The sequence below is a fragment of the Mastigoproctus giganteus genome, chromosome 6 (genome assembly GCF_048544385.1).
Source record: "Mastigoproctus giganteus isolate SK-2022 chromosome 6, ASM4854438v1, whole genome shotgun sequence".
Lineage (NCBI taxonomy): Eukaryota > Metazoa > Arthropoda > Arachnida > Uropygi > Thelyphonidae > Mastigoproctus > Mastigoproctus giganteus.
In genome coordinates, this window is record NC_143580.1 from 204,102,469 (window position 1) to 204,174,557 (window position 72,089).

Below are 72,089 nucleotides of genomic sequence, written 5' to 3' on the forward strand. Positions count from 1 at the left end.
ACTTTCTCATGCCATCAAGAAGAATAAGGAAGCTGAATTCCTCACTGTTCAAACCCGTACCGATACCGACATCAAAAAGGAACATAAACGTGTGTGGCTACAATTCATAAACTTATGGCAAACCCGCTGGAATAACTCCACAACTGGTGCAACTACTAAACTTTTCCTTCCTGAGGTAACCTACATCAACAAGCAACGTTCCACTTGGTTCTTCCCTAACGTCTATGCTTCCTTCCTATTAACTGGCCACGGGTCCTTCAAGAGACGCCTTCTAGAGTTCGGCCTAGTCGAGGATGCCCTCTGTACCTGCGGAGAACCTGAAGACTGGGATCACGTGATGCACTCATGCAACGTATACTTAGATCTAAGAAACCAACTACTCCTAGACCTCCACACTACAGCACTTCGGCCAGAAACCAAGTTATTGGAATCTAATGATGCCTTCCGTGCACTGACCAGTTATGCCAACGAGGTCTTTCGTCGTCGCTGGCATCACCTGCAACTCCCGAACACTACTCCTGGATAACCTCCTCTAGACAGCAACTGATACCCAGCACCGGAAACTTCCAGACATGAAACTGCAAATGGCGGACAGCCCTGTCGACGCCGCTCCGTGATTCTCCATTGTGACGATCCTGGACTCTTTAATTTGAACTTTGCCTATTCTCTTCTTCCTACCCACCGTCTTTCTCCAGGACTCCCACAACTGCACCTAGCACTCTTCCTGCTCCGTTTCGCCTGGGAGGATGCCTACGCTCTGTCATCCTCGCTATCTTGTCTGTCTTCCACTTTCCTGTCTCTTCTCCGCTCTTTCCTTGGCCCTCCCCACTCTCGCTCCTGCAAGAGTGTGGACGGCCCGTCAGATGTCTTTTACTCCCTGGTCCGGCTCCTCGTGCCAGTGGACGGATGCTGGGAGGCTCCTTCCTGGTGATCGCGCCTCCCAGTAACGAAGAGGCCAGTCAAACAACACAAAACAACACACTACTCACACATAACCCACACTGACTGGCTTTGCTATGTTAACAGAGTATTTAACGCGGATTTGTGGGAAACCACGGGAACCGCATAACAAAAAACACTATGTCCACTATCACTCCACAATGTAAACTACGCGGAGATGGGGGAAATCCCTGGTGCCGTTTGACCCTAAACACACTTTACTGGGCAGTTCTTAGGGAGACCATGTGCACCATGCCATGCTGCATTTTTTTCCGGCAAAAACTGTAGCTTCCAAGACGATAATGTCCCCCGTGTCATTGGGCTCGCATATCTAGAGGAGTTAATGCTTAGATGAATAGTGGCTTATCAGTATGAACGGTGGCCCAACATGGTATTGGTATATTGTACTTAGATTGTTTTGCTAGACAAACAAGTTTTTTGGAGAAAAAACTTGCTATCCTCAACTAAGATCGACTAATTCAGCCACAGAATGAAAAAGCCGATAAAAGTTCCTCACGTCACTGATGGGACTCGGCCTTTTCCACCCTGTGTTTGTAACACTGCGATTATAACCACTATGCTACCCATTTGAAACCTGAAGGAATGATTTATTTTAGTAAATAATTGTGGGGAATGTGGTAAAGAAACCTTTACCACATTCCCCATATTGAGAGGCCGAAATCGATAGACTGCTATTCAGCACGCCATTCTGATATTAACATTACTTCTATTGCCTACGAAACCATTCAAACCAGCAACAGACCTCCAGTTTCCCACAGGAAAATGAAGGTCATTTTCAAAATGAAATGAAGGTCACATCAAATGAATGTGGTAAAGAAACCTTTACCACATTCATTTGATGTACTCTATGCTGTTTAATCATTATCAGTACTTTCAGCATGGACTTGATTTTGGGGAAGAAGACAGCTGGAGGAGAGATATCAAACGAATAAGGAGAAGTAGCTTTAAAAACTTCTTGATAATCGCCCTCGTGGGTAGCACAGTTGCTAGAATCGATGTCCTTCCCACACAGGGTGGAAAAGACCGAATTCGAGTCCCACCGATTAGATAAGGAATATTTATAAGCCGCCTTTTTCACAACATAGCTGAGTTAATCGGTTTCAAGAGAGGGTAGCGTGTTTTTTCTCCTAAAAACTAGGATTTTTCGTTCAGCAAACAGAAAATCGACCACAGACAGTATACATGGAGCAATATCGAGTTGCTGACGCTCCTAAAACCCTATAACAACAACAACCTTTATAATCAATGAAGAATCCGGCAAGGCGTTGTCGTGCAACAAGAACCAGCTTCATTTTCTCATACTCCATATTCACTGTCTAACCTGTTGAAACACGTTCTTTGTGACGAATTCCTTTGCTGTCCAAGAAAGAATGATCAACTTTGTTTTATCACTTAACATCTTAGGACAACGCCTTTCACAACACAACTCCAACAAGACTGCGTGCTAACGACTTACAATATACAAGTGAGTCAGCTCCCACAGCATGTTGGATCATGATCCTACGTACTTTTGACATGGATGCAATGGATTTAGTCCAGGATTGATGTTGTTGTTGTTGAGTTTTAGGAGCATCAGCGACTAAGTCCATATTACACCGAGCATACTGTGTGTAAATTGCGTATTCTGTGGTCGATTTTGTTTGTTAAGCGAAAAACCCGAGTTTCCGAGAGAGAAAACCACGCCACTCTCCCCTGAGACCGACTAACTCAGCCAATTTGTGAAAAAGGACCATAAAAATTCCTCACGTCATCAACGGGACTCGACCTTCGGTATTTTCCACTCGATGTGGGGATGACAGCTATTGGACCAACTGTGCCACCAGGGCCTGGTATAGTGTACTGTTTAGAGAAGGAGTGGAGTGAGCTACTATACATAACAGCTACGTCAGAATTTACCACAATATGCAAAAGATTCCATCAAAAGGGCATTAGAGAAAACATCCTAAATTAATTGTAAGAGAACAAAAACAAACAGATGCTCAGACTGTTAATTGTAATACCTACCTTCGCTTGGCAGTTTAGGTAAGTAATTTTTGATTTTCTGCGCATTAACACGCAGTACAATACACACAGTTATATAAGGATGTTGAAATTTGTTTTTCGTGCTACCGTTTTGGGTCGTCAACAGATGCGATCTTCGCTATGTCAAGGATCTTGCTCTATTGCGTAATCAGATCACAGACCATCTCAAATTTCGTTTAACCCTCAACGACACGTGGAGGTCATTGAGACAATATTGATTTTTTTTTTTTATCCGTTGCTTAAGATTAAAAATAGTCCCTTTTTGTAAACATGTGATATGATTCATCAGATGACAATTGTAAAAAGAAAATTGAAATTTCGGATGAATTTGAGTTGTTGTTTATCGAAAGAGAGAAATTGCCAGTTTATTTGGATTACTGTAATTGGTACAGATTGACCGGAGAGGATTGAAGATGAAACAAATGGTTACTTATTTGCTAAAATGAGAAGCAGGCCTGTGTACATCATTTATTCGAAATCACTTTCAGTCATTGAAAATATTCAGCTCTGCGCACTTTAAAGCAATCATCACTTAAAATTCCTCTACTCTCTGAAGAGATTCGAACGATGAAGTTAGCAGTACTTAGCCCAAATGACAAATGACAATGACTCTCTGACCTAAGATAAAGCCAAGAAACTTCCTTGTATCTGAAACTGAAGTCACAGATGATGAGCTTGCTATAGAATTATATTCACCACAGATGACGGCCAGTTCTGAGTCATCTATGAAGAAGACTAGTGATACTGCTCAACCGAGTGTTGGACAGGATCTTAAGAATCAACGCCAGAATGGCTTTGCAGTTCTAAATGAAACTAGAAAGAAGCTGCATGCCTTTATATCAAGGGGTGTTTTTGATAATTCCAGAAGCTACATCCAGCAGGTGATGGATCTCTGGGATGTGATGGAAATGGCATTTCTTGAAAACGCGGTGCTGAAATCTTCTAAACTTAATCAAGTAGATGGTGCACAAGAATGTCTGCAAAGAACATATGCGCAGATGGTGCAGCCAGTGCAAGAAAGTCTTAAGACCAAAACTGTTATTATTAAGGCAAGTACAGACCAATTTGCCACGAGTGAGTAGGGAAAGGAAAAACTGATAAAGACTGTTCGACCAGTTTTGCCAAATACTCGAGCAATCAGTATAACACCGATCAGGGATGGGCGAGTTGCCCTTTGAAGCGGTGACAGAGCAAGATATTGCTGCTATCACTAAGTGCCCACGAGTGAGGGATCTTGTCTTGGAAGTCGAAGGACCTCTCAGGCTTTTCGATCTCCAAATGATAAGCCTAAACGGCCTAAAGTGGTGATTTTTACAGATAAAACTTCGACTAATGAACATCTATTACAGGAATTATGGGAGAGAAACCTTGCAGGCTGTGGGGTTTCTTAGAACCAGATGCGCTCCGATTTTAGAATTGGACAAGAAATAAGACTCGAGGGACTTCTGACGTAAATCTTGTTCTCGAGGTTTCTTGGCGTATCAGGAAAATCTTGGTCAAAACTAGACTTTTTATAGACTGGGGATCACACCGAGTGCGGGATCTCCTAATGCCCGTGCAGTGCTTTAAATGTATTGCCTTTGTCCATATTGTCCATATCCATATCTTTAAATGTATGGCTTTTGTCCATATCGAGCAGATGCTTATTGTGGCCACTGTGCAACCAACGGGCATACCTTTAGAGATTGTATAAAAAAAGGAGGAATCTCCGCTCTGTGTCAACTGTTCGAAGAGGAAGATTTGCTCTATTGATAGACAGTGCCCTGAGTACACGAGGACACTGATTATACTAAAACGGAGAACCGATTATAGTGATTAGTATAGATATACAGTGGCGGACAAAAAAACTGCATCACTTGTGAATTTTGCAAATAATGTGTTTTGCGCTGCATTGTGGGAGGGGGCAGAAAGTCTCCACCAAGACCATCAGGCGATCATTAGCCGCAATAGGTTATGGGAGCCGCCGACCCACCAGAGTTTCATTGCTAACACCACGACACAGGACTCTACGACTCTCCGGGCGAAAGAACATCGGCACTGGATCTTCGATGATTGAAGACGGGTCTTCTGGTCGGATGAGTCCTGTTTCCAGTTATTTCGAGTAGACGAGAGGGTGCATGTCTGGCGGAAACCTCACGAAAATATGTACCCGTCATGTGAAGAAGAATATTTAGGCAAGTGGGCGGTCGGTAATTGTGTTGGGCGCGTTCAACTGGGACACGTTGGGACCTCTGGCACGTTTAGACGCATCTCTGAACGGTCCAGGTTACGTGTAAATCCTTGCAGACCAACTGCATCCCTTCATGGTCATCGTGCACCCACAGGGCAATGGACTCTTCCAGCAGGACAATGCGCCTCCCCACAGAGCCGTGGTGACTGAAACATGATTCGAAGAGTATTTCACAAATTTTACTACCGTGGAATGACCTACCCGTTTATGGACTTGGCCCCTGTGGAGATGCTGTGGAAAGGTCCGTTCGAGCTTTGTATCCTCCACTCAGGAATGCGACGGAATTATGGATAGCGGTGCTGCAAGCATTGATGGAAATACCTATGGAACGCTTTCGTGAACTAGTGAACTCAATGCCTCACTGTGTGACTGCCTTTAAAGGTGGGCCAATCCGTTATTAGGTAGTTCCCCATTATTTCTGTCCACTCAGTGTACAACCCCTATAAATGTCCCTTATACCTGTCCGAAGTTTCTCCTCATTTCATCGTTATTTTATGGTACGTGGTGTAACTCGTGCAGCTTTATCCCAAGCTGCACGAGTTACACCACGTTTTCTACGTGTTCTGTTATTTTTTTTCGAGTAGTGTAGTCTGAATTCAGACTACACTGCTCTGGATTGTGACACGATTCGAACTTAGCACAGTGGATACTCGTAACCACTGTACTAAGCACTAGGATATCTCCACAGGAGTAACTAGGGAGTAACTATGGAGGAGTGTCTCCACAGGAGTAACTAGGATGGCATTGGTGCTGCTGCTGCTACTGCTCACACGTCTCATGTTATGTTATGTTGTAGGGGTTTTAGGCGGGTCAGCAACTTAGGCCATTTTGCGCCGTATATATGTAATTGCTTGTATTGTGCTGTAAATTGCTTGTATTCTGAGGTCGATTTGAGAGAGAGAGAGAGAGAGAGAGAGAGAGAGAGAGAGAGAGAGAGAGAGAGAGAGAGAGAGAGAGAGAGAGAATCTTTAATGTCCTTCACGGCTAAAAAGCCAGGGGGTTAGCTGTTTGCTGGGTGAAAAACGCGAGTTTCTGGCTAAAATCCATACTAATCTCGCCTGAGTCCGACTAACTCAGCCATATTATGGAAAAGACCTATAAAAATTCCTCGAATTATTTATGATTTCAAACTCACGTCTTTTCCAACCGGTGTGGGGAAGACGGCAATTACTCGTACAGTTGGTACGACGAGTACTAACTGTACGAGAGTTCAGTTATCGGACTCGGACATTTGGTTGTAGTGATAGAAATCGTCAGTGCCAAGTCATACCTCTTGGACAATTCCCATGGTTCCGACACTCTGACAGGTCTATGAAAACGATTCTTTTATGTTCCAACACGACAATGCTTCATCTCATACAGCGAGCAGTGTAAAATTTTTAAATCTATTTTAAGGAAACGAAGTCCAGCTACTTACCTGGCCCGTGCAAAAGTCTATACCTGAATGAGTTGAAGATTTTAAGGTGAACTGGATCAGGGCGTCACCAGTACTCCCTGGAGATTGCAATCAATGAGGATTTTGTAACCATTTAATTTTTGATTCAGTTTTTAATTTTTTTTTAGATTCACTTTCATACTAGGTTTAATAAACAAATATATTATTTTAATTTATGTATTCTAATACGCAGAAAACATAAAATAACATTTTATTCTAAATAGTCTAGATAATTAGTCAAGGAAAATCTTTTAGTATAATAAAATAATGATTAAAAATTATATTATTAAGGATAATAACGCCATAATTTTATATTTTTGACATTGACTATTTTTCATGAAATTTCCTTGGAAACTGTTGCCAGGATACAAACTTCCTTATAGGTGTCACTGACGTCTGCTATTATTATTCATTACATATTAATCATAATTATTCATTATGATTCTTTGTATATTTATCAATGATTTTCGAAATTGAGCCATATCTCAAAGGCCCTTTAGTTAGTACTTAATAAGGATTCATACATATATATATAAATATATAAATTACGAATGCAAATATGAAGGAAAAATAAAAATAAATGTTGTTTTTTCTCACTTATCTGAAAGCTCACTTAGAGTTACCGAATAACGTAAGGTCGATAAGAGTTTTCAGTTCCTGGGCATGCGCAAATGTATGACGTCATGGGCAACAGACTTTGCTATGGTGACTGATTTTTCTTGTAAAATGTGATCCAGTGTGGTCCAATTTTAATTAAAATAAACTTTAAAATATAAAATTAGTTTCAAATTAAGAATAACAAATTAAATATAAAATTTCATTTTTTTAACTTTTAATTTCAAACGAATTTATTTTATAAATAAAATAAATCATTTTTAAATAAAATCGTATAAGATCATATAGGTTTTAACAACACCAATAATACGGTCCTTGAAGTAAATTTATGGACGAATTAAAAACGAATTATTTTTTATAATTTTATACTGATATAATAGCAGTAAAAAAGTATAAATTATGTCCACAGTATAATTTGAAAGCAGTTACATATGGAGAAAAATCGAATAGTAGACTCGCTTTGTTTGACCGTGTTAGATAATCTTAATCCATTCCTGCATGTAATAGTTGATAAATGTCTGCTTTCATTCTCCCTCTCCCTACACGAAGGCTGTCTCATTGATCGCCATGATTTACTATCCGATATAAACGTCCTTGTTAGTGATAATCATATTCAGTAGCTTGTTGCCATGTGAAAATAAAACAACTCCTTCAATTAGAGTTAGCTCAAGAAATTCCACCCAACTCCAATATCAGTTTCAGCAGATTGTCACTTCCGGCTGTCAACACAACAGTTGAAGGCTGAATTTTACCTCAGTGGCCTTGTATTATTTTGTAACCGGCTAACGGAAGTAACATAACTTTTGGCAGCTGCTACTCTACTCGCATTTAGCATTTACCGAGTTTAATATGCCAAAGAGAAAGAGAGGTTTATGAGGATGAAAAACTCGAAGTAGTAGGTGTTATCTATGTATCGCGGGTTTGGAATTCAGATTGTAAAATATATATGACAAACTAAATTGTGGAAAAAAGCGAGCTAAATGTTTCCAACTTTTCTTTTTTCTTCAGCAGATAGAATGTTGGCTCCTGAAAACCTGAAACTTATATACACATATGAATAAAATTTTAAAGGGGGGGCGCCAAATTTCAATTGGCATCCGGGCGTCACATACCCTAGGAATGCCCCTAACTGAATGTAATTGAGTTATTTTTTAGAATTTTCTAGGAAACAACTGACCAAATGCCGAAGAAATTATATTCTTCAAGTTTCACTAGCAACTTAATTTTTGGATACTGTGGATTGGTAGAGGAAGTAGATTATTAGATATTACAGTATTGACCTTGACGAAGAAAAGGAGAAAACGGCTGTTTTGCTTGTCCATCTACTATCCGATATCTAAATTAATTAAGGGTCTTGATGAATGTGAATCTTGGTGACGAATTCGAAAATTTCTTTTTTTTATAACACTTTTACACGAGACTAAAGTGGAGTTTTGGATTCAAGATGACTCCTAAGTATTTAGCTGAACCGCTGTTAGGATTATCCAGAGGGCAGATCTTTATCCAACTTGCCTTTTTTGATAATTTTCGAATCCTTTGAAAATCAAAAGCGCAGTTGGATAAAAAGAAGGTTAATGAGAGCTGATTTCTTGGGTCAGTGGACACCACAAAGGATTTCAAGAGTTCAAAAGAGTGATAAGAGATTATTTTGAGACCTACTAACTCAGCCACGTTGTGAAAAAAAGCCCATAAAAAACCTCACATCATTGACGGGACTCGAACTCAGGTCTTTTCCACCCGGTATGGGCAGGATGTCAATTCTACCAACTGTGCTACCCACGAGGGAAGTAGCTCAGAGAAGAAGAAAGTAATTTGTAAGGAACTTTTTCTCAGCAGTTATTATAATTTCTCTTACAAGTCAAAGTTAAGTGCCATTAATTTTTTAAAAAATATATGTTTACTATCAATTTCTGTTAAAAACAAAACTCTCAGTTTACCAAGTGTTGCTGATTTCATGTCACAATAATTATTCATGTCACAATAATTATGTCTGAATAATAAGTTTCGTTACAGAATAATTATGTGAGATCAGAAAATAGTTAAATACCATTAAGGGTATTTGGAAATGAGAACCATTTCTATAAGCGGGTTTACCTTAAATAAAAAAAAACAAACTATTATTATTGTGGTTGTTCTCGGGTTACCCGAGAACAACCAAATCCACCTATGTGTATTATGTCCATAAAAGCTAAGCTTTCTTCAGCATCTTCAATAGGGTTCAGAACGAAACGATTTTCAGCTGCAATCATGAGGATCTCCAAGTTCAACTGAGGGGCTCTCTAACAAAATTCTTTCTTTGTATTATAAAGCTGTCTTCATCTCCATTGTGACCTATGCAGTAGGAGCGTGGTTCCACCGGGATCAGCAAGTAAAAATGAAAGACAAGGTCAACTCCATTCAACACACAGGTTCTGCCGAACAGTGTCTGCAGCTACCATCCAAGTGATAGCTGGATCTTTGCCGCTCGATTTATTTGTAATCTTCAGAGGGCTAAACTTCAGAATTAAAAAGAAAATACCAAGAGAAGATACATGGTATAGAACTAAATCTCAATGCCGGCCCCAAACCAGAAAGAGCCCGCTGTTATAATGAGCTCGTCAACATTTGGCAGTCTAGATGGGATACCTCACACACAGGCTCCGTTACTAGAAAATTCCTCCCTGATGTCACTTTCACAACTTCAAAAACGGTAAAGACCTGGCTTTCTCTCACGCTGAAACCTTCCTACTACTTGGTTACAGGACACGAGTCCCTCAACGAAAAGTTACATCTACTGTATCTGCTACCAACAGATCGCTGTTTTTACGGCAGCCCAGAAAACTAGAAACATCTTCTCTTCGAATGCAGGTTGTACAACGACTTAAGCAGGACCTTGCTGCAGGCTGTGCCAGGTATCTCGGAGCATCGACCAGAGCCTCTACTCCAAACACCTGACAATCTAATGGCATTCCAATCCTATGCAGCTCAAGTCTTTGGGCGCAGAAAGCAGAGCTACATTGTTGTAACTGCACCAAAGACACTTACAGTTGATTCTGTTCTTTATAGCGATACGAGGCGGAGCTGAACTGACGTTCTAGGAGCTGCCCTTACATATACACATGTCCACATGTCTGTAACAGTTTGAAAGATCAGGCCTCCTATATAATAAATCAATCCTTTTTACTTATTCTATGAACTTTTTACTTATTCTATGAACATATATTCTATATATGAGGGGTGATCGTTTAATTTGCGGACTGGTGCAAGATCTTATCTTAATTGTCATCATCTGAATCTTCTGTGGATTTCTCCTTCTCGAAATACTCTCCCTTGAACTTTACACACTTTCGCTACAGTCTTACCCACGCATTAAACGCTTCTTGCAAACGCTTGTCTTTCAGAGCTTTCTTCAGACGTGGAAACAGGAAGAAATCACACGGAGCTAAGTCCGATGGATAAGGGGGATGTGGCAGAACCACGGCATCTATGGCAGTGATTGCTGCCTGCACAGTACTAGCCGTATGGGGATTGGCATTGCCTTGATGGAGAAACCACTTCACATCGGGATATGTCCATCCTACCAAGGCACTCTATACGCTTCATTCATCTCTTTAACTGTTTCTGAAGCATTTAAGCCCCGTCTAACACAATAACGAATCACATATCGCTGTTCAATCTGTATGTCCAACAGATTGAACAGTTGAACAAAACCCTCTTCACGCAGCACTAGCTCGACAAGTACTGGCATGCTCACACAAAGTCTGCTGAATAGCGATCAGAGAGAGCGCCTATAGCTGCAGTTATGGAAAGTTCGTGCGGTTAACATAAAATCTTGCACCACTCCGCGTATAAATCCCCGCTCTGACAGTCTATTTAGCTTCACTCACTGAAAGGATTTTCAAATATAATTACATACCTAACATTGAGTCGAGCCTCCATGAGCTTGTAGAACGGCTTTCCACATAGTGGTAAGAATACAGAGTGCTTGAACACATCTGGAGAAATAGATCGCCTTGAACCAACAATCACTCCTAGTTAGAAGTCTGTCATTTTCACGCATCAATCATTTTCTACGTTCTCCCGGCGAAGCAATGCCCCTGGCGCAGTTCCTTGTTCCCTTTAGGGTAGATGGCCCTTTCAGTGTACATGGTACACTGAAATATTTAATTGAATGTTCTTATTTCAATGCCCTTTCGGTGTACACAATACATATAATAAAAGTAAAGCTTGCTATCCATTTTAATATGTTATGTTTGAAACATTGAAACTGTTTATCAACGCGTAGAAAGCTGGTAATACCGCGCTAAGTAGTTACAAAGTTCTAATCTAAATTCACAAGTATTTACAACCGCGTTGCCATTTCAACACGTTGAGAAATCGATACACAGTGAGCACCAGATAGTAATGGATGTTGAGTTATGGGTGTTTATTTACAGCAAATTTGAAAAAAATAAGAGAAAATTATTTATTAATGGTCAGTCAGCTTTAGTTTGGTGAATGATGATATCCCTCTCCTACTTGCGTGTTCTAATTTCCCACTTCATTATTTCTACTTGTAGCCAAAGTTTCTTCCCACTCTTTTTTTAAAGTTCAGCAGGACCAGTTGGTTGATTTTTCTGATTCCAAAACTGCAACCGTGGCACAATTTGTTAGAAATTCGAGCTGTAGGAATTTTAATATGTAAAACGTGATCAAATTTGACAAGTTCAGATGCCTTGGATGGAGTTATTGATCAGGAAATTTTCGCAGTTCTTTGGGGACTGTATTCATCTCTTAAAAAGAGACTTATCAAAAACGAAATCCGAGTTGTTTTATCATAACAGATTTATTTGGGTGACTTTGGAGTTTAAATGGAAACGAGAACTTGGAAAATTCGCTTTTAAATAGTTTCTATTTGATACTTTAAGGGTTGTCTCCAATAAGCACTTCAACCATCTCGATACATGAGTAGTTGGAGATAAGATGTAGTGAAAGAAATAGCTTTTTTTTTGTTGACAAGAATGATTATTTTTATATTCCAGTTGTTTGTTTTAGTCACCAAGAAATGTGAACAAAATGTGATTTTATTTTATTCCATCTGATGTCTTTTACTTATAAGGTTATTTGAAGTCTCCATTGTCTACGACAGATTCGTGTCATCTGACCTTAACTCATGTTTTAAAATTTCAAAAGTCTTCTTAATCGGATTATAGTGCACCAGTAGAGCTTCTCACTCACAACTTCCTGGTCGTACTCAGATGGAAAATGGTATTTCTAACTAAAACCATGTGTGGAAGAGAATCCATTTTATCTTCTTGTGTGTTTAGATTACCTGTTGAATGAAATAACGCGAATTCTGCCTGCAAAGTCGAACTACAACCATAATCTTATTTCGTGTTATACTTCCCTTTGAATGCGTTTTGAAAATCCGAAGTATTTAAGAATCCAATAAGTTTGAATGTAAATAAAACATAGGTACATTGGAGATTTTTAAGATATGGGATCTTTGTATTTTAACAGACTTATTGCGGTTCGAACAGCAGAGAAAGCACAGCAATATGCGATTTAGAAAATCGCCCAAAGCTAAAAAATTTGGCAGTTTTATCTCATTTAACGATGCAGAAACTGAGATGTTCTTAGCAATAGAGCTATAATTGCACTGTCAGCCACTTCTCGGTGCGTCGACCTTTCTCAGAACAGTCGACACGATCAATCAATACGTGATAAAGGCTTCCTGGAGAAAGATGGAGGGGAAAAAAGAGATTCTCGTGACTGTCGACTACTAATTTTAATAACACCATGCAGAAGATAAATAGGAATCAGTTTGTAGGATCTTAGCGGACAGTAACATATTTGAAACTTTGCAAAAGCGCACAAAAGCTATGCGCAATGACCACCTTTTTCTTTTTCTGTGTTTATAACTAGCCAAAATTGTTTTCACTTATTTTTCTGTTCGCAGCTAAGGCATCTCGTGTTACAGTTTGGCAAAACCATGATCATTGGAAAATTTTGCCCAAACCTTCTTGGGACAATATAAAGACTAATTGCGGTGCGTTTTTTCCAGTTGCTTTGAGCTTCATTATAATTTCCTAACTATAATTGCATGAATTTAAGGCCAGTTCAGCCAAAGGAAAACTTAAGGAGAAAAATCCCGAATGGTTCCATACATAGTCTGTCAATTGCGTGTGTTCTGTGGTCAATTTTTCTGTTTGCTGGACGAAAAACCAGAGTTTCTGGAGAAAAACCGTACGACCCTCACCTGAAACCGACTAACTGAGCCACGCTGTGAAAAAAAGCCCATAAAAATTCCTGGCATCATCAACGAAATTCGAACCCGGGCCTCTTCCACCCGATATGGGGAAGACTGCACTTTTATATTTGTCGTTTAGACTAGAATAGAGAATATAACACAGTGTTGTTACTTTTCTTTATTATAATTTCCCATTACAGTTATGCCCCCCATCACAATGTGCAAATGATAAAACAAAATACATTTCGAAAAGATGACCTGCCATGCAATCAAAATACTGCAGTAAAAGGACTTTGAAATCTGCAGTATACAAAAATAGTTGCGCAATATTCCACCATTTACGTTGTCTTTATTCAAATTTGCAAATATTAGTCAAAAAGAATAGAAATATAATTTTTCCTCTCTTATGTGTGAGATTTCCTCATCTTCTCTTTGCAAATAGACACCAGTCATGGCTGAACCGCACCTTCGATGATAATTGTTTCACCTTGGTAGAACCTTTCACCTTATTCACCATTTACAGCACTCAATTATCGGGTAAACAAACAGATGTGAAAATTAATAAATATGTTAACGGGAAGTTAGAATAATTAAGTGAAAGAAAGAACTGACAAATGAAAATGTAAAGAACACAAGGTGCCAAACTAGCAGAGAATGGATAGAAAGAAAGAGAAGTATTAGGGATGGATGATAGGGAAAGTAGGTAAAAAAACCCTAAGTGAGAGATTAAGTTATAAGAAATTAAAGGCTGAATTATAAAACAGAAAAATAAAGAGAAGACTTTTGGAATACCCGGGCAAGCTAGGAGCGTAACTTCCCCAACTTTTAGAAAGGGCCCTGCCTAAGAAAACATTAATAGAAAGAGATGTTAATACTATATGCCTATAAGAAAGCACTGTAAAGGTTCTTAATTACATGGAATGCACTTACATCACATCAATACTTGGAAATATAAGTTATTTACTCTACTTTACTACTTCCTTTTTCGCAATCGGACGTATTCACGAATTATTTTAACTTTAGCATATTTACTCTACTCTCATCTTTCAGTCCACTTATAGCTTCCTTTCACTATTTTTATCTCTTTCTACTAATGTTTATTTTACTTTTCCTTAACTTGCATTGCATCACTATTCTTTCCCTACATAGTTCCAACAGCAACTGTTTCTACCTTTACTGACACAATTTGTACTCAATTAAAAAAAAAAATTACATTTACCTCATATCAACCTTTACAGTGCTTTCTTATAGGCATATAGTATTAACACCTTTTTCTATTAATACTCTCTTGGCCAGGGCCCTCTCTAAGAGTTTTTAATGCCTGTCAGTTGCGGTAATTTGCATTACGTTCGAAATGCAATAATTTTCACGGTTGTTGTATCCAGGGCCCTCTGATGGGATTGGATGCAACGGTCATATGTTCTTGTTCCTTGCCTTGTTTTTTTTTTTTTTTTTTTATTGATTACGTACACCTATATATATGTATTTTGTCTATAGATTGCGTGTATTCTCTGGTCGGTTTGCCTACTCTGGAGAAAAATTTCTGCTATCTACGCCTGAGACCGACTAACTCGGCCACGGAGTGAAAAAAGCCCATTAAAGTTCCTCGCGTCATCAACGGGATTCGAACACGGGTATTTTCCATCCAGTGTAGGGAGGACAGTGAAGATACCACTGTGCTACGCCCACAGACTCCCTTGTGTTTGGTTTCTTGTGTTATTTTAGCGATATTTCCCGTTTTTTGGCCTTGGAGTTATCTTCAGTCAACGCCGGTCTAATTTTATGATTTATTCGCTTATAATTTTGCCCTATATCTAATATTTTGATTAAAAAAATTAACACGTATTCCTACCACGTATTCATTTATTAATTATTATTTTTTAAATATATATTGATTGAAATATATATTTGATTTCCTTCTGTTTCCTAATTTTTATATATATACGAAGGGTGGAGCTATTTGATTCTCGCACTTCTGCAAAATCTTATATTTAATTGTCGTCGTCTGAATCTTCTATGGATTTCTCCTTCTCGAAATACTCTCCCTTGAACTTTACACACTTTCGCCACCCACGCATTAAATGCTTCTTGCAAGCCATTTTTCAAAAGACTGCGATGTGCTTCCGTTGTGGCTCTGCGAGCATCTTTGTGTCGGACGCGAAACGCTTGTCTTTCAGAGCTTTCTTCAGACTTGGAAATAGGAAGAAATCACACGGGGCTAAGTACGATAAATAAGGGGGATGTAGCAGAACCACGGAACTTATGGCAGTGATCACTGCCTGCACAATATTAGCCGTATGGGGCGTGGCATTGTCTTGATGGAGAAACCACTTCACACGGAAAGTTCGGTCACACCGGAATAATAAATAAATAAATTTTCTGTTTATACTCCGGGACGACCAAACGGTCAGAGGAGTTAACAAGATAGACAGAATACAAGAAACAGCACCGTATTCAGCAGTCACGGGCTTGAACCCCGGTCACTCAAGGCACGTGTACTTATGCACCCGCGCGCCTGACCGATAGGCTACGGCGGCCTATGGCCGTCCTACCAAGACAGGCTCACCTAAGATACTGCTTAAAAAGAGGAGTTCCTAGACTGATTTTCGGCGTCGGGTCGTGCCCAGTTGAGCCGGCGGTGAGACCTTTAACATAACACAAGAGCGGGGGCGGATTAATGATAAATTGGAGGCCATTTGGCAAAATCAATGGACCCATTCTGAGAAAGGTAGACGTCTTTATGCTTTTCTCTCCTCCATTCAGACCATGAGCCGGCGAAGGCCTTGGCTCCGAATTGGACTGACCGTCTGCTGTGTTCTGACTGGACATGTCTTGAGATCGAGGCTGCTCCAGTTGGGGCTGGCGACCTCGGTTCTGCGCTTGCGAAGAACCAGAAACCGGTCTCTACATTGGATTGTGCTCTTTATACAAACCTCCAAGCCAGGATGGAAGGAGGGACGCTCGCTCTCTCCAAATTCATGAAATTTGTTAAAGATGTCTTCGGATGTCGTATGATTCGCTAGATAGGGTGACCCACTTCCTCGTCGTGGTGGAGACGCCGTCCCCGACGCTAGGCCAAATGGTCGTTCTATCTCAGCTTCTGTCATTTTGAAATTGAGATTAACTTATGGTGACTAACCCTTGTTCCTAATTTGTTATTGACTAATAACATTACTGACCTTTGATTAAGGTTGAGAAATAATCGCCCCTCGTATATACGAGGTGTGACAATAAAGTTCTTATACTGGTGCTGTTGCGGTCAGGTTCGATGAGTTTGAAAATAAATGGAGGTGGCATGTTGTAGTTCAAACTTCCTCCATCAAATTATCTATATTGTCCAGTAGGCTAACAGTTTGTAAGTCAGCCTACTGGCTGACTTACAACCCGTTAGCCTACTGGACAATTTCGTTAGTAGCATTAACTTTCCGTGTCACGATTTCGCAATGGGGTAACTAAGGAATGTGGAATTTTGCTCTAAAATTCCGATCCGTTCCTGTTGCAGATTTTCTAAACCTGGAAAATCTACAACAGGAACGTATGAAAATTTAAAAACTGTTTATGATGATGAAATTTAAGTCGTAACTGTGTTTGAATGGTATAAGCAGTTCAAAGAACTTTTGCAACTCTGACCTCTTGAAATGAGGTCAGAGTCGCAAAAGTTCGGGAAATTGTGGCAAGAGATTGTCGTTTGATCCTCAGAATGATAGTTGGATATGAATAAGCAACCGATTCGTCAAATTCGGCATGAAGATTTATGGAAAAGGAAGGTCTGTGCAAAATTTATGTCACAGAGCCTCACAGATGAGCAGAAGCAACGAAGAGTGTCATCATGCGAAGACTTCATCTAGACTTTTCAGGACAATCAGATATTTTCTCGACTGTATTATGACAGGAGATGAGTGTTGGGTGACGCTCATCTCCAGCCACAATACAGCCAGCATGATCCAGCCTCTTGGAATTCATAGACCTCATCGTATCGTTCTGGATCGAGACTATGCTGATGACGTTTTAGACAAACATATTGTGATTCACGAGGAATTTGTACATGAAGTGGGGAGTGAATGCTGCATTCTACGTACAGGTGCTTCAAACACTATTGAAGCACATTTCCCGGGTGAGGCCCCAATTTTGAGAGAAAGGCAGCTGGTTCTTGTTCCACGACAGTGCCTCTGCCCATTCCAAACTTGTTGGGAAGATATTTCTGACGAAACATGGCATTGTCCAGATCAATAAGCATGTTTAACCGCTTAGCTCACCCTACTCACCCGATCTAGCAGCAGCAAGGGCAGAGTTATTATTGTTTCCCAAGGTAAAAACCCATCTCTTTGGACGCATTCACTGAATCGTTTCAGAAACTTTTAGAATGATATAATAAAACCATTTTATGAGCTCCTTCACTTTGTGTTCTTTTTATTGCACCACTCCAGGAACTTCGTTGCCACACCTCTTATATCTGATGTAACTCAGCTGATATACAAGATTTGACTAAGAAGTTCCAGAAATGACCACGCTAAAGCGCTGTTTTCACAACCAACGAAAAAACTGCCAGTGCATGTTCTAACGGTAAACCTTCTATTTAACGGACATTAATTTAATGGACTTCGGAAACCAAGGAACAGCATCCACCGACAGGTTTTTCATCCATATGGGACTTACTGGCGTAACTGCCTCAGTTTAATGGTATTTACATTCACTTAAAATATTTTAATTAACAGTAAAGCAAATTGACCCGACAGCTAACAAAGAGGCTGGCCTTACTTTCGTTTATCAACACAGTATAGAGCCTCCATAGCCGAGTAGTCAGGAGCGGGAAGTGCAATAGCACACGCTCTCTGAGTAGACCAGGGTCCAAGTCCCTGACTACTAAATACCGTCGATCTGCCAATCTGCACTGGACCAACATGGCAGATTATGGTCCATTTCCCTCAGCATGAATTGTTGAGGAGGCTTCCATCCTGCAGTGAGTTGATAATGGCTGCAGTTTATCTTTTTTTTATAAAATAATCAGATAGAAAACCCGAAATACTCTATGAAGTATATTTTTTGTCTTTTTATGACTATAAAATAACGTTGAAATGCTTATTGAAATGGTGTAACTTGTTGAAATGCTTATTGAAATGGTGTAACTTGTTGAAATGCTTATTGAAATGGTGTAACTTGTTGAAATGCTTATTGAAATGGTCTCTCTTACTAGGGACCATCTACTATCTGATGAGAGACCAGAAGATCCCGAAGCAGGCTATCGTAGAGTTGTCCCATCTTTAAAATAAACAGTTGATTAACCTTTGGGAATGATTAACCTTTGGGAAAAGAGGACCAGAAAGTATTCCTGGTCCTCTTTTCTGTTTTGTGGCGTGAAAGAGGACCAGAAAGTATTCCTATTTTCATAATAATGTGAAGATTATGCTATATTAGACTGTACACATAAAAACAGAATTAGTAATAACTCCTTCAGTCTATCCATCCCAGATTGCTGTTTCTATGATTTTATTTATATTTTTTTTTGTGTGTCTCATCAGGAGGACAGGCACTCATCAGAGCAGAATCTGACAGTTAAATCGCAATTGCAAATATTTCAATTGTAAATAATTTAGAAACAAATAAATAATCATACCACCATGAATCATATCATAAAATCATATGAAAATTATCTTCAGTGAGGGTTGGCATGTAAATTTAAATTGGAACTCAATCAAATGTTCAGTGCTTCTATTTATTGATACTTCGAACTCAATTATATCAGTTTAGAGAATACAATTTCATTCTTTCCATTCAGCAAGGAATTAAAATCTTCGAATGATGTGTTTAGGTGCATAGGACATAAAGAAATGTTAAAATGAATGCAAACATAAAGAAGTGTTCTTCTGGGTAACCGTGATTTAAGATTTCTTTTAAAAAAATTTAAATTATAACAGAGTTACTTTTCTTTTATTGATCATAAATTTTCTTACAGAGTGATCTGCTAACATCAACCATCTTAAAACGATATCCTTCAGTAAATATTTGTTTATGACAAACTGAAATCAGAAAGAGGATAAAACGTTCTTTCGAATTTATAAATGCTCTCAGAGGTATAAATAAATAATAAAATATTTATAAATTAATAAATAATTTAATGTACAAATAAATAAGAAAAAATTCTGAGAATAAATAAAAATCATAATCGCAGATAATATCACAAAATAAAGACTTTGGCACACTCCAAAGTGGAACATTGCAGGCTCCTGCTTGAAGGAGACCAAATCACAGTCCATGCTTATTGACGAGTTTATAAACCAGTTCAAGCTTCAATTAAATTTTGTTCTTAAGGAAAAAAACACCAATAAATAAAGGGAAATATATTACTAATCAGCCATAAGTGTAGCCGTTTTTTAAGCCAGAATATATGATCGTGGGTGTTAATATTTTTTGTCTTGCTACTAGAGATTCGCATCAAAAAGGAGGTTGCAGACAATTCATTTGTTCAGTCCGTAGTCCAAAAATTCTTGACACCACTTTCTTACGTCACGACTATTCTCGCAACATAGTGGAAAGACAACCTCATTCCTTGTAAACTTTGCACATCGCTCGCAAAGTTCTCTGTCTCTTCCGTTCTGTAAACAATTTTCAGGATAGCCCCTTTGAGGTCGATACCCGTAAGCCTCTTGGAATTCGTTCCACGAAGAATAACTGGCAGGGAAGGCGCTTGTTTCGGGACTGAGGAAAACGAAGAGGGCAAGAAATGACAGCAAAGGGTACATGGTCCACAATAATCTGGCCATCTGAAAAACAAAGTCAAAATTTTAATGATTATTTTACTATCTTATTTAAGTTAATTCGAAACTGAAATAACTGCAAAATATTAACAATTTTTCTAAAAAAATTAACACGAAGTATGTTAATGTCTTTCATGAGCGAATTTCACTATAAATACTGGCTATTAATTTTGTTTGAAAGATCAGAAAAATGAAAGGAAATTTAGATTTGTGTTTATTTTTCTTTTAGAAAACAGACTAATTGGCAGATAAATTCTAACTTCTAGCTAACAACAACTACCAAAGTATCTCTGCACCAGCCACCTGGACTTCTATTCTGCTCATCATAGGTTGGAGTTGACAACCAAAATAGCTCAGGTGGAAGAGCGTTAAACTGAAGATGGGTTGGAGTCCTAGGGAACTGAGAACACGGAATACATCACATAAAGATGTGACTGATCGTGTCCAGCTATCTGATGTGAACTACTGTGATTTTTTATTTGTATATTATTTTATTTATATATCTTAGTTTTTACTTTTTCTAATTGTACCTTATTCTATATAAAATCTTAAATGTAAAGCCTCCGGCCTGGAATACCGTGATGGGCAAATCTATAATAAAGATTTATTATCTACTCTCCAACGTCACCAGTTGGAGAGTAGCTCCAACTGGTGACGAAATTTGAAGGAACTCAACGAAAAATTTCCTCTACTAGTGCAACACACGTTAACTTATCAGAATTCAGTGTGGTTATTTCTGGAGTTGACGATCTTTCACAACTAAGAAGGTGAAGTTAAAATTAGGATCGTGTGGAACGCATACTTGATGTGCTCAGACTGAATGAATGTAGCAGGCAATACCATAAAAAGGAAAGGTATGACGCCATTTTCATTTTTGCCTGTATAAATAAAGTCATATTTTTTGTTCTCTTTGAGCTAATTCTCTAACTGAGACGAAAAGAACTTCGGATTCATAATAACAGTTGGAGTGATTCTGTGATACTGCAAAGGAATCTTTTTTCATTCATCTACGTATTTAGGAATTCAATTATCAATGAACTAAAATGTTCAATGGTGCGACATTTAAAAATTTTAATATTTTATTTCGTTTTATTCACGAATTTTACTTGATGATGAATTACTGTATTTATATAAATAAGAATATAATACGAATACGTCTTTAAATTAAGAAAAAAACTATCTATAGTAAGTAATTTTTGAACTGCTAGGCCCGTGGTAGCATTCTTGTTCGAAGGTTTCTTCAATGGAGTTAACAGTCCTCTGGAAGCATTGTTATCCTGTTGTATAAACAGAAACATCAGTGTTATATTCAAATATCAAATTGTCTTTGCCTCAATGCATATCCTAAACAACCCAATCGAATTGTAATATTAGGAAGGATTTCGTTTTTTGTCTAGACATCCTTCATTGTTCGTAATCGGGCACTGCTTCCAGCCAAACCGTTAGACTAAAATTCATATATAAAATTAAAACGATACCAGCCACGCAAGTGTCATTTGAAGCCATCAAGAAAGAAAGAAAGAAAGAAAGCAAAGAGGCGCGGAGAAGTTTCTGGAAAGTGAAATTATTGAAAAGTGTTCCATCCCTGAAATGCATACACTTCCTTGTCCCCATGTGTGTGCTACTATTTAACTCGCTAACAGTTGCTCATGAAGATCATCTTCGTACAAAGGATGCCACTGTTTGCATAATGAAACCTTGACACACTGACATCGAGGACCATTACAGTAGCGCGTGCTATGTTCAAGGTCTCCGACCTCCTGCTGATAAAAGCTCTAGGAAGGACACGGGTTCGTTTTTACTTTTATAGGTTAATGATGAAAACCGGGATGGCAGAAGACATTCTCTTTTTTTTTCATTTCTACAGCAACACTTTCCTCCAATCAGAGCTTTAAGTGTTTTTTTAAGAAATTTTTGCTAACACGTCTCTTTTACTTAGAAAAGCATCTCCATCCAGGGAGCGACAACGTGTGGGACATATAATGAGTCAGGAAAGATGAAAAGTATTAAAACTCGTAGTTTTCAATTGGGTAGCCCAATTGACTAACCTCTCTCTTATTTGAAAAAAGATATCTACTTCCATTAGTAAAGTTGTTTAAAAGTTTAATACACAGGAGACCCTTGAAATGCATCACTCTCAGCAGATATAATCAATTTTTGTAGACAGATTTGCATTTTTACTAAGACTCAATGCACTTCTGAATTAGCTACTAACCAGCCTATCAAAGTATTATCGAGTACTTCAAGACACAGTTTGTTCGCCAATTGCGTTTATTATTACAGTTCCACAGTCGAGACACGCTGATGATAGTTCTAAATCGTAAACACGTTGGAGGCGTTCATTATTTATTTTTGGAAGTTTCAACCAAGATAACAGCTGATGAAATCCAGTATTTTTCTTTTAAATCTTCCGAAGAAGTTGTGTAATTTGTTTTAAAAATGTTTCGACCATTCGAAAAATGGCTTTAGTTTTCTGACAGAGTTTGTCGATGGCTAAAAATAATTATTTCTAGGTTACATTTCTGTTTAAGTTTCAAATCATTTTAAGCAATCCTTTAGCTCTGAATGAAGCTAGAAGAAAAAGTATTTTCTTCTAGCTTTTCTGATACTGTTACCTTTTTTTGAGGAATATAAAAATCTAGACAAGACTCAGTTGGTCTGTGGTCTGTTTTATAGACCAGATTAATAACATAATAGCGGTAACCATGGTTCTTTTTCGTTCCTTATGCTTTGAAATGGCAGTAATTTTGAAAACACAATGATGCGAATAAAGCAAATACTGTATAAGGTTCTGTAACAGCCTTGAGTAAATTTACTCAAACTGCAAATATTTCTGGAACTTCTTTGCTAATAATGATGATAAAATTGATAGCTTTCCTCAGATGTTATTTCGATAAGTTGCTTTTAAGAGGAGGAACCTGTTTGAAAATCTATTTCGGGAATTAATGTCTCTGAGTCTCTCAATAACAAATGCATTCCCACCCACATTGTCCTCGTGGGTATCACAGTTGGTAGAATCGCTGTCCTCCCCCACACCGGGTGGAAAAGACTTGAGTTCGAGTCCCGTTGATGGCGTGAGGAATTTTATGAGTTTTTTCACACATGGCTAAGTTAGTCGGTTTCAGGAGAAGCTAGCATTCATTTTTCTCCCATAAAATAAGGTTTTCCATCCAGGAAACAGAAAATCGACTACAGAACACATGCAATTTACTGTACCCAGCAATATGGCCTTAGTCGCTAGTGCTCTTAAAACCCAACAACAACTCCCCACATTGGTGGAAACCGGAATTGTATTGAGAGAGAAAATAGACGTCATTTGGATAATACATTCCTTTTGGAATGTATTATCCAAATGACGTTTGGTGTTTGTCCTTTTACAAACACCAACCACTGTAAACGTGGATTTTTTACACATCTACCCTTAATACAGAAACAACGTAGTAATCGCATTAGGGTAGACTTATCTATAGTTAGTGTCAGGAAGGATTTCCAGAAGGATTTCCATTTCCATGGGAGAAAAATATAAGTTCTTGAAGTACAGTATAACATCGGCAATCGTAAATTTGGTGGAGAAAAAAAATTCACAATCATTAGAATTACAAAATTCACAAGAATTACATCTGAAATTCCTACCCTAATAAAGAATTTAATTCATTTTTTACAACGTTATAGTGAAAGGCTTTTTCCAAAGAAGCCTATGCATTTAGAAGAAAATTGAGGTAAATTTCTTTAACTTGTTGGTTGAAGAAACGTCAGCCAGTAATTTGAAATTCCACACATTGGAAACTCCAAGACTCTAAGATTTATCTATCTTTAAGGTTTCAGAATTTCCTTTAAAGTGCAGTAGACTTTAGGATAAGCACATACCAGACACTTTTTTACTTTCAGTAGCCACTTGTGCTGCTCCATAAGTCCACTATTGTGAAACAGGAGTCTTCTCTCCCTTATCTTGAATTAAATAAGGCGTCGCCAGACCTTGAAGTCTTTGTTTCAATCATTAATTATACTTATCAATTTGCACATGGTTATTATTTTTTTTTCTGGTGCCCAATATTCTTTTCTACTTCCCTCATCCAACCTGAGAGTTGCAACCTTGCAAAAGGGACATGCGAACATCAAATACCAATCACATATTTGTACCGCCGAGTGACGTTAGCAAATTCCGTCTGCGGTACAGATTTAAAGAAAAGGAAGTTCACTACCCTGATAAAGGTCATTTACTTTACGTCAATGGGGGAGGAGGGTTCTTTACCTTTGAACCTGACGCGCAACTCACGTTCAAGGATATTGAAAGAAGAAATTTGTCTGCAAGTTCGTGTATCAAAATTAGATTGACCAGCAAAGGTAATCTCCGATTATGAGATAAGAATTAAAGAAACAAAGGAAAGAAGTTATCTTAGTAATATTCAGAAGTAACTGCAGTGGGAATAAAATGATTACATAGAATAGTATTTTATCATATTCTGTTATCTTGCTCATCGAAAATGAAATGTTTGAAATATTGATTTTCATAAGATGGTAGAGATATTACAAGGAAGAAATTAAGAAGTTTATACGAGGGGAAAAATAGATATATTTGACTTTTCTCAGTTCCTGCTGTAATTTGTAGTGTAGCATCCCAAAAACAAAACATTATTGGATCTCATAGTAGTCTAATTCTGTGAATTTTTGAGATCTTAAATTACAGTTCTCAACATTAGACAGCTCTCCGAGACAGATTTGGAGACCGAGAGTGACACTTGCAAAATTCTTTATTTGAATGTGAACATCAGAGTTAGAGAATCGGGAAGGATGTAGCATGGTTGCAAGTAGAATGGGTTTAACATAACTTTGATCAAGGGTTCCAATTTTCGACCTATAAAAAATGGTAGTAGTAGTAGGATTTTTTTAGAAGCATAAGCGATTAGGGTCATATTTCTCCATGCGTGTGTAAATTGCGTGTGTTCTGAAGTCGATTTTCTGTTTGATGGACGAAAAACCCTAGTTTCCGGGAGAAAAAACCATGCTATCCTCGCGCCTGAGGCCGACTAAATCAGCCAGCGGACTCGAACTCAGGTCTTCTTCACCCATTGTGGAGAGGACAGCAACTCTACCAACTGTGCTACCCACGAGGGCTATTGAATGGTGTGGTAACACTGTTGGAGTTAAAATGGAAGTTTAATACTTTTTCTTAAAATGGCAAATGATGTGAAATTGTTAATTTAATAAAACTGACTTATAAAAAAAATACATGAAAACTTTATATAAACAGTAATGGTTGTGTATCTGAATAATATGAGAAATCCAGAGCATAATAATAAACTAAATTATTAAGATTAAGAAGTTGTCAAATCAATATATTTTCAAAAAAAACTAGCGTTTATTTTATAATGCATTAACTATGATTTTTTAAAACCTAATTTACTGATAAAATGGTTCCAGTTTTATGGAAATCCTAAAATCAGTTTAACAAATTAATTAATAAACAAATATAATTGATTTTAAAAAAATGAAAATTATTAATTTTAAAATTAAAATTACTATAATCACACAAATATGCGCTTATTAAAATTATTTTATCCACTTAATTATTACAATAATTAAGTGTATAAAATATTAAATTACTCCTTTAATGAACTTTATTTTTCTTTAAATTGTAATATCTGTATATTGAATATATTTCCAAAATGACTTAGATTATGAATAGCATATTAATAGGAACTCGATTTACAAGCAAATAATTTATCTTTCTTTTTAACTTTTTTTTTTTCTATCCCTCAGTGATGAAAAAACAATTTTTGGGACTAAAACCAAATCATATCGCCCAAACCGATTGAGTTGGCCACGATATGAAAAACGCCCATAAAATCCTTCTGTCGAGACAGGGTTCGAACAGAATGTTTTTTTCACAGTCTGTGGAAGACGCAAGGGCAGGTGATACTAAAAACAGACTTCTGTGACTAGTCCTGTTCTAAACCACATATGAGCGTTTTGATTTTTGTGTTTATATCCAAGGGCTTAACAAATCGTTATATAATATTACTAAACTACTCTCCATTTGCCTTTGCTAATCAGTGAAAGAGTGCATGGATATCCTGTATTATGGTGTAAAAAGAACAAATATAAGCGCTCAGGTCTGGTTTGCTATTATTGAAGGAATTCTTAAAAGCCTCCTCATTCGAGGCTATAGAGAGCCGATTTCAGGTGAAGGTAGTATGGTTTTATTCATGAGTTATTCCTTGTTTTCAACCCACACAACATGTAAATCTACCTGTGAACACACAGGTACGCACACACACACACTTCTTCAAACATAATATGAATGCCTTCAAGCACATATGAGTATGAACGAATGAATAAGCTTCATTTCTATGCTAGACAAAATTTACAGAAGCAAAACATAGCCTAAGCTTCTTGCCAAAAAATAAGAATAAACAAAAACAGAATATACTAGCCTGGAATATTCAATACTACCATAGATTAACATACTAACCTGTAAGCAACTGAAGAACTGTACAATGGTAAAATTCCTGCTGAATTATCGACCTAAGATTGCGAGATAGGTGCAATGAGTAGAGAATATTTTTAGCCTAATGAAAAAAGACTGCGTGCACGACAAGTGGACCAATCTTGAAGGCCTGTCTTTATATAAATCCATCTCTCAAAGGTTCCACAGGAAATTCAAAGAAGGTGTCAAGATTCTCAGCAAAATAATCCATTTACGTAGAAAATTTGTCAATTCATTGACAGCGAGCGTAATATGGACAAAGAATGTAGAGGAATCAAGCGGATGTAGGCAGGCCAAATTTAAATCGCCAGTTTATTGAGGACAAACAAACAATGAGCATGGCTTCATTCAATTGTAATGCTTTCAGTATTCCCGGAAGTAGGCACTGAAATCAGTTAAAAAACGTCATTACCCCCACATGTGGTATGACTTCATCATTCAAGAAGCCCATGACAGGTGACGAATGTGTCCTTTGAACTCTTATGGATTTATAGTCGCAATCTAAACTTTACGCAACATCATAAGTAACGTTATTGAATTGCTTTACGATCCTCAACCTGATGTTTGTTGCCAAGCCCTGACATTTTCCACCCACAGTCAGCTGATAAAGTTTTGGGGGGGGGGATAAAAGAAGGGAAAGAGAGAAGAGAGGGGTAAGGAAATGTCAATAAAGTAGTTTTCAGGCAATATTGACGAAGAAATCCGGAACTCGGTTTGATATGGAAAACAAATGAATAGTGAAGTAAAATTCGAGTTTAAAAATAATGAACGGAGATTCTGAATGAAGTATTTGTAAAGCATTTATTTAACAGATGATGAAATATAAACATTTTGTGGACTACACAAATTATATATAGTTTCTTTATGGATGTTTAATCCAAATTATTCTCTAGCCTGCATATATTACTTGCATTATTATTGTTATTATGTAAATTTTAGACGTTGGAATAATTTTAGACTTATAGAACGTACAGATTAAAAGAAACCAATTTAAGAAACCAATATTTTGGAAGTAACCTTTATAAATTGCTCTTCAAAGCAAAAGAAATTCGCAAAATCAATACAGTAAAATTTCTATTACATAATAACCCCATTTGATTTTCCAACAGAGAACCAATTGTGTATATTGTAAATCCATTACAAGATTAATACGTATTGTAGTAAAATTTCTACTGAATTGTAATCCAATTTGACTTTCCAGCATACCAACGACCGTATATGTTAGCCAATTACAGGATTACTTCAAATATCCATCGAGGCTTTCAGGCTTTATTGCAATGAGAACTGTACTTAGGAACATAACAAAATATACTCAGATAAAATAACACCTGGAGACGTTTGTAGCTATTCAAGCAATTCCTTTCCCACACCGTATAAAAATAGAAAACAATTTCTCCGAGGTCCAACTTCTTGTTCTTGTACACCTAATTTCTTTGCAAAATTGTTTAACCAAGTCTTAAGACAATACAGAGAAACGTCACTTGAAACACAAGTGACATTGTGTTGTGTTCTCTCACCAGGCATTAAATATTCATCAAAAAGTATTAACAGGTTTCTTATCTCTAGTGGGAAGAATAGAAGACATTATTACCATTCTGGTGTTTTGTAGTAGAATCTACTCGTTAAATTGATTAAGTCTTGGATGTCATAAATACGTAAGGATTTCATGAATTTTTAAGTATTTTTCGTTTCTTTTCTTTTTAACAAATAAAGTGGAAGGCTTTTTTTGTGCTTTTTTTTCTTATTATTGAGAAGACTTTCCTGTCTCTGGAATAAACAGTAATAGAAACTGTTGATTTACCAGGGAAAGGGAAAAAACAGCATTAGACGACTGATCGTGTTGTTCATCGGATAGTTTTTAAAGGAATGTGTTACTTTGTGCTCGCAGTAGACTGAATAGCTGTATCAAAGGACCTCGGAGGTCAAATGTTTGCCCTTCTGAATTTATAATCAATGCTATCCTTTTCTTATTAATTGATAGAAGTAATTGAGCTCATTAGGATTTCTTACAGCGTGGGAATACAAAACAAGACCTCAAGAAAATAAAATATTTTTGTTTGGATCTATGAATAAGTGTACCGAGGGATTTACAATTTCACCGTAGCTTGAACCTGTCTAACCAGGGGCTCTCTCTTATGAGTGTGCAAGATCGAAAACACGAACCGTGTGCTTGTTGTTGGTGGTTTAGGAGCTTCAGCAACTACGGTCATATTGCTCCATATATACTGTCTGTAAATTGTCTGTGGTCGATTCTCTGTTTTGCTGGACGAAAAACCCTAGTTTCCGGGAGAGAAAAAACCATGCTACCTTCGCCTGAGACCAACTGACTCAGCCATGTTGTGAAAAGGGCCATAAAAATTCCTCTCGTCGGCGACGGGACTTGAACTCAGGTCTTTTCCACCCACTGTGCTACCCACGAGGGCCCGCATCCTTATATGCAGATCTGAAGTCCCAAATTAAGTCCTCTCAGATTCCAGAGTGGTCATAATCACCAACCTCACGGACCGGATACAAAAGGCCTGAATTCGAATACTTTCAACAACTTGCAGAATTTTGAGTCCTGGCTGAGTTAGTTGATCACGCAACCCAGGTAAAGGTTGCATGTTTTTTTATCCGAAATTTAGGTTTTTCCCCAGTAAACAAGGGTAAACAAGAAACCCCAAAGAATACAAGCAATCAGAGAAACAATATCCTGATGCCTCATAACCTTAGTTGCTTTGGTTCTTAACATATACCTGACACCTCCAAATTTTAATAATCATATGATATAATTGAGAAAGTGATTATTATGAAGGATAGTTAATTAACAAAGTTTCCATTATTTGACTATGGCAGTAATTTATTATTAAGATCAGTTACGTCTCTGATTAATGTGACAAACTGCAAGAAAACCGAATAGGTTTTCAAGCTAATAAATAGTTTGTAATGAATTCAAAAAACAAAAAAGCATTATTTTTAATAATAAACAGTGTCTAATTTATCTAAAGTTCAAGCACAGTAATGTAAAAATCACTAAGCCGTTATTACTAAACTGTAAAAGTAATTGATTGTGAGCGCCATCTATGAATAGAGCATAGAATGAAAAAATAAATATATAATAATGATAATATTAGATCTATTTATATTTGTTGAATTTTTTCTTATATTTGCGCCGGAGATTATCAACTGCAATCTTAGTTGGATGTTTTGAGTAGATTCAAAACGGATTCTTATGAATTTTCTATAACTTCTGATTCAAATTCATAAATAATTCTTATAAGAAATATTATATATTTCTTACAAGATTACTGGTTAAATTTTTCACTTCCGTTTTGGTATCAGAACTATAAGAAATTTCGGATATAATTTGCGTACCCCGAAGTATCTCTATGGACCCCAAGGGCCCACAGACCGCAGTTTGAGAAACGCTGGTTTCTGGGAGAAAAATAAATATTCGATCCTCATCTGAGTCCAACTAACTCGGCCATATTGTGAAAAAGGTCTATCAAAATTCCTCACGTCATCGATGAGATTCACACCCGCGAGGGCAGAAAAATAAGCAGATGCAGTTTAGATACCGTCTAGAAATTCTGATTGGTCGGTTGTGTTGAGGAAACTAAGGCAATTTGTTCATAAACAATTTATATTATGGTATAAAATTCATATAATCTACGGTCGGCTTGCCAGTTTTTCTGGATGAAAATCAATCTTATAAAAGGCAAAATTACTCAGCGCTTCTCAAGAGACCGAATAACTCGGCCACTGAAGACAAAAAGGTCAATAAAAGCTCTTTCCACTCACATTGAATTGGAATCACTCGTGCTTTTTTCACATAGCGCTAAGTGGAGGATCTTTTGAAAACGAATTTGAAAGCTAACTCAAAAACAAATATTATTTTATCAAAAAAAACCTGTTTATACAATTTGAAAATTATAATTTGTAGCCAGGACTTCACTTCCATATGCAGATTATCTTGTAAATTCTGTTTATCAATTGCTTGTCGCAGGCAAAGTGACAGTTAGTTAGTAGATAACTATGGAGACACAAGGAGCACAAAATTGGGCGAAACGTCATTTCATTTCTGTTTATTCCTAAATTGTTATTCCATCTTAATTCATCTGAAGCCTGCCTGTCACCTCCTTCATCCCAAAGGCATTTCTTAGTTAATTCTTACCTCTTAGAGATTGTTATCATTTCGCCTTTCTCGAGATGGACCGATATTCGTCCTTTAAGAACTGTCTGCCTGTTAGTCGATATCATTTCCGGACATTGACATTTCGGTAGACAAATAAGAAGATAAGTTTCGATTTTTGCTTTTCTCATAGCGATCGGAAAGCAAATATGGATATGGAATATTATCTTTACTCTTACCACCATGTTAAAGACGACCTTTCTTCTAATATGGCTTATTTAGCAGTAAGATTTCTCTCATATAAGTCACAAATATTGACTGATCTAAGATGTGACTGATGTCAATGGATTCAAAAGCAATATAATGCTTTCTGAATTGTTTACACTTCTCGTTTTTTAATCATACTATGTAGTGTTTATGTGGGTGTGTTCACTGACAGACCATCGTGGAATCAGAGAAGGAGTGGGATTTACTAAGGAAAGGCTCCTTCAAGAAATGTAAATACTGGCATAAGATATTTTGCCTTTCTTGACGGATGGCTTGTTTATACAATATTGGCGCTATATGGGTATCTTATGCGGAAGTTTCTTTTAAACAAACAGAGAATTTATTTCCACTTAAATATACATTTCTAAAGGATCCAGCAGAATCCTTTAGAATGATACAAAAATTCCGATGATACATCGGAATTTTTGTATCATTTTACCATATTTTGTTATTATCTATTATGACATTAAGTATCAAAAATAATGTCTGACAAATGTGCACTTTGACTTTTTACATTACTGTATGCTGTTAAAATAAAATTTACCGTCATAGAAACCAAAGGCTAACTTATTTCTTCATTATGAAGTTAATCTGTTTGGGAACACTTTATGAAAGCCCCCAACTGATGGCACAGTGGTTATACCCACCTTCCCACACATGTGAAAAAGACTTGGGTACGAATCTCTTCATTGACGCGTGGAATTTTATGGGCTGTTTTCATTGTGGCCATGTTAATCGGTCTTAAGAGTGGGTGGCATGTTTTTATATTCCAAAGAGTATGATTTTTTGTTTAGTAAATAAACAAACTGACTGAAGAACGCACTCATTTCGTTTCTTTAGCGCACACGCACGTAATGTCTTATTCCATGTCTTATTCAATAACAAGTGTGTCCATCTTGTTGAAATTACTACACCAGTAAATTAGTTCCCTGCAGCTGTGGCACGAGGAAATTTTGGGCCACCCACTGAAAGCCAAAGTACAACTGTTTGACGTAACAAAGAAAGTGATAAGATACTTGTCATGATTTCTATACTTTCAAGGATACGTTCTTTGTATTCATTTTTTTACTTGCGGTGCGGAAAAATTAGAAAATGGGCTGAATATCTGTAGAATTTCAATTAACATTAACTTAGTGTTTCTTTTAATAAAAGTTAAAGCCTACTTTGAACTCTTAATGAATTTATTATGAGTCGCATATCTTCCGCTTAATTGAGGAAAGCGTGTTTGCTTTTCTTCAAATAATCGAAGAATGCAACCAGTCTGTAATCAATAGAAACTGCGTTGCATTTGAAATTGAATTGATTGCCCTTCTTGTAAAATTTTCTTGAGTAAACAAAATGTAGTCCACATTTTAATTAACAAAATAAACTTTCGTAATTCATAACTGGTATCTTTGTGCTTCTGGATACTAAATTCAATTTCGAAAATTTCTTAAATGCCATCCAGAAACACAAAAGTCTTATTGTCTTGCTTTATTCTACACTGAGAATTTTGCATCCGGTTTGATTCAATTGAATTTTTCTTTTCTTTCTGTTGTGGCAATCACTGGAATTTCCAGAAGAAGATGATATGCGGAGCTGGTATCTGCAAATGTTAAAAAGTGCAGAATTCTCAACGAGGAGAAGGTTGGCGATATCTTTCTTTCGTTGATGTCTTCTTTGTAATTTAAGGCAAGGTCTAATTGCCAATAGCTGAAATGGAAGGATCGGCGAAAGGATTGATTCATATTACTTGTAGAATTTTAAAGTATAAAATGGAAATGAGCACAGAAGATTCAAGCGTATTTTTGATAGTTCGCGAATACATTAGTGCTCAAAAGTTAAAGAACGAGGAAAAAAAAAAAAAAAAACGTAAATAAATCAAGAATCTTTATAACAGATTGTGTCAAAATTTTATTTATTTGATGTGTCTTAATAATGCACAAAGACTAGAAAAATTTCAATCTGAAATTAGAAGTTATGCACACGATATAAGAGGCCAGAAATGGTGCGTTGATAATTCATGGAAACGTATTGAAATAAGGAGGATGATCTCAGTGAGATCATAATCGCGGCGGGGTGATTAGGTTAGATGTTTGATAAGCACCAAAACTAAAGCTATGAAGGATCAGTACATTGTGTTTGTAACTGCGTGTACCCTTAGGTCGGCTTACTGTTTGCTGAGTGAAAAAGCAGAGTTTTTGGGAGATAAAACTATGCTACCCGAGACCGACTAACTTAACCACCTTGTTTCAAAAAACCCATAAAAATAACTCACGTCATTGAAGGGACTCAACCATATCTTTTCCAACCGGCATGGGAGGACGGTGATTATAACTACTGTGCTATGCGAGGTGTAACGTCGACTCTTAGTGCTGAGAACTAGACTTAATTATTGCTGGAAATATCAATTTCCATTCTTTCCTAAGGGTTGACACAAACTCATTAAGGTTTCTAGGATCAGTGACTTCCAATTCCGGGCATGCTCTGTTGGATTTGTATTTCGGATATCTGGCTGACCATACGGTTATACATTCCTTCTGAAAAATTGATTCACCAAAGAAGCTACACGAGAACATGTATTATCGTCCACTAAAAGTTTGTCGGATTGCTCTAGCAGGACGAACACAAGGATGACGTATCTCATCTCGATATGTTAGAGCAGTGAGACTCAGAGAAACAGATACTAATTGATAGATATCTATCTGCCTTTCGAGCATCAGTGTACTTGTGAAGAAGTCAGTCTATGATGCTCGGAGAAAACTCATCATATAAGCTCTTCCTATTTAAGCTCTTATTTTCCTCTTCAAATTTATCAGGGACACCCTAGGTTTCATCCATATGTACAACGCTTTCGAAACGATCTTCACAACTAGTTCTGGAATCCTCTCAATTTACGAGTGCTGTTTCAAGGAGTTTCACATCTGACTTAAGAATTTTTTTTGTGAGACTGTAGCATTTAGAACACAGTTTATTGATTGAAATGTTTTTCCCAGAGGTATTGTATCAAAGCATAGACTGAAACTTTTCCATTTTTCTCAACGGTATTATTTATTATAGCTAATCCTTCGAGTTGATTTATAATATAGTTTTGGAAATCCTCTTGGATAGTTGTTACTTATTCATGGAAAGGTGTATATTCATACACCTGATTGAGCTGACATTTTATCATTTAAGACTAGGTTCAAGTTTTTCTGTTGTAGAGCAACAATAGACTATGCTAAGACTTTAGAATTTCTTAAAATAAGTTGTCTCTAAAAGTTTCCGCGCTGTATTGCTGCTTTTGGTCTGGTTGCCATTGCAGGTAGCAAGTGGTTATTATCGCCACCTTCCCACAAAGGTTAGGAAAGGCCTGAGTTTGAATCCTGTTAATCACTCGAGGAATTTTTATAGACTTTTTGCACTACGTGGCTGAATTATTCCGCCTCAGGCGAGGGTGGCGTGGTTTTTCCTTCCAGAAATTCTGCTTTTGTCCAGCGAACAGCAAACAGACCGAAGAATACACGTAATTACTGATACAATATACTCCTCGCGCCTCATAGCCTCAGCAATAAACATGAAACTCTAAATTGCCTTGCCTTTCAGTACTGAAAGGTGACGCCTGTCATTTTTACCATTAATGATGGAAAATTCATACACCATATTCAATTGGAGAGAAACTCCGAAGAAACATTGTTCCATCTTTGCCGAAACGTGAAACGTTTAACAAAATGTCATTTGTCAATTAATTGAATGTCATTTATTTTTAGATTAGATTGTCAAATGGCAATTTTTTTTGTACTAGTGTGACCTCATTGTGTGGTGCACGCATCTGTTGCTAGTACAATAGAATACGAATTTGAGCACGCTCCAAATGTTTTCAATTAAAAGCTCATTGGCTAGTGATTCGCTCATTACGTAAGGTCTTGTTGTGTCTATCAGTGTGTAAACCGGCTGATATTGAGGTTAACTAAGAGTCTCACAAGGCCGGATTTGCAGAAGGGATGCTGTAATTAGTGTTTGCCACCATAAAAGTAAAGGAACGAGAAAATGGGTTGTAGAAAAGAACGCAACCAGAGGCGCAGTAAGTCTTCCTGGGATTCAGGAAATAAAACATTTTAAACTCTTTCAATTAAAATATCATTGGCTAGTGATTCGCTCATTACGTAAGGTCTTGTTATGTCTATCGGTGTGCTAAAACGTACCCTAAATGAAGATGGTTTAGCAAAGGTTCTATTTTTGATTTTTCCATATTCATCTATAATCACTGGTGAGATGACTGCAACCGATGGATCAATTTTGGAAAGCCATTTTTCAACACTTCCCGTTGCTCTTGCCAGTAGGTAATAATCAATAACATATTTGTCACGAATAAATAACTTTAGGAATGGAAAGGGGGAAAGAATCAGGGTAAGATTTTACAACGTGGCTGAGTTAGTTTCACGTGATGGTAACATGGTTTTTCTTCTGGAAACTAGGGGTTTTCATCCATCAAAGCAGGCAAACCGAGAATATTACCACTGTTTGTAAGGTAAGGATTCAAATGGCGAATTCAAATCTTATTCATGGTCACCTGCTGAGAAAAGAAGTTATTTGTCCAATCCCACATATGGTCAAAAGCTACTCTGTGCAATTCAGCCTTTGCATTTTTCAGAAAAGTTCTACTAATGTAGGGATCCATGTATGCAAATATGTATGCTAAATGGCTTTATATAATGTCTTCCACATAGCTAATGCTCGGGTAATCTTCATAAGCTAATTCGCAATTGTTGCACAGAGATTTGCTCTGACCGGTTTCTCAACTTTCTTTACGTTCTCTTCGTAACATCAACAGCCGGGAATCTTGAATTTTCAGCATTATTAACTAACGCGTTCCTACTTGAAATGCCTATACCACTCTGAGAGTGCTGTAGGATGGGAAATCCTCTCTATTTTTGGCCTTATGGATTATTTTCGATTTCTTTCCTTGGAGATATAAAGGAAGAACACGACAGATCCTACTACTTACTTTATTTTGTCCATGGTCAAATTACCCTTCGTTTTATAAAATAAAAATAAGATTACGCCCCATATGACAGGAAATTGTAATAAAAAAGGGGTTTCTAGAGAGATTCTTCCTGTACCTCTTTCAATTGTCCTTGTCGATAACACAGTGGATAAAATCACCGTCCTTCACTGGATAGCAAAGGCTGGGCTTGGTTGGTTGATTATAGGGTTTTAGGCTCATGAGTAACTTAGGCCATATTGCATCGCATATATTATGAATGTAAAAACTGCGTGTGTTCTCTGGTCGATTTGCTGTGTGCTGGACGAAAAAATTGAGTTCCCGGGAGGGAAAACGATGCTACTCCCGCCTGAGACCGACTAACACAGCCACTTTGTAAAAAAGACAAAAATTTCTCGTGTCATTGCCAGGATTTAAACTCAGGTCTTTTCCACCAGTTGTGGAGAGGACGGTGATTATACCAACTGTGCTACCCACGAGGTGATTATACCAACTGTGCTACCCAGACTTCGAGTCCCATCAATGTTATGAGGAAGGTTTTCAATCATTCCTTGGGCTTTTTTCATCATGTGATTTATTCTGTTTCAGGCAACGATAACAACGTTTTTCCCGATGGAAACTCGAATTTTTCGTCCAGGCAAACCGATTGCAGGACACAAGCAATTTATTGACAATGCACAGGGTTAAATGAGGTAATTTTTTGATCCTAACGAGTCAGGTTTTGCTGTTTTTTTTTTTTTTTAATACTCTGCTCATGAAAATCTTTGCGCAGTTAGCACTACAGTTTCATGGCCTCCTTTACTGCATCACCGCACCCTTTTAGCCTCTGGTTGTTCCGGAGTCTTTCCTAATGGAACCCTAATGAATTAGTAGTCTTGTTTTCATGAGCTGACTGACTCTCGTACTTGATGGAATTCTATGAAATATTTTGTAGACCAGTATTATGATAAGACAGAGATTTTAGACCGCATTTGGAATGTTTTGTTCAAATCTGGAGACAGCATCTCAAAACACAAAGAAATTCTGGAGACCCTTCAAAGAAGGTCGAATAGATTCGACACGAGTGCAAATCGATGCACATATGAAGAATGGCTTGGAAGGAGTTGGAAGGAGTCTTTCAGATTTCCTCGTCTTAATTAGATTAAATTAACACTTGAGGAAATCTGAAAGACTCTAATAATGAAATTTTTATCAGCGTTGATCGCACTTTAGGGAGAAGGAATTTATTTTATAGAAATGGTATTCATTTGAATGAGGTGCAAAGATTTTTGCCAGTATCACTGAGGAAACTGGCAAAAATCCTTTCCAATCGGACTGTAGTTGGGCAACCCACACACACACACACACGGGTATACACCGTATACTCTCTGGAATTCGATTAATAAGTGTGATATTCACAGTATACTCTTTGCTTTTCGTAACATTCATAGAGTACACTTTCTGCATGGAAACCCTCTGCCCTGCTGACATCATGTCTCCCTATTCTGGCATGGCGTTGGATATGCTGACACCGGCTACAGCTGGTCTGGCCGGTGTGAGAATATACACGGAGAATCATTGTCCTCGGTGTGATGTCTCCGGAGATACACACATAGGACACTCTATGCTTTTAATCTCCCCTACACTAACTCCCCTCCCTTCCTCCCTTCTTCCACGCCCTCGTGGTTAGCACAGTTGGTAGGATCGCCGTCTTCCCAACACCGGGTGGAAAAGACTTGAGTTCGAGTCCAGTCGATGAGAGTAAGAATTTGTATGGATCTTTTTCACAACGTGACTGAGTTAGTCGGTCTCAGGGGAAGGTAGCATGGTTTTTCTCTCGAAACTCGGGTTTTTCATTCAGCAAACAGAAAATCGACCTCAGAATATACGCAATTTACAGACAATATACACGGAGCAATATGGCCTTAGTCGCCGATGCTCTCCTAGAACCCTACAACAACAACAACAACAACCCTTCTGCCACTTCCCACTCACACCTTTCGCCTGGTGGACCCTACCATAGCAAACCCTTCACTTCTCTTGACAGTCCCTCGTGGGGATGGACTCCTCCACAGGGAGGCCCTTTAACTTCCTATTTCAAGATGGACTATCTTCCTATCACTCTCATTAATCTCCTTGCTTTGTTCCCTACCCTTTTCAAGTTTTTCTCTTCTACCGTTTTTTTTTTAACTGAGCCTTCCCTGGCAATCTCAGGCTCAGCTCAGAATTCGTCCTCCCTCCCGAAGAACTCTCTCCTACTCTAACCATCTGCCTCGCCGAGGTGGTGGACGGAAACGCTGAGTCCAACTAGGGGCCCTGGCGGCTAAATGCCAAAGGAACAAGGGACCAACATAACCCAACACAACAGAACACAAACTTACCCTAAAATCTACACCATATCCAGTTTCAGTTCGCATTTGAGCTCGTATTACGTCACAGAATATATATATACCTCGCGGTTTGTAGGGGCAACTCCACGTACCACTGGACAATAAACACTATCACTGATTATACCTGTGATGATATGGGTCAAAATAATACTTGCATTCACCTCAAGAATTGTTGTTTGTTGCCAGAAGAGTCGATACTGGCAATATGACCTCAGGCAGGCAGCAACGTTTCAAATGAGCAGAATGAGAAAAATTGGGAAAAAACCCTAAGAAACTTCAAAGGCTGTATCAAGAGAGAGTAAACTATAGAAGAATACTTAGTCTTGACTTAGTCTGTGTGGTTTGAATTAGTTGGAAGCAAAGGGACAATGAGAGTGAGAGTAATCTATAGACCAGAAGATTGTGAAAAGGATGACGAGATGGAATGGGCAAGCAAGCGCGAATGTCTTATTACGGGTGACTTCAAGCTGCCCCAGATGGATTGGAATAAGTAGGAGGGAAACTCACGTTGGAGAAGTTTTTTTTTCTAAATAAAGTAGATCAGTGGTTCCCAAACTACTGAGATCTTGGACCCTTTCAAAAATCAAAAAATGTTTTGATGAACACTTGGTTTTCTGAAAAGAAAATTCAAAGTTTTATGTTTAAAACAACTCAACTTCATTCTTATACTTACATAAATACATAATAATAATTTTATTTATCATCAATTTGCTATACATAGAGAGAATAATTTGACCAGTTCCAGAGGGTCCGTTTCGCGGACCCCTAAGTCAGTTGACAGTTTAAGGCGCTATATAGCATCTATTAATTGGACGGATTGCAGAGTGAGGACTGCAGAGTGAATACACTTGAATTATGAATACCTTTAAAACAAAAATCACAGAAGCCGTGAAGACATATGTACCAATAAGAAAATATTGCAGAAGGAGGATGCCGAAATGGTTGAATGCGGAGCTGGCTAGTCAAATAGAGCAGAAAAAGGTTGCACAGATCAGTTAAAGAGCCATGAAAAGTACTGAAGCCTACAACAACAACTACAAGTTGATTTGTAATAGTACCACAGATAAGATTAGAGAGACCACGATTGTATATGAGTAACCGCTGGCTAAGAGAGCAAAGAATGGGGACAAGGAATTTTTAATATATGTGAATACAAGGAAAAAAAAATTGAATCAAATCAGACACTTCTACATTGGGTGTGGTTAAGTCTTAAACAACCCAGTTGATGGAATATACCCAGTACTTTTGAAGGAGACAGCCAGGGGATGTATTGAACCATTGAAGTTAAATATGAGGGAATCTTTGGACTAGGGACAGATTCCTTTGAATTTGAGAAGGTGCAAACTTATCACCAATACACAAAAGCGGTTCTAAGAGCAAAGTTGCTCACTACAGACCGATCAGTCTGACTGGTAGGGAAAATCTTAGAGGCAATGATTAAGAGTGCAATCGAAGGACATTTAGATAGATATGGAATTCAGAATAGCACACAACATGGCTTTGTTAAGAGAAAATCATGTTTAACTAATTCACTAGGCTATTTTGATACAGTTACTCAAAAGCTGGATGTAGGGAACAGTTTCGACATAGTTTATTTGGATTTTAGCAAGGCATTTCACTTAGTCCCTCATGAGAGGTTACTGTATCAGCTGGAACGTGTTGAGATTATTGAAAAATTCTAAGTGAAATTCTGGTTAGCTGCAGGGCAGAAGGAAGAGAATTGTGATTAACGAATATTCTTCAGATTGGTGTTAAGTCAGAAGTGAGTCCCCAACGATCGGACCTTGGACCACTGTTGTTTCTGATTTTCATAACGACATCGACGTAAAGACTCCGATTATGTGGGCTACAGAGCTTGGCAACCAGGTACCACAGGGGTGACCTGATTGAGGTTTATAAGGCTGTGAGAGGGATTAGTAAAACGAATAAAGGCAGAATTTTCACTGTTACAAAGAATTCCAGAACTCGCCAAAATGACAGGAGAAGAGATTTAGACTAGATTGTAGAACGTTTTCTTTTAACCAGCGAATCGTTGATTGCTGAACAAACAATGCTACCCTTGTCTGAGACCGACTAACTTGGCCACATTCGAAAAAAAAAAACACCCATAAAAATTCCTAGCATCATTGACTGGATTAGAATTCAGGTCTTTTCCACCCGGTGTGGGGAGGACTGTGATTATACCAACTGTACTACTCACGAGAGCAAGTGCAAATTAATACATGCACATATTGCTCTCGTATGCAATTATTATTAGCCATATGGTGCAAGGAAGCCTGAGGCTTTTGCTACACCAGCCAAGAAAAATTTTCTGAGTTACCCTGAGAGAGAGAGAGAGTCGGAAGTAGGAGGGAATCACCAAGAAAAGAAGAATGATGTTATACATGTAGGTTTTAAATAGACAGTGCGCAGTCGATTATGCACAAATAAAGTACATGTGGGTAACATTTCATGAGCTAGTGGCACAGAAATTCCGTATGAGTTATACCGTTCATATGATAACTATTATCTATCAGTTTATGTTCTCACTGTATCCACATCACTACTCTTCCAAAGCGTTTACTACTCTCTCTTTCAATTGCTACTAAAAACACGGCAGCTCTTTTTCAACTCGTAAACCATGGTGAGTTCAGAGTCTACGGTAAGGTGAACCCTTTTTTGCTGTCCTGCAGGTAATTTTACACCGAGGTAATTTTATAGCTCTTGAGAGAGAGAGTGTAGGTATAAGCGTAGTGAAAGTTCAACAAAGCGAATAAAGATTTTTTCCAAAATTACTATAAATAACAGATCTGTCTTAAGTATGTACATAAGTCTTGGAGGATCCATTATATTTTTGCTTATTTGTTCTTAATAGTTAGTAGTAGCAGAATCATTTTGTGGATCTTTTCTAAAAGTAAAGGAATGTGAAATTGTTCAATTATATTCCGTATTTGGGATTCATTTGGTTTCTTGGTTGTTTTAAGCAATCTTTGCCACGGAAGAAAGAGAGACGCGAAGGATTTTTTATGGGATATTTTTACAACGTGGCTGGGTTAGCAGTCTTGGGTAAGAGAGGAAAGGTTTTTCCTCCCGGAAACTCCAGTTTCTCAACCAGCAAACGGCAAATCGACTGCAAAACACACTCAGTTTAGAGACATAATATATACAGCACAATATGGTCTAAGTCGCTGATACGCTTGAAACCTTACAACAACATTCAGAAAAATATTCTAATCCAGGACAGGAGAATTAGCCAAAAATTAGAGGTCCTATTTGCTCCAAATTCCTGTACATTTTCACCAGCCCAGTAAGCGGTTTGTTTACCAGTTCACACATTTCAAATAGTGACTTCTTGAAAAGCTGATTAGCCGCAAGGCGTGTTTAATAATTATTCTGGCATGTGCACCCAGTACTTTTAGGAATCCAAGACTTTAAAAAAAACTGTATCGTTGTTAAACTTAAAAATTGCGCTCAGGCAATGTTCTCAATAAAAATTTCATGAAACTGTACGCTCTGTTAGGCTTCCTCTGAAAAGCCTAAGTTGAAAACACTATAAAAATAATGGGCCAACTGCACAGCTGGAGTTTTCAATCTTCCATAGAGCGAAATAAACTGTTCTAGTGAACTTGGTACTTTCTTGCTACCTTTGCCTTGCGTATTCTAGTAAATTTGTTTTCTCTTTTTCTCTTTCTCCTACATACACAACATAATATATCTTGGAAAATAACTCGCCGACCTTTTTGGAAACTGTTCACATGTCATTTCTGTTTGTTTTCGATGTTTATTTTGATGAATTCTTAGGTTTGTTGGAACGGAAGCGTATTTCAGAGACATCTGTTGAAATAGGAGCTTAAGATTAAAAATGTATTCAAATAACAGATGAAGTTGAAACAAAAAAGAAATAACAAAATTCGAAATATTTTAAAATTGCAAAAAGAAAGCTGAGAGAGAAAGAGAGCTGGTATAAGCTGGCAGCTAAGAAAGATAAACAGAACGAAAATTTACAAAAATAAATCAACAAATAACATAGCTATACGCATTTCTTCAAGAAAAAGAAGAACAAATATTTACCAAAAGGTAGGAACATCAAAATAATTTATTCAAATACCATCCTCGGATTCTATGCGGTCAGATGGCGAGATGAGGTGACCAGTCGTCTCAAAAGGCATCATTCCCTTTCAGTCAGTCAACGTTTCACACTTACCTGATGGTTTCTTAGGCTCAATATCGCCTTCGGATTTCCATTTTTAAAGCATTGCCAATCTTCAACATGTAAATGTTTAATACCTGAGCAGCTCCACGTGACATCCAACTATCATTCCTCTCTGAAACTAGCTCTTTCTGTGCTCTTCGGCCTAAACGTTGGATATAAATTCCAGGCAAACCTCTTATAATCTTTATAAGCCAAAAAAGAATCATATTTCTTATTAGGTGTATCCAATTGTCAAAAAGTGGAAACTTGTCCCAATTCAATAAATGTACGATTTTACACAACTTCCAGTTATGGATCTTAATTATTCTTTTAGAGGCATGGTGCGCCGGTATATCAAGAATTTGAAATTGGTGAAATAATGATCACTTAAAACCTGCGTGTAATCTGCTTTTAATTTCTTAAAGATTATTCTCAGACATTTCGTAGTACTTCCTGTACCACCTCTTCAGCGAATGTAAAACAGCAGAACTGGTAAATTATGGTGACTTAATGGTGAATGTAAAATTATTTAAAACTGTTAAAATTTAATCTTTACTTGATGTTTGCTAATAGCTATTTGTTAATTAATTCAAGACTAAACCTTAACAAATAAGAAATATGTAATCAAATTAACAACTGTGTTTAAATCATTTACCGGTTCTGCTGTCTTTACATTCACTAAAGAAGTGGTACAGGAAGTACCATGAAACGTCTGAGAATAATCTGTAATTCTTTAAGAAATTAAAGCCATATCACGCAGGTTTGGGTGCTCATTATTTCACCAATTTCCAGCGACTTTCAATTAATTTTCTCATTGTTCATCGAGTCACAATATTGCAAGGCAATGCCTAAGATGTAGTAAAGGGAGGATTTGAGGTCTGCCATCTATTATACAGAGATTATTTCAGCTGTGCGATCTGGTAGGAAGTAGTATGAAAGCGTTGTCCCAAACGGAAAGAGTGGGTGGATGGTTGGGACAACTTATCACGACTTCGATGTAACATGTGGCTTTGATTGTTTTTTCGTACAGATTTGATTTTATGGTCACCAAGGTGGCACTGTACACCATCTACAATGATGGTCACGAATTCATCTTTATCGCCCACTGATTACATCTGTGGAAACATTTGCGTCCAGCTAGGATTTGTAAGGTAACGTGAGAACCCGATTGTATAATCGGTTTTGGGAACATCTATCTTTTCTTATAACTACTTAACAAACATTTAACACCCCTTCTATGTCGAGGTCCGGGTGCTTCGTATTTCCTGAACCATCTTTTTGCATCCTCCTGCATCTATCTGATCATTTTATGAGAGTTACCTTTGGATTTTGAGCTGGCAAACTTTTTGGTTGGTGAATACGGAGACAGAGATCTGGGAAATTTTTTACTGAAACTATCCTCCCTCCTACTATCTAACAAAAACTGGTATGTAACCTTTGGTGATATCAGTTGAATACCCCTTAAGTTCGTGGAATTGCTCGACGCTGATAGTCCAATCTCGCCATATTTTGGATTTATAGACCTGAGTGAAACGACCCACGCTTCAAGGGAAAGTATCGCTATACGCAACACCGAAATGTATTTAACATTTTATTCGGCAATAATTCTCCCCTTCCATCAGAAAAAAACAATCATTTTAAAATAAATTGCAGTTACTTTGAATCCATTAAGACCATAGTCGATATGCGAAATAAGTTAAGGTATATGAAATTATATTTACTTTGGCACATCTCAAGAAACACGATATCTTTTCCAACAACTTAAAAGTCCTTCAATAGTATACATAAAATATTTGTATGCTATATCCTCACCATCTTCTGTTGGTTACAAGAAACCAACAGAAGATGGTGAGGCTATAGCATCCAAATACTAAAACTTGAAATTATTGATGGACGAATTTGAATGTGATTTCTGTCTATTGATACAGATCTTTGGAAACTTTTCTAAGGGATCCTATTTCGAGATAAGAAAAACCTATCGGCTGCAGTAACTCTATATACCAATTCGACCTTTCACTGAACAGTTTACTGAAACTGTTTTGTATAGTATTTATAGAAAAGACTTACCTAGACAGATGTGTACAAGTCGTGCTGAACAGAATGAAGAAAAGATCAGCTCCTGGAACGAGCAACACGTCTGAAAAATAACCAATCAATACCCAACCGGACTTGCAGTCACTTTATATATCAGATTAAGTAAATTAACATGGCCGACCCTAAAAAGTATCTTCTCTTTTATTGGTTGCCCACTTGTGCCATTGGTCGCAAGTAACTATAATGATGCGTGCGCATACATCAGTACTCAAGAAAGCAAGCACGTGCTTCTTAGGTACTTCCATGGCAACCGTCTCCGTGTAGTAGTACTCTCGCCCAGTTTGACTCCTGATCTCCTACGGAAATGCACTCCGTAATTATGTTTTACCTTATTTGAAATTGGACCTGTGAGTTTAGAAGAGTTTTTGTAATCACTAATCTTTTAAATAACAGTGAACCACTTTTATATTGAGAAAATTGGATAACGTGATTTACCATTCTCTTCTTTTAGGGCTGCATGATCTGTTTCTCTACAGCGGTTTCTGTTTCTTTATTTTCTTATTTAAGATGTGTTTGTGTCCATCCCCAACCACGCTGTGCCCGCAAGCTTTCTTTTGTATTATTATTCACCTTAAATTGAGTGTAGGTTTTACGTTTTTGTCCTTGCATCAATTCAGATTCAGCTGCGCCTATTCTTTTAGGATTCTGTATAATTATACTTCTGAGAAAAGAGTGGGTAAAAAAATTGTTAATTTGATTTGGTTAATATACTATCCGTAGGGCCCCTGCTTGTTCCTTTATTTTTATCGAGACTGTACTAATTACTAATTACTGAAGGTATACTATGGTTGAGGCATGATGAAATCTTCCAGGTTCCCTTCTTAAAAAAAAAAAAGACTAGCTCTATTAGTGCATGATCATTTCAACTTAAACGTACCAGAAATAACAAAAATACAATTGCTGAGTTAGCAATGTCCCAGATGAGCCTTGAGAACAGCTGCTTCAAATTTATGCAATAAAACCTTTTTCCTGAAATTTGCCTTCTAACACCCTGTGATTCGGTGCGTCTTAACGCATAGTTGGTAGAATCGTAGTCCTCCCCACATTGGGTGGAAAAGACCTGAGTTCGAGTTTCATATTTATCTATTTTAGATGAATCCTTAGAACGCAATGTCAAATATCGAAACAGCTAGGACATAACAAAAGCAGATTATTAATTTCAATAGAATCTGCAATGGCTTCAGACATTTCCATCCATAAATTACGCTAACCTAGCATACATGTACACGACGTAACTCCTAGAGAAAGATAGTGTTACTCATGCAATTCAAAGGCTATAGCCACAATGTATCGGACATCTGACTCCATAAGGACGTATGCAAGAAGTATGACTCGACAGAATTGTAAATTTATGCCACTGCAACAACACGGAAGGAATACGAAGACTACTTTGTAGTCCTCGTATGCCTTCCATGATTTAAAATTTGGATTAGTTTCTACATGGCATCTCCCGCTTTCAAAGACATCCCCTTTAATTCGTTTTGAAAACAAATCTGATTCTTTTCTTTGTGAACTATGCTTTTCATCACTTTTATACACTGTATTACCTTTTAACCTTATTTTAAACCAAGTTTGGTGTCTATCCTCGCAGTTAAATGCGCACATGTTTATTCATTAAAAGCTTTTGCATAAATTAAGCAGAAAGATATTAGATTACCATTATCTTTCTAATACAATACCACAATTTTCTTTCCTTATAAATAATCATCTTTGGTTTATTTGGTACAGGCTTTATATTACATCCTTAGCTTGATCATAACGTAAGAACCAAGGCTGATCAAGGCTTAGTAAATCTGCAATTATCGAATGATTGGAAAAAGAAATTTAATGAGCTATGCTACATTAATTAAAAACATTTTGTTTTTAAGTGTTTCATGCTCATTAATGACCTAAATTGCGTTATATTTGCTTGACAGGAAAGGAAATATTTTTCGGGATGCAAAAAATAAATAAATAAAAGGGTCATCGAATTACTTCTCATCCCATGCAAATGTTTGAAAAACAAATGAAAAGAAATTTCTAGGCCAACTAGATTTGTTAACAGACAATCACTACCAGAACAATTAAACTAATTGTTTTTCCAATATTCTTAGCACTTAGAAATGGTTTAAAAAATTTAATCTGCTTAGAAAAGTTTAAGAAATTTCTTCATTACTAAAATAAACTGCTTCCTGATAACATTCGTTTTTTCTACGTTTCGAGATAAAAGGACAGATGCTTTTTATCTTGAAAGAGATTTAATGATATCATTTTTCTATCCATTATCCAGTAGAAAATTAGATTTTCAGGTTTCCAGGAGTGAGGTAAACTTTCTTGTGCAAGTGAAAACTTTGTTTACAGTTGATGCTATAAACACACTCCAGTATATGATACACCACCACCACCACCTCTTTCAAGACAGTTGGTTATCTCGAGCTTAACTTCCTAGCTGAGCATTTTCGTTTTCTTTCAAGCTTCTTTTAGAGGAGTAACTTTTGCTGGAGCTTTGTACTCCGTGTAACTCCGAATAGTTTAAAATCTTTTACAAAAAGGATATTACAAGGATATCCCATCAATTGAATTTTAAGAAATCTTGTCTAATTTAAGTTAAAATTAGTCTTAAAGTATGATTTTTAATGCATACGAAGTCACTTTTAACCTAAACTGTAAAAAAACCTCCGTTGAGATAGCCTGCCTTAAAACCCTTTCCAGTTTTTGAAACTGGCCCTTAAAATTCATAGATCCACAATCCATTGCTCAATATTATTGCTCAAAGAACCTCCTTCTTTCATAATTTTGGATATAACTCACAGAGACCTGAGGAATTCATGAATATTTGAAAAAGAAAAAAATTGTAACCTTTCTCCATGAGCCTTTAATAATTAATTTTGAATACTCCAAATTGATGAGATGACGTTTTATGGTTTCCGAAATTTCAAAGTTTTCATTTTCTTTCCTGATGTAGACCTCCCTTACTATAAACAAGAACACCTAATCTTTCTTTATGTTTTGTTTGATTTTAATTACCTTACTCTCGATGGTAACTATAGACCATTGAGTTTTGGGGCGAGGTCTTGCCTGAGCTGTTTGGTTAATTATTATAATGAAGTTATAAACAGTTGGATGCAAGAAACAAGATCGATATTATTCACAATCATTTCAGTAAATCTGTTGATACAGCTACACATGGAGCTATTATATAGACAGGAGCGATTGGATTACTGGTAAGATCCTTCGTTTGAACAGGACTACCAAGAAGAAAGGAGACAATGTTATTAGTGCTTCTTCCACTCATTTTTTGTTTGCATTAGATCAGCGATGACTACTGGCAACCTACGGGCCAGACCTACCCTCACCCAAAGCAATTCTGTCAGTTTCTCCCACAACATTTCACTTTATAACCTTCATGTCCAAACGCCTTCAGCTTTCCCTGATCCATTTTAAAATAAACATCATAAGAGTAATTTCTCTCAATGAAAACCTCAACACATTAAAGAGTAACTCGCTTCTCAACCCAATTAGCAAAGCGAATCTTTTCACTAATCACTTTGCATCCTTCTCATGTAACCAGAACGTACCAATAAATACTATCAGTGACTTTCCACTCAACATGGATGAATCGTTGTCTTCTGTATTATCACTTCTGATGACCTCAAATTTTCTCTTAAAAATCCTTTAAAGATTTATCGGTAAGTCCCGCCGTTCCTTTTTATAATCGTCTGCGTGTTCTTGTCTCCACCATCCTCATACTCTTCGACTTATCTTTGGATGTAGATATGTATCGTTCATCTCAAATTGGACAACGTTGTTCGTTTGCATAAAAGTAAAGAAAAATATATCATCTTAAACTACGGGACTATCTGCACTCTAAATTCTCTACTTAAGATGTTAAAATAGTAGTTTTCAAGTAAACGGTTGTTGAGAACTTGGGTTTCAAAACAGAAGTTGAGAACTTGAGTTCCAAAACAGTAGGTGTTGATATCGGATCAGAATATTTTGACCACCAAAGTGGTCAAAATATTCTGATCCGATATCAACACCGTTACTAGAGGGGTAAATCTGTGGTCACGACTCTTGCTGTCTTCTGGGAATAAGTCTCCACTATCATTGATTAGGGAGGAGAAGTAAAAGTTATTTACCGATTTAGAGAACGCTTTTGATACAGTTTCTTATAAAAATTTGAACGGGTGTATATGTTGATATTTCCAACAGGAAACCTGAAGTCATCTTAAAGAACACTAATTCCTTGTAATTCACTCACTTCAAAGGCGTTTCACAAGAATCAATCTTAATTGTCTCTTATTTTCCGTCTTTATCAATTACCTTGATAAGTTCCTTAAAGATTTTGGAACTCAATCTCCCATCTATGCGGATGAGATAAAATTTTCTCAGTAGCTAAGTCTATAAATACTACTATCCTTCAAACTTTTTTTATCTCCTAGACTGACCAGTCGAAGGTTAACGTAGTGAGTATTGATTTTCACAAATGTAGGCGTATCATCTTTAGTAGTCTCAGAAAGAGAATAAATTAAATTTTTTCATCCAGTCAGTCGAACACCGATTGCGAAAGTCACCAAGACAAAGGATCTTGAGATTATTTTCTCTTATTCGTGCAACTTTAATGTGAGTATTGAAAATCTGATTAGTCTGGGTTATAGACAGTCTGGATTTATTAAAAGGAATACCTAATAAGTTCTAGGTCCATTGCAGTTCTCTTGTTTGAAACCTTGGTCCTGTCTTTAATATAATTTGCTTCCCTCATCTAGTAACCCTAGCGGAATACAGGACAAGCGAAATGCGAAAATAACTGTTGTGAAAATGTCGAACAAACACCAAATGTCACATACATTAGCATTTACAATCATTGAGCCAGGCTATTAACTCAAGAATAAGGGCCCTCGTAAGTAGAACAGTTGGTATGATCGCTGCCCTCCCAACACCAGGTGGAAAAGACCTGACTTCTAGTCCTGTCTTGCCGCGAGGAATTTTTATGGGCTCCTTTCACAACATGGCTGAGTTAGTCGGTCTCAGGCGAGGGTAGGATGGTTTCACTCCCGGAACTAGGGTTTTTCGTCCAGGAAATGGAACCACTGAACACACGCAATTTACAGACAGTATATTAGAAGGAGCAATATAGCCTTAGTCGCTGATGCTCCTAAAATCCTACAATAACAACAACTTAGAAAGATTTATAGAAATTGTATAAAAGAGCAAAGTTAAGTTGTGATAGGTTAGCGAAGAGAATAAATATTGGGAAGACAAAGGTTATGGGAGTGGAAAGAGAAAGGTGAAAAGCGGGAGTAAAGGGTGAACGGTGGGAGTTAATTGTTGAAATTGAGGATAGTAAACAAAACAAGTGAGCCAGTATAGACATTTGGGAATCCTAATGGTGGAAGAAGCAAAGGGCAGAAGAGAAATAAGAACATGAAGAGCAAGGGTAAAAAAATCTTTTAAGATGCGCAGAGTGCATTCTGTGACATTGAAATTGCAGCACCACAGAGAGGATACTTAGAGCAATGATAGTCAAGGAGTTAAGGAATACATGATAAAGAGTTACTATGTGTGTGTGTGTGAATATATTTAATGACACAAAATGGTGGTTACGATGGGCCAGATCAGCATGATATAAATCCACCACGGTTTCTTCATTCATTGAGCTAAGCGTTTCGGCATTGAGTTGTACAGGTGAGAATAGCCTCCTGAGGTATTTCTCACCAAACCTGTTGCACCTGATTCTGCATACCATCGGTTGTCTGTCCTCACTACGGGTAGCTCTGTAGAAGCGTTCGATCATGGCCCACACGTGCTCGGTGGACAAGAAATCCGGTGACCTGCTTCGGCAAGACAGTACATCCGCGTGATGAAGATATTCAGAGAAATCCTTTGTGGTATGTATTCGGGAGATGTCCTGCTGAATAATGGCACCAAACACCTCAGTAAGAAAAGGAAGAGCTACGGATTCCAGAATCTCGACGACATGGAAGAGAGCAGTCAGACAGCTGTTAACGAACTCCAACGACTATGAAAAATGAACGTTCCCCACTCGGTGTGCAGTTTGGAGTTCAGTAGACATAGGTGATGCAGAATTTTAACATGGGGGAAAAAGGTATGTACAAAAAGTGGTTATGATCTTAGGAAACAAATTAAATCTCAGACTGTGAGTGCATCCAGTCAACATGGTGCAATATTGAGTCACTTTGGTGTGGCATAAGCACCGGGAAAACGAAAATAAGAGTAGGAGTGTGTTATAGGCCTAAGGACTCTAATCAGTACAACGAACAACTGTACATAGAAATGGAGTGGTTCAGTAAATCAGAATGACTTGTAAAGGGGATTTTTAACTTTCCAGATGTTAACTGGAATTTGTGGGTTGGTTATTCACACACTAGCAATACTTTTTTGTGGATTTCTTGGATGGCTGTTTTCAACAGCTTCATATTACAGTGGATGGGATCTATTCAATTACATATCTTCGCCTAGGGTGGATGGGATCTCTCCAATTACAATTACTCCTATGTTAAGTGAGACAGCAAAGGAGGTAAGGTAAGCAAACCTTTAGCCATAATTATGAGAGCATCTCTGGATTCAGGCGAAGTCCTCGCGGGCTGGAGATGTGCAAATTTATTCCCAATTCACAAAGGTGGATCAAAGGGTGACACGGGTAATTAAAGACCTGTCAGGTTGATTTCTGTTCCAGGGAAAATAATAGAGTCAGTGGTTAAAGATGTAATGCAAGACAATCTAGACAGGAATGCAATTATACTGTCGACACAGCATGCATTTATTAAGGGGCGATCTTGTCTGACCAATCTGATTGGTTACTATAATGCAGTAACAAATGAACCGTATGCAAAAATTAATTTTAATATCATATGCTTGGTTGTTTTTATTGTTATTTAGGAGCATTAGCAACTAAGGCCATATTGCTCCAGGGATATGCGATGGTCATTCCCTGACCTTTCCGCATCCTCCGTATTTGGTGGTCACGGGCTCAAACCCCGGTCTAATCAAGAAGCGTGTGCTACGCACTGCTGCTTCTACCCACCTGGCTACGGAGGCGCCACAGAGAGTGGGCTAGTAAATCAGAATGTCTTATAATGGGGGATTTTAACTTCCCAGATATTGACTGGAACTTGTGGGTTGGTCACTCCCACACTAATAAGACTTTTGTGGATTTATTGGATGATTGTTTTCTTCGAATCGTGACAGCGCGTTATACTCGTCTATGGTGTCCAACATGTGTGATTCTTGTCCATTGGGAAGGTACATGAGTGAAGTGGTTAAGACACTGCGGAGGTCGCGTACAGGGGGCACTCATACATGAGGTGGGACTACCCCCCCGCACGCATAGGCGGGGTCATTAGTGATGCCAAGTGCAGTTAATTTTCCTTCGTGGTAGACCTTGTCAATGTTTGGGATGAATTTACGGATTATTTCCCCTTTGTTAGAAGCCCACCACCTCGCCTGTTGCAAATGTGCGTGAAGTCATTTCTTCACTGTTGTTCGATTATTGCCAGGGTTGGTAGTGAAGTCCAAGATGGTCTGAGTAGTTTCCTTGAAAAGGTGGTACAGTAGTCCCTTTCGGGCTACCTCCATCGAGGGGTAGGGCTTCCACCAGAATCTAGAGGATGCGTACTTACAGTGCGCAGCAGGCACGGGTGGTCGTGAGGAGGATCGATCTTTGTATAGAATCCAGGATTTTTTTTCCAATAACAGTTACGGCTTTAGGGTACCATACCCCTGAGGCATATGTAATAACTGACAGGAAAACTGCTTTGTAGAACAATGACAGGATCCGTCTGGAAACACCGTAATCACGTCTTGAGACCTTGGCAACAAGAGCACTGTAATTCCGAATTTTGTTGTTCTTGAAGTGTTTTGGATGTGGCTGGAAGTTGAGTCTGTTGTCCAAGACGACTTTCAGATACTTGAGTTCCGATGAGAAGTTTATGGTTTTTTTCGTCAATCTTGATTTGCGGCGATTTCGTCATGTTGAGGGTTCCTTTGAGGAGGACGGAGTTGGTCTCTATGGGAGATTTTTAAGCAATGGTGGTTCGCCCAATGTTGTAGTTTCCTGAGGGCATTGTTTGCCAGGATCTCAAGCTCCAGCAATGGTAATGATGAGGTCATCGGCATAGTCCTGTGTGGAGACGCCCCCCAGGAAAGGACCCAGGATCGAGCCCTGTGGGCAGCCTCCGTAGACCCATCTGGTCAGACGCTGGTATGGAGCATTTACAATTATTGTCCTGTCGGTGAGGTAGATTCGGATGGTGTATTAAACAGATTTGCTGGGGTTTTGGTCTCCCTCAGTCGACCCAAGATGCTCGGCCACCAAAATGAGTCGAATACCCCGGCGAAGTCCACGGAAATAACGAGGAAATATTTTCTCCCAGATCTGTGTACTGCAGTAAGGAGGCTCTGTATGGCATCAGCCGTGGAGTGCCCTGGTTTGAAGCCATATTAGTTTTCAGAAGCAAGATCGGCCTTGCTGTAGTGTGCCTGAAGTCTGGAGTTGAGTAGATGCTCGCATAGTTTGCTGATGACAGATAACAGGACGATCAGGCAATAGGAGTCAGAAAGGTAAGGGGGTTTCAATGGATTCTTTAATATGAGCTTTTATTTGCCTCTTTCTAGTTAGATGGATAGATGCCTCCACTTAGGGAGCTGTTCTTGAAGAGGTTGAACAAAATGTTCGGAGCAAACTCCACGGCTTTTCTGACTATTGATGGCTCCAAGTCCGGTCTCGGGCACTTTCTATCTTTGATAGTAACGTAGCTGCTTTAGCTCCTCGAGACGGAATGCCGGCTCCTGATCCTTGGTATTGCAAGTGTCGTTCCCTCTGAAAAGTGCAATTTGTTCCGAGTGGAGGGTTGCTACTCTCTTCTAAATGTCACTTCCAGGATGTTCTAGAGCGATTGTTACCAAGTGGTAGCCTAGCCTCAGTTCCATGCATAGACTTTGTTGCAGTTGATTTCTGGCGTTTCTATAAAGTTGTCTCATAGCTTCTACCTCTTGGGAAGGTCAAGACCTCCGCGCCCTCTGGAAGGCCTTTCTTCTATTGATGACGTCCCTACGCATCCTCTGCAGCTCCTGGCACCACCACCACCAGGGAACAGCACCCGGGACTGGGGTTTTCCTCTTAATAGCTCGTTCAGAGGCGATAATGCGGTAGGAATGAAAGATTGGCTAAGTACAAGAAGAGGTAAAACAAAATGCGCCGCGGCAGTCTGTAGCTCATTGCAATGTCCGTAGTGTGCTGCATCAATGTCTATAGCGCCATGGGGTATAGACAGTACTTAGCCGAAAGATGTCTTATAACAGCCTATTTACCTTGGCAACTGGTGGCAGTGCTGAGATAGATCTTTTGGTACTACGGTGGTCGTCTATGGGAGTTGACTACCTGTATTAATCTGTAAAACGTGATGACGTCTCAACATTCTTTGCATTCGCTCTGCAATCTGAAGTCGGTTTCTGCGAAACAGAAGCCTGTTTGTTAACTTCGCCACACACACACACACACACACACACACACGGTTTGAACTCCACGATGTGTACGTTCGTTGTTATATAAGCCGAAGCTTCAGCCCGATTGGTCCCTTATTTAATCATTTGTATATCTCGGCGCAACCCATCCACCTGCTGACTTGCATGCACTTCCGATTTTGGCTTCTTCAATTTCAAAGTCACCGAGTGCATTATGTGGGCGATTAGAAATTGGTTGAAGGAAAAGATTGGTACGGGGGTTGTGCATCGATGTAGCTTGAATTTTTGGGCCCTTTGTAGACGTCAAAGTCCTCCTCTCCCCGTAATGACCAAGCCTCATAGCTCGCAGTATAAAAAGTCGAACAGCTTCGTACGCTAGAGCAATGGCAATTTTCATCTGGCTGTGCAAGTCAAAGTGATAAAGTAGCAGTAACAGGACGTAGTAAAAATATCACGAAGCTTCAAAAGGCCATGATTGTGAGAACTCGTGCGTCGGGTGTGTCCATATCGGAAACGGCACATTTTGTCGGTTGCTCACGAGCCACTGTGGTTGAGGTGTACAATTCCAGCATTATTTTAAAATATATTTTAAGTGAAGTTGGGTTAAGGGAGGCCTTCTCTTTGATCATCACATTGGTGCCATCAAAGGCGTTAATGGCACCAATGAGGCTATCAAATATGGAACAGGAAAATCACCAATTTTGCAAGTACAAAAAAAGTAAAAATCGATTATTCGAACAAATAATCAATTATCAGAAATATAATTCCAGAGAACTACTCCAGAATTTAACTGAAGTTCAGGATCTGTCCCATAACAAGATATACATGTCCAGATGCAAAATAATTAGGTTCCAATTGGTTAAAAAAATTGACATTTTTTTACTTTGCCATTTAAATAGTCACAGTTGCCACGTGCTACAGATTAACAGCCAAGGGACATCTAATTTCGGAAGAGAGGACACTTACAATCGAAATCGATTTGTGCCTTTTTCATTTCGCTAGGGCTTCTATCTATGTTTACTTACAAATGGTTTATCACTTTAAAATAAAGAAAAAACGCTCCATAATAATAGCATCATTTACCTACTCCTCACTCTTGTTCATATACAAATGAGTTTTCCATACCACTAATAAAGTGCATTGAACCTCTCTCTCTCTTTGAAACTTCATAAACACCTAGGCATTCACAAGTACATCACTAATAACGTGTTCAGTGGTATTAAAAACGAGGGCAGGAAATTTAACGAAAGTCGAGAGGAGAGGGGGAGGCTATTAGCCTTAGTAAAATGAAATATATTCATTCTGTAGAGTTGTGCCACACCATATTTTCTTATAAAGAGGAGCTCATCTGAGATACATCTCTTTGTTGCGAGCGAAATCGAAGTTTATCAAATTACATCAAACTTGGACAATAAGATCAGTGGGGACAGAACGTAAAGACGAAAAGGATTTTTGTATAAAAATAATATGAAGCTTAAATAGTTTTCTCCAATAGACATATCGCATTAATTGTGATTTACCGATATTAAATATGAGAATGCCCCATTGGAAGTCAAAATTAATGAAAATTCTGGAGAAAGTTGGAGTAGTTGGAGTGGTGATCATGTGTATGGAATAGCAACTGGATGATTTACAAGTCTTTGTCAGATATCTTCATCAGTTAACTTGGGAATTTTTAATTTAAACAAAATCAACATCTTGCACCTGTCTTCATTCTGATTTTCTTTTTTCAAAAGGGAATATTTCCAGTTTCCATAAAATTACAAGTTCCTAATTTATTTTCCACACGCCAGCATCCGAGCACCTGCAAATAATATATTCTTGATTAGCACACCTGAAAATCCTTTGCTTTCTCAATCTACAACGTGCTTGTGTGGGTGGTGAGGTGATGGAATTTCTGGGCGATGCATAATGAGACAGTACAAAGTTCTCGGTTTCGTTTACAGGAAGGGAAATAATAAATGTTTTTCAGCGTATCTTTGCTGAAGGCTCTCACAGTGCCATTCTGTTCTTGGTGTATTACATCACGGTGGATGGCAAATAAAATACGTCGTACAGTGAGTGACAAAGCGAAAGAAAAAGTTGGTATCAGTTCCGGTACGTAAATCATATTGCATGATGAGAATCGTGGGTTTGAGAATAGGATATTATGCAAGTTAGCATTTGCAAATAATAATTCCACACAGCATCTTATTCTAGATTAATTCTAGCTTGGAAAGTAATCTTTATATTTATGAATTTCTTTTTTTCATAACGTGGCCAAGTTAATCGGTCTCGGGCGAGGTCTGCACGGTTTTATCTTTCAGAAACTCAAGTTTTCGTCCAGCTAACAGGCGGACCAATCGAAGAATACACACGATTATAAACACAATACATGCCTCATTGCCTTAGTTTGCTTTTGCGCTTAACACGCACTTAGTTGGAGAAAAAAATAGCACTCAATAAACACAAAACATGAACGTGCACTGATTTACACAACTTAAGCAATACATCTATTTTATAAACATGCGATGAATGTATTATTGCATACCTAAAACATGGCGCCATACTTTGTAATTTATTAAAGCGAAGTAAACCACTGATCTAATCACACGCAAGAAAAAGGGGGCACTTCTTTCGGGGGACCAATAGCAACCAACCTGAACAAATCAAAAACAATCAACCTGAACAAGCAATGTTTTCATGAATGAGGGAAACTGTCCTTTGACCAGTTTGATTTGCACTAGCTAGATGCTTAACTGCCAGAAACCAAACAAGATAATCTTCCACCCATAGCCATCTCAAAGCCCCTCAAGGTCCGGTAACTTTTAAATCGAAGACAAGTTTTTTTTAATATAATGAAGAATTCATCAAGGCTATTAGTATCCTCCCAACAAAGCTGTGGTTAACCAGGAAGGCTTTCCACTCTTTCATCAAAAACGTGTAAAATCAGCGTAGTAGATATGCCAATCAAATAATTTAATGAAATGAAATTTAATGAATTTAATGAAGATGGTGTAATCCCACAAGTCTGAAATCAGTACGGTGTTATTTAAGCAAAATGAAATATTCCAGAACTCCATAAAGGCTACAGACTTAATTACAATCAACTTTCCTCCATTCAGTATTTGGGAAAGTAATCTTTCCTGTCATAATACAACACTGTTTTAGTAAGAAATCTCCGTTACTTCGCACAACTATTGATCGACAATCAATAATCTCCCACAATTGTTAATCTGGAGACAGTGCACGTATGTCAGAAAAAAGAAAGCAGTTTAAAAATTACTCAACAGGCTCAGAAACGCATACTAACAAATAACGTTGCAATAGAATACTAGAAAATTAATAGTTATGAAAAAGAAAAACACAAGCTTTTCAACTTTGATCTTAATTGCACATAATATTCTCGTCTGAAGACTCTGAAGTCTGAACCAATTTTTGATAAAATGATGGGGTTATGTATTTTGATCCACTCCTCCTCCTTCAGCACAGCGGTCAGTTAGCTACTGATTCCTGTTACCTTGGCTTAGACAAATCCTAAGTTCCAATTCGTTCAAAGAGAAGGAGCGGTTAAATTCAAGGCTCTCAGCAGGCTAGCGGAGTTTCTGCGCTCCATATCTTCAAACCAAATCCCTACTGGCTGCGCAGCATGACATGGTGCATGGTCATGTTGAAACAGAAAATGGTCATCCCCATAATGATTCTCAGAGACGGACTGGCCATAAGACTTATCGGGGAAACCTCAGTGAGTCGGAGGCAGGTGTGATTTTCAATATTACACTATGACCTCCGATACATTCTCTTTGTTTTCCCCAAGTAAGAATTTCTGAACCAGTCCGTATCTGCCTCCAATGAAAACCTTTCTGTCGTATCCAGCCAACTTCACCCTGCAACATTCTTCACTTTTACCAGATTTCGATGGACTCTTTGAAGATGACAACACAACTATCCATCTGGCAAAAATCGTATCTGTATGGTTCGAGGAACATTCCCAAGATTTCCAACGTCTACCCTGGTCGTCTAATTCTCCAAATCTGATCCCAATTGAAAATGCCAATTGATACGTTGGAAAGGAGAGTTCGGCTTCAAAGTTTTCTACCGACAATACCCTCGTGGGTAGCACAGTTGGTCGAATTGCAGTCCTCCCACACCAGGTGGAAAAAAACCTGAGTTCAAGTGATATCGATGACGTGGGGAATTTTTATGTGTCTTTTTTCACAATGTGGCTGAGTTAGTCAGTCTCAGGCGAGGGTAGCGTGACTTTTTCTTCCAGAAACTCAGGTTTTTCGTCCAGAAAACAAAAAATCAACCACAGAACATACGCAATTTACAGACAGTATATACGTAGAATATTGCCTTAGTCGCGACCAGGTATATGTTGGAAATCTTGGGAATGTTCCTCGAACCATACAGATACGATTTTTACAAGGTGGATATTTGTGGTGGACAAATATACTGATGGAAGATTAGTCAAATCTGGGACTAGACTTCCTCAGACACCTGGGGGAATCCCTTCTACGTCGTGTAATTCGGACTGTAATTCATGCAAAAGGTAATCCTAATATATTGAATAAAGGTTTCTGATATTTTGGCCAGTGAGTGTATATTTGTACTGTCATATGTTGACGCTTGTAGAAAGCATCAATGTAGAAGGTACGATCCCACCCCAACATAAAATTTCTGGGTGCCTCGCTGATCAGCTTGAAACAAGCGATGATCGCATCGCTTGACGTTTCAGGCAAGTTCGTTTATTAAATAATTGGAGATAAAGAAGTTAAAAACGTCTATATCCTACCACTCAGCTACCCACTAAGTGAATATCATCATTCTTTTTTGAGAGAGGAGAATAGATGCAGGGGATATGGGTTAACCCGTTGACATATAATTTGGTAGGGTACAAAGATGCAGAAGAATATTCTAAGCAAGTCCTGAAGTCTTCAAAGGGATCGGGAAGGCTGTTTCAAATCTACTGCAATCTTTCTCTGGGATGAGGGAGACTGGGTGGACTAAGGAATTGCAATTATTCCTAAAAGCTTCCAAAGGCCAACGAAAATAAGCTGAAAGTTTGGTGTTCAACCAACTTTTCCCTCTAGAGTAATGCTCCACGAGGTATCAAAAAGCTTATTCTGAAAACTAGGTGTCAAATAGGTGCTGAAGTTTTGAAAAACATCAGAACCACTGTTCCAGATTTAGAGTTTCTGTGTGGGACAATTTGGCGTGGGAGGGGAGGCTCTGAAATCAGAATTGGACAAAATTTCAATTCCTCTTGGATTAGTCTGACTACAGAGATCGCAGTGCATATAAGCAGAAATTCCCCATGTTTTGATATCGTGGAGTTTTCTCCTTTTGTTTTTCAATAACGAGTGACCAAGGCTCCCAAAAGATTATTATCGGACTGCTGTACGCTCCTATTGGTTTTGCGCTCGATTTCACGAAATCTTGTTACCATTTAAAGAATATTTCTGGAGGGACAGTACAACAGCAGTTGTTTCAAGTGCGCTGTTATATGTCCACGCACCCAAAGGAATATGTCCTGTTTATAAAATAACTTCAATTTCTGCCTACTTACTTTTTTGTTTGTCTATTTGATGATACTGAAGTTTGTTCGACAAATATTTGCTTCTTATTTAGATATCGAATATGACGAATTTCACCAACTTTCTAAAGATAACATATTCTTCACCGATTTCCCTTGATAAACTTCTACGATTCGACTCAAATATCAATATACTTTCTCCCCCCCCTCTCTCTCTCTCTCTCTCTGGGTTTGTAAGAGTAAATCATAAATGTTGCTTTATAATTTGTTTGAGTGAATAAAAGTTCTTCAAAGTTTAAAATTTGGTATTAAAATGATGACATTGGCTCCTACTTTTATATCGACACTTTTTTTTAGTCCTTGCTATAAAGGTGAATTTCCAATTGCTCGAAACGACTTTTAAGGACAATAAGCTACCATATAAACAACATATGATTATTAATCATTCACAATTGGTATAATCACAGTTCACAATCAGTTGGTATAATCACACTGGATGGAAAAAGCTCGAGTTCGAATCCTGGCGATGATGTGAGGGAATTTTATGGTCTTTTTCACAACTTGGCTGAGTTAGTTAGTCTCAGGCGAGTGTAGCATGGTTTTTATTCCAGTAACTCGGGTTTTTTGTCCAGCAAATAGGCAAATCGACCACAGAACACATGCAATTTAAAGACATAATGTATAAGGCGCAGTACGACCTAAAACCCTACAATCTTCAGTTACCACTGCCGATATTCACTTTGCCCGAAATTTCCAAACATAACATTATTTATCCATCATTGCAACTCAAATCATCATGTCGCAATTTTTTGACCAAAATATGATCTTACCAAATTACACAGACCAGACACTCTCCAGAATTAATGTCCCACAGTTTGTCCTAAAGATATATTTATCTTATGGTATTATTACTTGTACATCCTGCCTTTTATTACGCTGATGATATCGCCTTCCCACAGGTGGTAAAGACCGAATAATCCATTTGGTTCAACAATCAACTCACTGCCAAACAGTTTTGTTTGGCAGTCTGTTTATTTTTGTCCACTACTGTATTTAGCTATATCAATTCTCCCTCTCTAACAGGCATGTGTGTGGGCATGGGTGGTCGATTGTCTTAACTAGTATTACAATCGAACAAGAGAGAGAGAGCATACAATTACTTGAACATAAAATAATTTTCTATTTTATCATTAAGATGGCAGGTTCACAAATTTGATTCCTGGCTTTCGGTTTCCAGGAAGTTAATAAATACGCGGTTCATCTCTCGTTCTATTTTATTCTCTCCAAATGCGGCCCTCAAACCTTGTTATTCCATCTAATTATGAGTTTCATCACTCACATTACGATGAGCTTGTTACTGTCTGCTATCGATATGAGTCTTGTCGTGTCCGGGCATTAAGTGTGAATAATGTCGCTGTCTCCCTCCGAGCACAGTCCCTTAGCCTGTACATTCACAATGGCATGTTTCAGTTGGACACTAATGAGGGCCTTGACGCGCCACGTGCCAAACATGATAGGGTCATTTCTCAAGTCTTTACTCTCTTACATACCATCGAATAGCGTTACACCTCACATTGAAAAGAATGGAAAGAAATGTAGACTGAGAAACTTGAAAACAAAAGAGCCACATTAAGTCTGATATCTGCCACATTGCTTAGGCTCCAAATGACTGTAAAATAACAGAAACAAGTTAAGGTATTTAGGTCACGGAGACTAGTTTCTACAACGTTTTCCAAAATATTAAGCAGCAAACAAATAAAACGAATGCACATTGCATTCATTTTAATTTAAGACAGAAGATAGGCGATTTGTAGTTCCTCTGTTATGGGGTTGCTTGTTACTAATTTGGAAAAGTCTGTACTTGGGATTCGATTCAAGAATTGGGATGAAAAGTAGATTTTGTAACACAACTTTAAGCAAAAACGATCAGAAAATCATGCAGTATGAATATAACCGTTAAAAGAACGTATAAAAGATAAAAACTCACTTCATAGTTCATAACTTTATTTTTCTTAGTTTATAGTAGAGGGTTTCATCTCAAATAAATTTACAAGAATATTTTTATATTAGTTTTTAAATATCAAGTGTTAATTGGTTATTAAATAAGAAACATTTTGTGGAGAATTTAGACACAATGTTTTCTAGTATATATGGATTCCGCTATGTCTGTCCAATAACTGGCAGGACCTTCCTGCATAAACGAAACCTGCTGTGTTCGCTGGAAGGACACAAGCATATCTGGACCCTGCTGCAGAAGTAACCAACCTATCTGAAACCTCTTGAGCCGTGCAGAGTCATCAGTCTATTTGGATTCTCTTCAGCTATACAGAAGTTCCACAAAAGCCACCTGTGGCATCTCTTTTGTATGGGAAAGAAAGCCGTTGGAGGCATAATATTTACCATTCCAAGAAAACCAGCCGTGGTTCATCTTCTCATCTCACAGAAAAACTACTGCTGCTGCTGATGTAGAAGAAGAGAAGATGATACCGCCAGCGGCATCATCTTCTCTTCCACGAACCGCCACTGGCACCACATTTCGTTTGCCAAGGAAAGCCACCGGCGTTATCAGTTTTAAGAGTCGAACAAAGCCGTCCAAAACAGTCCAAATTTACTTCCAAATCTACTCACGTGAGTAATCTTAACAGTTACTCCTCATTCTCCAGATTTTACAAGCTGTGTGTTCCTGGTTGTCCCCAGGACAAACTCGTTTATTTCCTGGACTTCACCTACCGAAGTTGACTTCTGGGGGTTTCTCTTAAGAGTAAGTGATAAGACAGTCTGTTGCGTGTGTAGGTGACAAACGAATGATTCTGTATGTGCAATGCATGTCATATCATATATTATGTCCTTGGTTGTAGAATAAGTGGGTGCCCTTCGCCCGTGGCTCCAGCCGGCTGCGGTGTTTCAGGGGGACATAAATTTCTGCCCTTCTCTGCCACCCTCGCTCTGGTCCCTGGGCTTCTGGGCGGAGACTATTTGTGGAGCATGCATGCACAAGCAAGACTGGGTGAGCGAGTGTTTGAGTGTGGGGGAGGGCTAGTGCTGGCTGCTGGGCATGTGGGACGCCTGTGTTGCCTAGGTGAATCCCCTGAGTGAATGTGGAGTGTTAACTTGGCCTGCACATCATCTACTTAATTTGAAAGCAAGCATATAAAATTCTCTCCCAGATTTTTTTTTTTTTTTTGATCTGTTCACTTCCAATCCCCTTTTTGTAACTATCCAGCTCTTTGGGTTTGGAATGTGTGGCATTATTTCCCCCATATTAGCGAAAAATATGTGCTTCGTTTTGTATTTTGGTGAGTGACTCCATCTTTGCCTGATCATCCGCTAATTCATGCCGCATTTAATCTTTTGTTGCCCATGTCTATAATGTAAAATGCACAGAATTAAATTTTTCTCAAAATTAAGGTCTCCAAAAATATATTTATTAATAAGAGGTGACATTATAAATATTTTATATTGCATGTGTAATGGATCTCGAGTAGAAAACCGACTTGTGAGTTTGTCAATACATATTATGAATTTCCTGTGAACTATAACCTGCATAATTGAACGTAGAGTGTGAACAAGTCTCTTCTTGTAGTTTCTTTGGCCTTTTACATGTCCATGGTACTTTGACATAGCGGAAAGAAACAGTCCTTCAATGTTGTGCCCTACTAAAGAGGGCACAGCAGTGGAGGAGGAATGGTGTCAAAATATGACTGGAGAATTTCTAAAATCCTCTTTAATCTGAGCTGCAGTTAGCTGATCTCAATGTGAAGGGTGTAGGGTTTCCCCCTTGAGTTATTCTGGATTTTTCAGTGCCTACAACGTCCAAATCGAACCTTGAACACACACACTTCTACAGACAATACAATTATGGTTATGAATGCACACCCGTATATATTTAAATATTATTAGTTTCCGAAAAACACAACTATAATTTGCGAGGTTTCAAAAAAATGAACACTTGCTACTGAAAACAGGGCCATAATTTCACATTGGGGCAATGAATGCGTCATACAGATCAGAATCCGGAAGTATTACAAAATCAAATTAATCAGCTTTCCCAAGTTTTCGTTTACTGTTGCAATAAATGTGTCCACATTAGATTTATATCGAATACATATCATCAGAAACTTGTTATCTTGGAGCATTTTATGGTATGGTCATTGGGAAGTTGATTTTCTAATTAAGATCTGCAATATATCTGTGTGGGTGTGCACGCGCCCCTCTTGGATTATACCATAAAACAGTGTTTCACCCAATTACATATCGAAATGAGAGAGAGAAAAACTTATTTTTATATGAAAATCATTACAGCTTAATCTGTTTATTTAGAAATAGGTGAGACATATGTCAGTTTACAGAGAAATAATTTGTACAGTTAGCGTTCATATTATTCTATTAATTAACATTAATATTATATTTCGAGATATTATTTATGATATTAAAATAAATTGTTCGAAATGTTTGCGCTAAATTGCATCTCTTCTCGCTAAAATGGAATTTCTTAAAAGTTTTCTTCTTCTTAGTATATATAGAAGAAGAAATACTGCTAATTATATTAGAGGCAATCAGAGCATAAATATCATCAAAGTTGACAACATCACCGTATTGCATTGCCTTTGAATATGGAAGACAATGAAAGGAAAATGGCAGAGTTATTTAAAAAGGTAAATAACTGAAAATTAATTAAAAGTCTGAGTAAGGAAAATCAATATTGCCGAAAATGTTAATAGATGAAGGCATTAAACAACTAATGATTTTGTAACTTTATTAGACCATTCAAAAAGCAAAAAACCACGATTATGAACTCTTTTGAACACCATAGGAAGTAACTCTTTTAAATAAGTGGTAGGTTAATGTTTTCACGAAGTCTTCTCTTTGAAAAAGGTGCAATGCCAAGGAAAATTGTAACGACAATTCTGTTCTGCTGTGGACTACAGAGGATTTTATAAAGGGCAAAGGGCTAAAGCAGTGTTCCAGCGAATCATTAAGCTTTAATCATCACGTAACAGTTAAAAAAACCCACATATTTTGATCATAAGGGACTATAGGCAAGATACGGGGGGGCTATATGTTGTTATTGTAGTTTTTTAGGAGCATCAGCAACTAAAGCCACATCTATCTCATCCACGTTGTGGAAAAGGCCCATAAGAATATTCCTCATGCCATCGACGGGACTTGAACTCAGGTCTTTTCCATCCGGTGTGGGGAGGACGGTGATCCTACCAACTGTGCTATCCAAGAGGGCTGGGGCTATAGTCCTACCTTTAGCTATCCCTAACTGGGACAGCTTAAGCAGTCTAAATTCTGCAAGTTGCAAAAACACATGAAGAGTCCTTCCAACTTCATATACAGTTATTGGAGAAATTTCCTACATTATTGTCGTTTACAAATGTGGCAATCTACTGCGAGAGCCGCAGAAGTTGTTCAGGGAATGCATTGGTCTAATGCCAAGAAGTGGTTGGAACAGAGAAACTATTTCGAATTTTCCATTGGTAATCTTTTTTCACAGATGAGTTTAACTTCTTCCATACCATAATAAATGTAATTAGGGAAACTAGGTAGCCCTCGACACTTAAACAAAGACTATTATTCATTAAAATTACAATATATGATGTCAATAGTAGTGGACACCTACATGTTTCTAAGAATATTTTAATGATACTAATTACAAGATCTGCTGGCCCACCTTTGGCCTTAATTACATTGTAATTTATATTAGGGTATACTGCTTGCAACATTAAGCAATATAAATTTATATCCTAATATAAATTTTGATATCAGGAAGGCAGTATTTTACTCCATTCTTCAATCCACAGTAATTATTCTGGGTATTAACTATGGGTATGTAATCCGGCTCAAAGCTGATGTTCTGTTTCTTCCCATAGGTATTAAAGTTTCTTCCCATAGGTATTAAAGCTCTGGGCAAGCCAATGAACTTTCGCACTTCCAAATCTACAGGCAGTGCAGTACATTGTGAAATCTCATGCAGAAATAGAAAAGGGCCCCTTCTTCATATTGCTGCCAATGAATTGATGGAATCTTCCTATTCATGGAATAACAACCAATAGTCCAGGCCTAAATCATAAAACAACTCCATAGTTCGATCAACACCATTCTGGTAAATAACATTTACTGGACACTCCCCCCTCAGATCCATATAAGGTGATCGGATCAGAAAACTGTGTACATCTTCACTCCATGACAAAACTTTCCAATGTTCCCTGGACAATTACGATGTGTTATGCACCAGGCAAGTTGATGCTGTGCATTTACTGCTCTTATGTTTGATTTTTGTGGTGTCGCTCTTCTGCAAAATCAGATGTAATGCAGCTCTCTATATATTGCCTTTGCACTAATATCAATTCCTGTTGCCTCCCTGAACAGGTTGACAGCACATGATGAGAACTGAAGAAACTTATGTAGAGCCTCTGGGTACAGTTTGTTCTCTTTCTCTGAATTTCTGCAGTGTACTGGTTGCATGATGCTTCATTTGGTGATTATTGATACCTGCCACGGAGATGGGAGAAATCCCCGGAGCCGTCAGACCCTCAACATACCTATACCTATCACTAATTTGCGGACATACAACTGACCCAGCAAATAACTGCACCGCTGAAAAGAAGAGGGTCTACGCTCACCTGCTGCAGGTGTGGCAAGAGAGATGGACAAACTCCCATACAGGGGAGATAACTAGAAAGTTTATACCTGACGTTGGCAGGGTCTACCCTAAGTTCCCAACGTGGTTCTCACCTGGACTCCATGCGGCATACCCTTCTCACCGAACATGGCGCCATCAATGCCAAACTTTTCCTTTTGGGAACTGAAGAGGACCCTACCTGTGTTTGCAGCGGTCTGGAGAGCTGGCAACATCTAATGTATGATTGCCAGCTTTATGACGACCTTCGCAACATCCTAATAACAAAGATCCTATATTGTCCTAGAGGACGGGAGCACAACATACTGGATACAAAACAAGAGTACCTGGCTTTCTCCTGCTACGCCCAAGAGCTCTTCGCAAGAAGACGAGTGCTCGCTGCAATAGAGCACAACTGAACCCTATACATGACAACCAGGAATAACAACTGAACCTACTTAATAAAGGACAAGAACTGACTTGACTAAACAGGACGGGACCTGGTCCCATGAGTGATATCACAAATAGGAACACCAATACCACTGAAGACCAACTGCAGCTTGCTGCTGGCCATCTTAGCTCTCAAACCATGCTCTCTTGCATGGTCCTATCTTTCTCCTCTCCCCCGACAGGGGAGGAGACGGTATTTTCCGGCCCCTCACTTCCTTGCCACTCCTCTCTTCGCCTGGTGGGGCATGGGTCTGCCCCACTGATTATCTGGGGTCGCCTTCTCTATCGTCCCCATATTTCTGTCTTTCCCCCAGCCTTCTCCCCCCACTCTACCTAATACGCAAATGTATACCCACATAGTTTAAAATTTAATAATGACTAAATTTAATTGCGTTCACACTAAACTCATCTGGCCTTTCTACTCAATTTTCTTAACCCCCACCGAGCAAAAATTTTATTTTATTTTATTATATATATATATATATATATATATATATATATATATTTATTTATTTATTTTATTTTATTATTATTATTTTTTTTTATAGGTCCTAGCCACTGAAATCTCAGGAAATTAGGTGGCGGGACCTGCCAGAGTAAATATTTCAATACTAGTGTACCTGGTCTGCCTCCAGGAGGCATAGCGTGGACAACGTTGGGCCCCAGCAGGGGTCTAGCGGCTAAATGGCCAGAAGAACAACGAAACATAACACTACACTCATACAATATCCATACACTTTTAAATTTCTGGCCTTTACAGTGAACTGGTACACCCACAATGAAAGCAACGCGGAGATGGGGGAAACCCCTGGTGCCGTTAGACACGAACACACTATACACTATCACTAATTTGCGAGATGATTAAGGAGGTCGTCTCGGCATGCAGACGCGGTAATTCGAGCTCCTGATACTTTGTTTAATTTAAGTGCTTAACGTACCTCATACATCTGGAATTATGTTCTCCATAGACAAGTTGAGAAGAAGATTCCTTTGGTGAGACTTTTTTTGGTGTTTTCTGGGATCTTTCTGCTAGACCTTAACGTTAATTATTCAACGTCTTTGTCAATGGTTAGGTCGCCATGCCGCCATGGCATGAAATTGAAGAGAGCGGTTTTCGATCTTTTCGGAGCTGCCACGCTAATATCTAGCAAATTGTGACTGGGGAGGGGATCACCCGCTGTACGTCTTTAGTCAGCAATTGTCGCTTAACAAGGTCAAGGATAACGTCACGTGGCGACAAGGTTAGAGATTATACCTTCTCCACCCTAATTGTACTTTTCTCCTCTTATGCACACAGGCACAACGTTTTCTGAAACTTTTCGCCTGATTTAAACTAACTTTATCTACCATGTTTTCTGTGTGCTCCCTCCCCCCCCCCACTTCTACAAACTTTCTGTGGCAGATGTGAAACTTCCCCCGGGTTTATCCTGCAAGAAAATGAAGACTGTCATCGTATTCATCGTCTCCAAAAACTTCTAATAATAATCATAATAATAATAATAAACCTTGTTCTGTCCATTTAGAGGTTTTTCCGCTTGAGCTCTTCCTATTTTTCCCACGTGACCAGAAGGCTACAGTCCAATGCTCCGTTCTATTTATCACAGAGACTTGTTTCAACCATCATTTTGCTACTTTTTAGGAGAATACTAACGGCGACCCGATTATCTGGAAACCCCTGTTTTCCGTATTTCAAAAATCATGTCCACTGCAGACCATATCATTGATGAATGCCAGGAAATTGCTCCTGAAACTATCCAAACTGTAAGTCTACGGGATGATACTGAGGCCACCAGGCCTACTCCGGCCTCCAAGAAGCGTAATAAGAAATCATTTCCGAAATCAGAAATGGAAACCAGATCCCAAAGTGAACGAAAGGAACTACAAGACCGACCTTCCCAGCAAGGAGAAAATGATGAAGAGACCCCACTGGATCCCACTCTACCTGAGGGTCCCGTTTTAGAGCAGGTTCTCTACTTGAGAACTGCACTAGAAACATTAATGAAGACAACCAACAGCAGAGTCAGTACAGCTCTGCGCGCAGACATAGTTTCCCTATGGAAGAAGTTGGAAACCATTTTACTTGCAACGCACCTCGAACGCGAGAAGGCTGTGGCTAAACTCGAGGCATATCTTGACGGTAGGGATAATCAAATGCAACAGCGCGCCCCTACCTATGCAGACGCGCTGAGGATTCCCAGAAATGCTGAACAAACAACTGAATCAGGAAACTCAACCAAACGGAAAACTCTTCTACAAAAACCACATCTGGTCATTGTTAGACCTACTTCTACAGAAGATCTTCACACAAGTGAGGAAGTAAAAAATATAGTGGTCGCAAATTTAGCAGAAGACCTGAAAATGACAAAAATTAAATCTGTGCGGAAGACAGGTAATATTAGTGTTATCATTGAAACTGAGACGAAAGAGGAAGCTAACAAAATCATTAGTAATCCCAAAATACAAACACTTGGCCTACAGGCTGCACCCCCGAAAAGAAAGGGGCCCAACATAATAATTTATGACACCGAAAAGAACCTAACCCCAGCAACACTCCAGGATGAACTATACAGAAGAAACCTCCAGCAGAACCACCCCGATGTCGAACCAAATGACCTCGTTTTCCCGAAATTTCAAAAAAATGCCATAGTGGGAAATTCTACCACCTGGGTAGTGAAGCTTCTCCCCGCAGCCTGGAGAACAATAAGTCAACAAAATAGAGTGTTCATAAATTGGGGCAGTCACCGCTTCAAGGAGCATGTGGCAGTTCCCAAATGCTACAAGTGTTGTCGTTTTGAACACACGACACACATGTGTATCCAAGCTCAACCCACATGTGGACACTGTGCTGAGAGAGGCCACGACTTTAACTCTTGCCCTAAAAAAGAAGACCCACCCACTTTCGCAAACTGCAAATCAATAAAAATGCAGGCGGATCATTCCATCCGGGAAAATAAATGCCCTGTCTACACAAAAGCTAAGAGCACATGCCAACTAAGGCTCAATTTATGGGGATTTACCTTAAACCATTTAATACTACCACTGTAAAATTTGCACAAATTAATGCCCAACGAGCTAAAGCAGTTGCAGCGCAGTTGAAGAGAAAGCCAGATGAGGAGAACCTCGATATCCTCTTTCTACAAGATCCATACTCGCATAGTAAAGCAGTCAGAGGGTATCCGTTGACTTATAAGATCGTTCAAGTGGAAGGGGGACTCCATGGGCGGCTATTCTGGTCAGACACCCTGATCTCACTGTCACCAAAATACCATATTGCTGCCTTCTCTGGGCAGCCTGTGCCCATATCATCACCCCTTTAGGGGAATTTTACGCAGTTTCCCTTTACTCTCGGCCGGGGGAGGATATTCTCCTGATTATTAGATACTTACAAAGCATCTCGCTGGAATTCCCAAATGCGAAAATCATCGTTGCCGCCGACGTAAACTGCAGGTGGCCAGCGTGGTTCAGTAAAACTCAAGATAGACGAGGCACAAACAACGGACAAAGACTGGAAGAATATCTCTCAAACAGTTGTTTCTCAATTCTCAACCAACCAAATAACCTACCGACGTAATAATCTAGTACAATGTGGGAAGCCACAATTGATATCACCCTGGCCACAAGATCCGTTGCACGACACCTTTCATCCTGGACAGTTAGAGAAAGCTGGAGCACTTCGAACCACCGTCTAATAACTTTCCAACTGCACTGATCAGTAAGCCGACAATCAATTATAAGGCAAACTCTCCATAGATTTGCAATTGACAAGGCAAACTGGCAGAAATTTAAGGATTCACTGATCATGGCCTCCCACTCTCTCAGCACAGTTGGACTGGACTGGACCCGGACCAGTACCAAAAGGCAATTGTAAGCCTAATCACTGAAACCTCAAATAACTCTATTAAAAGGAAAGCTCCTCCTTCCTTTTAATAGAGTTAAAAGCTCTATTAAAAGCGGAGCCGTACCCTGGGCACCACCAAGGTACGGCTCCGCTCTTGGAGCCGTACCTTGGTGGTGCCCAGAGCTCCAACAACTGCAACAGGAGGTTTACACCCGACGGAAAAACTTTCAACGCGCAAGATGGACATGACCGGAAGCGGAAGTAGAGTATCTCAAGCAGCAGTACCGAACAGCAAGAAATGAATACACAGCCCTGATTAAACAAAGAATCTCCACAGTTGGAAATTCTGCTCCATGGGGGTGGTCTACAGAGTGATCACAAACAAACTCCCCAGGGAAGAAGACATCCCAGCCACCAAGACGCCACAAGGCACGTATACAAAGACATGGTCCGAATCTATAAATAACGTCCTTGACGCCATATTCCATCAACACACGCCACCAAACGCCCCAGAACAAATACTACTATGTGAGGAAAACAGCACATACACCACGGCCCAAGTGGAAGACCGCTTCACCAAGGAAGAACTGGACACCGCTGCAGCAAAAATAAAAAACAAGAAATTTCCAGGAGAAGATATGCTGGAGCCCGAGATCGTAAAGAAGGCTGTTGAAACCATCCCAAATATGATCTTAAACCTCTTCAACCATTGCCTTGAAGCAAGCCATTTCTCAGCAGTATGGAGATCTGCAAAATTAAGGCTTAAGAATCCGACAAAACCACAAGACCTTCCGGAGTCATACCGGCCCATCGCTCTTCTATCCATTCTAAGCAAACTCCTAGAACATCTTCTAAGCAATAGAATAGAAATTCATTACTCCAAGGGTGACCTTCACTCTGAAAACCAATACGGCTTTAGAAGGGGATGCTCCACGGTGGACGCCTTAGAGAATATCGTCAAAGCCACTACTAGTCATAAATACTTCCTTGTCATTTCAATAGAGTTTTCGGGGGCGTTTGACTCCCTCTGGTGGCCAAGCGTCCTCGGCAGACTCCGGAAAGCAAAACGACCAGCTTATTTGTACAATTGTATAAAAACCTATCTCGCAAACAGAACAGTAACCGTGAGTGCCCCGTACTGCTCAGTCACACGACCAGTCTATAGAGGATGCCCACAAGGCTCAGTACTTGGCGCTCCACAGTTTTCTAAACCTCGACCTTGGTGATGTGAGGTCACAGGCCTACACGGATGACCTGATCCTGATGCTGGCGGCAGACTCAAGAGCTCAACTAGAGATCTCTGCAAACCGTGCAATAAATATCCTACAAGACTGGGCCATTCAAAACCACTTAAAGATATCCCCAACTCTCAAGATATCCTGCTCCACCCTACTTAAAGATTCTCTCAATATTAGAAAGCCTCCCCAGATAAAGATTCAGGAATCAACGATTAAGCTTTCCGCCGAACTTAAATATCTTGGTATTCTGCTGGATAAAAATTTGTCATTCACA